The sequence below is a fragment of the Cinclus cinclus genome, chromosome Z, assembly GCF_963662255.1.
Source record: "Cinclus cinclus chromosome Z, bCinCin1.1, whole genome shotgun sequence".
In the NCBI taxonomy this organism is placed as follows: Eukaryota; Metazoa; Chordata; class Aves; order Passeriformes; family Cinclidae; genus Cinclus; species Cinclus cinclus.
In genome coordinates, this window is record NC_085084.1 from 75,487,992 (window position 1) to 75,557,891 (window position 69,900).

The 69,900-nt window shown below is 46.2% G+C and overlaps 3 protein-coding genes across 3 annotated transcripts in view; 2 read left to right on the top strand and 1 right to left on the bottom strand.

Annotated features, from left to right (window-relative positions):
* Positions 1-681: 681 nt before the first annotated feature.
* ARHGEF39 (Rho guanine nucleotide exchange factor 39) lies at positions 682-12,050 on the bottom strand. Its single transcript, XM_062513535.1, has 9 exons — positions 11,904-12,050; positions 10,886-10,980; positions 10,383-10,503; positions 9,260-9,378; positions 7,499-7,569; positions 5,670-5,798; positions 1,842-2,071; positions 890-978; positions 682-722 (listed from the first exon to the last, which is right to left on the bottom strand). The coding sequence occupies exons 1-9, from the start codon at positions 12,048-12,050 to the stop codon at positions 707-709; spliced, it is 1,017 nt and encodes a 338-aa protein (XP_062369519.1). The 3' UTR covers positions 682-706.
* Positions 12,051-14,722: 2,672 nt separating this feature from the next.
* LOC134057006 (myosin-IIIb-like) lies at positions 14,723-38,867 on the top strand. The gene is made up of 28 exons (XM_062513974.1): positions 14,723-14,866; positions 14,937-15,002; positions 15,078-15,208; positions 17,949-18,051; positions 20,829-20,931; positions 21,417-21,573; positions 21,853-21,955; positions 22,222-22,350; positions 23,543-23,651; positions 24,741-24,857; positions 25,280-25,380; positions 25,803-25,889; positions 26,064-26,129; positions 26,433-26,546; positions 27,489-27,600; positions 28,913-28,959; positions 29,256-29,321; positions 29,600-29,719; positions 30,618-30,703; positions 30,942-30,989; positions 32,510-32,557; positions 32,732-32,823; positions 33,968-34,099; positions 34,447-34,562; positions 34,872-35,071; positions 36,980-37,069; positions 37,916-38,081; positions 38,412-38,867. Exons 1-28 carry the CDS (start codon positions 14,723-14,725, stop codon positions 38,865-38,867), a joined length of 3,309 nt encoding a protein of 1,102 aa, XP_062369958.1.
* A 21,912-nt stretch (positions 38,868-60,779) lies between these two features.
* CA9 (carbonic anhydrase 9) overlaps positions 60,780-69,900 on the top strand; it is a 15,294-nt gene continuing 6,173 nt past the window's right edge. Inside the window, exons 1-3 of the mRNA XM_062513835.1 lie at positions 60,780-60,949; positions 67,875-67,898; positions 69,056-69,226. Of these exons, the coding sequence (XP_062369819.1) occupies positions 60,817-60,949; positions 67,875-67,898; positions 69,056-69,226 (328 nt within the window). The 5' untranslated portion in view covers positions 60,780-60,816. The remainder of the gene's footprint in view (positions 60,950-67,874; positions 67,899-69,055; positions 69,227-69,900) is intronic.

Genomic DNA, 69,900 nt, shown 5'->3' on the forward strand with positions numbered 1-69,900 from the left:
CCCAAGTTTCACAAACTTAAGAGATTTAAAGTAGTGGCCCAGTGTAGCAAGTTAATTGTATGGAAAGACAAAGAACCCCCATTATGTATTCTCTTTTTGAGACACTTGTCTCACACAGCATCAGTTCTGTTTTAATAAACACCAATGAGAAATTAAAGATGGGTGGTACTGCTTAAGGAAGAAGAAAAAACAGTCAAACTGCTATGAGGTCAGTGTTCAGACAGACATTATGTTTCTTATACCCTTGAAATTGTTCTCTTTGCAGTTGATCATATTCAAAGAGATTTTCTGAACCAAACTTGGACAACTTCTACATGATTAAAAGTCTATGCTGAGGCTTTAACAAAATACAAAAATACCTTTAAAAACACATTTAATGAAGGAAAACAAGTCACATTCTCATCTGCTTGATCTTAAGTTAATAATGAGTTTACTAAAGTGCAAAAATCTAGAAGTTTCTAAGCCAAATTGGGGAAAATCCTTGATACATGTTGTGGTTTGTTTTTTTTTTTTAATGTACAAATGCTTTTTTTGCAGTATGTATATGAATATTAGGGTGGCTAACAAAGCATTCATCATCTCACAAACACAGTATGTACTCCTTCTCAATTCAGTGCTGCTAATTGCCCGCGAACATTTTATAAGATTATGGAAACTTCTGCTGTGAGGGTGATTGTCCTGCTAGTCTGTCTTGTACTCTGGTGGGTCAGGCTTTCAGCTGCCTGTAGAAGAAGACAAAGGGGAGATTCACATTTAATATGGAAAATATGTCCTTATTTCTTTGTGTCCTGGCTGCTAGCATCAGGCTGCCTCCATCATCCTTATAACCACACACCGGTCCAATGGCCAATTCTGTGTCATCTCCTACCTCTGGAACATGCATACCTACCTGACTGCAGCTTTGAGACTCCGGTACCAGTCATTGATCTCTTGTTGGTTGCTGGACATCAACAGCAGTGTCTTGTGTGGAAAGGAAAGCTGAAAGACAAACACAATCTGTGGCATCCCTTGCCAAGACAGCAACAGCAGTAGAAGGAAAATCATCACCACTAAATTCAGTCCCTGCATGCTGATTTTCATCCTTTTCCTTCCCAGACAGAAAAAATTTAATATTGGGCAAAGCCAGATTGTGTACAGTACAGAACAAGTGCCAGTCTTGTCCATTGTTTCCAGTAGTAGTTGACTGCTCACTTTGACCTGTTTGGAGGCAAGCAATTAAAATTCTTAGCAGCTCATCCTCCAGTTTTCTACCATATTCCAAGCTGTCCCTAGGGGTCCTTCCACTACCATCATCTACAGGTCACAGCTTTCTCGAAGAGTTCTTTGTCATAGCTCACAAGATAAGAGCTAACACAGCCCCAGGTGCAACCTTGGAAGAACAGACCTTGAAACCCCTACAGAAAACACTGGTCTCTGTCAAGGAATATGCAGCCCTCAGGGAGTTAGAAGCACAACATCTGTTGTAATAACATCCATATCTTTTTCACTCTGTTTTTCTACATGTTTTCTGAAGTTAGTAATCCTACATATTCATTGTCACATGGCTGTGGGGCTGCCCCCCCAAACCTGTGGCTCTGATGAGAGTATGCCAAGTTCTAGTGGAGCCTCTTTACCTGAACTAAGTGAAGCAACCAGCAGCCTGTAACCTCAGAGTGTGCAGGAGGCTCTATGCCATGAAAGGAAAAGTACCTGCATCATTCAAGAAGGGAAGGGTTGTCCTAACTAAGGCTTGTTCACTGCATTTTGTCACCACTGTCATCATCTTGGTCCCACTGCTGCTGAGACAGCTTCCAGGTCTGACTCCACTGGCACTTCTGCCTGGCACAGCTGGGAAGACTTACACTGAGGAGACCTCCCTGGCTCCATGTGTGACCAAACACTTTATCCACTGAGCACTGCTGGAGTGGGTAAACAGCCTGGCAGGACAGTTTGTTGGAGTTCAGCAGGTGCAGTGGATGGCAGGGCTTTGCTGCAATGAGGATATCAGAGAACAGGAAGAACATCCTGCGCTTCAGTTCTTCTCCCTTGGAAGGCACCACCAAAAGCCAACCTTCCCGGATATACCAGCGCCCTGGGCATGCCAGAAACAGAGACAGCTGTGAGATATGAGGGAGGGCAGGCAGGAATAAAAAGTAAAGGATGTAATGAGACAAACAGGAATACAGGTTGAGCCACCTTTGTAGGCTGCCCCGCTCTACATCAATTCCAGCCACTAGAAGGCACTTAGGTGTCAGCTGGGTCCAGCCTAACAGCACAGATAACACCCGTGCAGAAGCAGTAACCAGCCCAAAACATTCAATGTGTGAGGAGCAGCTGAAGTTGTTACAGATCTGCTACGTTAATAAAGAGTATATTATCATATGCAAGTCTGTTTAAAGTGAGCAGAACAAAAACACAGTTTGAGAACAGTATGCATGCCTTTAAATTAACATAAGCTTTCAAAAAAACAACATGAATTATCTTAAATAGTGTTGCCCTGTTGTTTGTCATTAGTGGTATAAAGGAAGCTAGCTTCAGCATTGAAATCTTATTATTTTTTACTTGTTTTGTTTGTGTGTGCCCTAATTAAATAAATAAACTCAAAAAAACCTCCCCCCAAACAAACCAAAACCATATTTCACAGGTCTTCTAACTAAATACGGACCTATAGTAGCCAAGAGATTACAGATTGCAGGTTACTGTTCTAAAGAGAAGGAATGAAAGGAAATAGAAAACAAGAAAGGTCTGAATAGGCAACCATATCAACCTCTCTTGCAGAACAGAGTCCAGTGTCATCCACCTGTGAAATTAATTGTGATAAGAGGAAAGGAAAGCAGGAGGAAAATAATCAAAACAATTTGATAAGCCTAGCTATAAGCAACAATTTTAAAAAATTAATAATGAAATAATTAAAGCATGACTTCTTACTAAGATAATTGTGGAAGATAATCATCAACTCATGGGAGTTATGAGGACACCTGCCAGTAAGATTATTTATAAAAATGTGAAGTCATAACAAGGTATTGCCACCTGATCTTGTTTAGAAAACATCTGCTAGGGAATTTCAGCCACTTTTTTCATGCCTTAGCTTCTGCATAAGCTATTAAATACCTTTAAAAAAATAAAAAAAAAAAACAAACAAAAACACAGAGTTGTTTTCTTCATACACTGTGTCTTATTAGAATGCTACAGTCACAAAACAAAGAAGCAAGTAAATTACTGCTTAGCTTATTCCACTGGAACAACTCTTATCTGAATACGAAACTGAGGAAGAGAAGGGTGAGGCACAGAAATCAATCCAGATTTAAAAAAAAAAAAAATACACACAGAAGAAAGGTGTCAGAAGCATGGGGCTGGACTGGGAGCTGTTTTCCTCAGGATTTGCTGTGATCAGACTCACAGGCATACAATCTGATCCGGACTGTACTGGAAGTCTTGGAATATAGATCCATGTCCAGGATTCCCAGGTGTACGAGTTCTAGGAAATTGTTGTGAAAGAAGGGCAAGAAAATACCCCTGGGGAAGCTCTGAATGACAGAACAATGTGCTCATTTAAGGAAGCAGTTCTGGCTGGAACAGTATTTGTCCCAAACAGGGAAGGGAGCAAGAAAAGCAGGGTCTCCTCACTGGGAGCAGGACATCTCAGAGACACTGGCAAATGTGAGATACCCATTCCAACACTCCCCCTTTTTTCTGAATCTGCAGCATTTTATTTTCTCTCCTGTTCCCTCCTGGCAACAGGAGACAATCTTAACGGTCCTGCAAAAGCTATCTTGCTTCTGGAAAGCTGGCCCAAACTAGCAAGCCCCAGCTGCTGCTTACATTTCTGCTTCTCTTATCCAATGATAACTATGTAATTCCAGCCAATGGAAAACATTACTGTAAGAATTCTCTGTCCTAGATAATGGAGATCCCTTTATTCACCCTCAACACTCATCCTACTACATCTCAGAATTTTCAGAGACCAAAATAATCAGTGGACCAAACACTTTCAAACAATGGCCATCTCTGGTCTAGTTATACTGTTTTGGTGTGTTTGTTTGCCTGTTTGTTTTCATGGTGTTATCTTATTAGTTTAACATTAATTCTAACATTGATCAGGATAACTGATTTACCTTTTTAATTACACTCTAGCCCAAGTGTGTCCAGGCACACTACCCCCACACATCCTTCTGCTCAGTATAAGCAGAGCATACCTGTGTTAGCTCCCTTTCACCTGGCAGCACAAAAAGGATTCTAGGAACAGGAAAGAGAATTGTAAATTAATTTGCCCATTGACTGAGCATTTTTGAGAATAACCTCTGATAAGCAACTCTAGTAAGTTTGTTCTTCCTGTGCTGATTTGGCTAGAATAGAGTTAATTCTTCCCATAGACACTGGTATGTGGCTGCTTTGGATTTGCACTGAAAACACCATTGATAACACAGGGATCTTTTATTTATTGCTGTGTAAGCACTGCTCAGTATCATTTTCTGTTCCTCAAGCCGCAGTTGAGGAGGCTGGAAGCACACATGAATGTGGGAAGGGTCACAGCTGGGACAGCTGAAGTCCCCAAAGGGACATTCTATATCATGTTCAGCCTGTTATGCTGGGGAAAGAAGAAGGAAGGGGGGAGTTTTAAAGTGATGGCTCTTGTTTTGCCAGGTAACCACAATGTGTGGTAGACCCCTGGCTAGAGCCCTTTCCTTGGAATACCTGAACACCTCCTTACCTTTGGCAAGTGGTGGATGAATTCCTTGCATAGCTTTACTTGCGTGAACAGCTTTTGCTTTACTGGTTAAACTGTCTTTATCTCAGCCTATGAGCTTTCTCAGTTTTACTCTTCTGAGTCTTTCTTCATCCCAGTGGGAAAATTTTTTCATCCAAAAATCCAGATGTGTTAATTACAACTACATTCACAAGGTACCTGGAGGTTCTTGTCTTAGAGACTCTTCACACACAGTGACTAACACTCCTCTCCAGCCTGTGTCTGGATGACTTCTGCAGCAGCAGAGTTGAGTGATGCTGAAGGTGAAACCCCAAATCACCATTACATAGTTGCCCAGACTGGGCACATTTGTCACAATATTTCTTACGTAGCTCAGAGTGTGGTCTGGGCATGGAGAGCACCCAGTCACATAAGAGATATCCATTTAGATGTTTTTACATACCAGTAATTGTGGATTTATCTATCTCAGCTATCAATAAATACAGTAATTTCTGTCTCAGTTTAACCACACAGATAAAAGAAAAGTCTTCATATGAAGGGTGTGAGCATAACGCCATTACTATTGTAGTCTAGTGTAAACAACAACACAATTCTTGTGCCCTTGACACTCAGGAATCCATGATTCCTGCAATGGAGTACAGATAATTCCACGACTTACATTCTGCCAAAAGAATTTAGTGTCTCTCTTTTATTCCCACCCAGGACTTACACTCCTCATCTTCTTGGGTTCCTAACTTTCTAACCACATACCATCAGCTTCTCCTATCTGAATGTCAGGCAATTAAGCTGTTGATTATCCTCACTCAAAAATTCTTAATATTAAAAAAAAGTCTTGAATTAGTAGTCATATTCCTTTACCACCACTACAATCTAGAAGGAAGGGGAAAACTGGTTAATGTGAGCTGAGTCAGAGATGAAGGAGAACATATGTCCACATATCTCAGCATGGCAGAAGAAAAACAGAGCTGTCAGTAAGACTCACCTGGAGTCAAAACCTGAGTCTTTTGTCCTTTGAGCAATTTCTGAACCCGAAGTAGCTGCAAGGAGTTCTCTCTCTTATCAAAGATGTCTTGGACCCAGTGAGATACCTCACAGACAGATTTCACAGTCTCTGAAATTGTAGCAGCATAGTCTGAAGTTACCACAAATGTATGCACATTTTACCTTATACATCTTGCTAAGAAAAGACAGTATGGCATTAAGAAGAACAGTTTTCAACCAAGTATCAACAACAGCTTTATTCAGAAATTTTTGTGTGAGAATGAACTAGATCACTTACAGAGGCCTCTTTCCAACCAACAATTCTGCAGTTCTAGAAAACATTTGCCAATGAAACATCAGAGAGATTAATAATTTCCTGGATTTGGAAGCAAAAACAAGAAAATGCCATACAAGTGGTGTTAACTGCTTGTAAAATCCACAGAATCATTAGACTGGAAAAGACTACTGAGGTAACTGAGTTCAACCTACTGAACTGAACACCACCTTGTCAAGTAGACCATGGCACTGAGTGTCATTTTTTGAACATTTTTAAAGATGATGAAGTGCCTCCCAATGTCCATCCTGAACTTCCCCTGGCACAGCTTGATCTCATCCTGTTACTTGTTACCTGGGAGAAGAGGCCAATCCCCAGCTGGCCACAACCTCCTTTCAGGTACTTTTAAAGGGTCACCCCTTTTCTCCAGACTAAACACCCCCAGCTCCTTCAGCCACATCTCACAGGACTTGTGCTCCAGACCCTTTCCCAGTTCCACTGCCCTTCTTTGTCTCACTCCAGCACCTCAGGATCTCTCCTGCAGTGAAGGGCTCAAAACTGGACATGGGATTTGAGGTGTGGCCTCTCTAGTGCTGAGCTCAGAGGACTGATCACTGCCCTGGTCCTGCTGGCCATATTATAGCTGATACATTCAGGATGTCCTTGGCCTTCTTGGCCAGCTGGACACTCATACTGGCTCATGTTCAGCTGCTGTTGATCAGCATCTCCAGGGCCTTTTCCTCCCAGCAGCTTTCCAGCCACTCTGTCCCAGCCTCTGGCACTGCCTGGCGTCATTGTAACCCAGGGACAGGACCTGGCACTTGGCCTTGTTTAACCTCACACAATTGACTTCAGCCCCTGGATCCAGTCTGTGCAGATCCCTCTGCAGAGCCTTCCTGTCCTCCAGCAGGTCAGCACTCCCACCCAGCTTGGTGCCATCTGCAAACTGGCTGAGGGTGCTCTTGATTCCCTCATCCAGATCATCAATAAAGATATTAAACAGGACTGACCCTGATACCAAGCCCTGGGAACACCTCAGGATACAGCATGAAGGACACAAATAATCCTAGAAATTTGAGGCATGTGACCAAGAGAGTCAGAGAATGATTTGGGTTGGAAGGGACCTTAAATATTTTCTTGTAACCAGGCTGCCATGCACAGGGACATCTTCAAGTACACCACATTGCTCAGGACCATATCCAAACTGGCCTTGAACTCTTCCAGGAACGGGGCATCAACAAATTCCTTGAACTACCTGTTCCAGTGCCACACAAGCAGCAGAGTTTAAAAAAAAAAAAGAACAGAGCTGCCATTTCTCCAACCTAGCTATTAGGCCATTTTCCCAGGCAGTTACTTTGTATTTCTATTCCTAGCATGTTCTCAGGTACATTTTCAACAAGATGGAGAAGGAAAATAGTAGTCCACTAGATGCCCAGAGAGGGAGAAGAAGAATTTTTTTTCTCCCTCTGGAAGCAGGCAGTAGGTGGGAGTCAAAGTATTCTTAGCAAGAAGCGTATCATTGATCAAAGTGCCAACATTTACAGATGGAATCATACTTGCAAGTTTCTGGTACTCAGCAGTGTCTGGGCTGGTGTTCTCCAGCAGATCTCTGAAGAAATGCTTGTACCTGAGGTAGAGAGGGTAGGTTTAATTCACAACAAGACACCAGGAACAGCAGCAGCACCTCCTACTAGTAACAGCACAGTGAACAACACTCAGCTGGGAGACAAAGTAAGCCTAATGAAGAAGTTTTGGTCACACTTCATTCATATTAATTTTATCAGCAAATGTCTCAATTAAAATAACCCAAGTATTTTGTACATCTGCAAACCTTTGGCTTTTCCTGGGGATCCAATAGAAGCAGACTCACAAATCATTTAAGATCATGAGACTCACTCAGAATTCACATAAGCATGCCATCAATTAGTGCCAAATTTCTCTTTGAACTATCTATTTTTAATAGTATATGAATGGTGGCGTTCATAACATGTTTCCTGCCCACACAAGAAAATAAAGGCATTTCTAGATGAACTAAGACCAGTCTTTCTCTTTTTTCCTTTCCAGTCTGTACTGGAGAGGATAAAATCCCTGAAAATGCTTTCTCCCAGTAAAGTCAAACAGAAGGACTTTAACAGATTCACTGGGAGAACTCATATGACCTAATGAATATGTTACCAGAGTTTTAAAGAAATTTGAATATGAAAGAGCTGATTAATGAAAGAATAGACTTTCTATCAAAAAGCTCACATTTTTCCAAATAGTTGAACAGCAATAAATATACTGCTGTTTTGCAAATTTAAAAGAAGTATCCAAAGAATTACAGTAAAAACCCACCAATCAGCTTAATGTTTACCTCTGCCAAGTTGATTAACACATTACATAAAGTTACATGAAAGACTGTGGTATGATGTCTCCAACTTATTTTCAAAGAAACAAGGTTCTCAATCTCAAATTTGTTTTAGTGTGTAGATAAGATCATGGTTAAGGTCAAGCTACTGGATCTAAAGCAGCCGAATCTGGGTGCCTTTAATACCCACACACCACCCCGAAGAAAGGGCTGCCCATGACTGCATGCAGCACTCTCTTCAGGCAGCTAGTTTGTCTTTTCAAAGGGGACATGTAATAAAATACCCTGAGCTGGAAGGCACCCACAGGGATGGTTAAGTCCAATTTATGCCTCTGCATTTTTAGGACAACCCTAAAAATCACACATGTCCAGTGATGTTGCCTAAATATTTCTCGAAAACTGGAAGGCTTGGTGCCTCAAAGAGGGAGATTCAGCAGTCCTGACTGGATGTGTCTGGGCTCAGACAAGTGTGATAGGCATCAAATCCGAGCAAAACATATGGCCCTGACAACCAGAGAGGAAAGAGGAGTTCTCCTATGTTTATTAATCTCATTTCTTTCCAAAAGCAGCCGTCTACAAGAGTCACAGATTACTCCAGCTCAGCAATCTGCACAAAAATTGAGCAAAACATCGCTGGCAGAGACCACCACTTCTGCAGCATTTCAATCAGCTTGCTTTCATTCAGGGCCAAACTTCAGTAGCTTACTGAGACAGCAGAAAGCCTCCGACTCTGTTCAAGAGCTAGAGGAAGGAGCCAGGGCTAAACACAACTACCTTCCTGCATCATCCCCCATCCATGTACACTGATTCCACTTTACAGGCACATCCTCAGGTCTCTTTCACTGCTGTCTCTATGCTCTGATTTTAAGACACAATAGGCAACTTTCCCTTTCATAACAGCAAAGACAGTGTTATATTCCTTTTTCCCTTCTTATGCTAATCCCTTGAAGACTCACAATTGCTTACTTACTGGTGCAGCCTCTGCAGGGGCAAAGGAAGCAGATCCTCTAGCTTCCTCCCTTGAAACTGAGGTCGAGTCTCCTGGAGTTTCTTAAACCGCCGGAATGACTTACTTTTCCTCACTTGCTCCTGTGGAGCAAAAAAGGGATAGCTTTGAGACTACAGGAAGAACTCTATGTGTCCTAGTCTGTACCAGAGCTTGGAACACCTCACTTTGGAGTTTAGGACTCCAGGCCACACTTCTTTTGTGGCTATGGGCAAGCCATTCCCTTTCTCCTGACCATCCATTCCAGTGGGTAATGGAAGTGGTATCTCCCCTCCATACATGGAATTGACGAAAAAGAGCAGGTTGACCCAGTTAGGAAAACAAGGAGTGTGCTTGTGAATTTTTGCCATGCTTTTCAAGAAAAAGCAATGCAGATCAGCACTCCCATCACCTTAAGACCAGTATCCAAAATGGCTTTTTCTCTTGGAAAATCAAAAGCATGAATATATGCATGCAAAGAAAAGAGGGGGGAAACATCTCAGTACATTCTGCATCTGCGAACAAGCATGAACAAAACTAGGAGTTGAGTGGTTTAAATTCCAGATACAGCTGTCAGGGCTTTAGAATAAATGTATATTCTGCAGAAATTTCTTGAAAACTGGTTGTATTTGAAGACATAGGTGGGAAGGAAAAAATCACTTTCAAGATAGAAAAAAAATTATGAAGGAAAAGGAAATCCCACTGCTAGGATTGATGGTAATGGCAAAGACTGGGAGACCTGACAATTCCTAGAAAGAGATCACTATATCATAGTGAAAGCCTGGAAACTCTCTAGGCTTGCCAGTTAGGAAGGAGTGGGAGTAAATGCACTACTCTGTTTTAGAAATATACAGAAATACAAATACAGAAAGCAGGGCTTACCATATGCACACACATACACAAACACCTGAAAAAAGTATCAGAAATTTGAAGCTCTAAATAAGTAGAGAAGTTGTCACCATTTTATTGTGGAAGAAAGCCTGAATTTTGTCAGCCCAGAAGAAGTAAGGGCACTAACGTCTGCAGAAACAGAAGACAAATGGAAGGATGTGGCAGTTTCACAGAATGGAAAAAGAAAAACCATATGCAGACTAAAGTAGATATTTACCTTCAAGGTTTTATTTGCCTGCTCCAAATTCTCAGCATAGTGGCCATAAAGATCCAGACTCTGACAAAAATTTTCTAGTCCTGGTCCCAAATTCCCTTTCTCCAGGTGAAGTGACAGAACACTGCACAAGGAGCAAAGATAGATTTGTGAGGGATACATTATGGATGGCATTTTCACAGCTCCTTCTGACTCATTCCTTTGCTGACCTGCCTTTACCATTCACCACCTCATATCCACTTTCTATGCCAAATTTGTGCTTGGAGGTCCGAGTAAGCCACAGAACACATGCAGACTTACTGAGCTTAAACCACTGTCCAATAATTGGGTACCCAGGTATGTGATACAGGTCAGGAGTTCCCTGGGGACACCTCCACAAGGCTAGCAGTGCCAGGAGTGAATGCCTGTTTTACAAGGTGTTAGCCTTCTTTCCCCAAATCTTACTTTTTCATCAACATAGAGTCTTCTCAATATAATTACAGGAATTGCATCCTATGTCCACTTACTGGCTAGCTGAATATAAGGACTCCAGGGGTCCAAATATAGTTTCCAACACAGCAGGTTTCAGCGTCTCTTTGGCCTTTAAAATTGTCACAAAGTACTAAGCAGGGAAAAAAAAAGAAGAAAAGGGGGAAAAAGGAAAAGAAAAAAGAGAATAATTTCAAACAGGTAGCACTTACAAATCATCACAGAATCACTGAATGGTTTGGTTTGGAAAGGATCTTAAAGACCACCTAGTTCCAACCTGGTCAGAGACACCTTCCAAGCCCCATCCAATCTGGCTGGTCACTTCCAGGGATGAGGCATCCACAGTTTCTCTAGGCCATCTGTGCCAGTGCCTCACCACCCTCACAGTAAATAGCATCATCCTAATATCTAATCTAAACCTACTATTTCAGTTTAAAACCGTTCTTCCTTGTCCTATCACTATGTGCCTGTGTAAAAAGTCACTCTTCCTCTTTTTAATAAGCCCCCTTAAGTACTGGAAGGCTGCAAAGGTTATTAACTTGTGGCACACAGCAGAAGCCAGAAGTTGCAGCCTGAACACTCTTTGGCTTGAAAAGAGATCAAATATTGTGACTGTCTACCTAAGATATCCAGCATCAGATACACCAGCATGGTGAAGCTTTCACCATAAATGTAAACACATGGAACAGTACTACAGCACTGAAAAAGTCTGTTTCAGTATCCTCTAGTGCATCTGTTTTCCACCACCTTGTCCATATTTTTTTCTTGTTGCCCTAAGTTCATACATCTCAGGCATCTTAGAGCAAGCCCCCTATCCAATCAAAACCTAAAGATTTATGTCTGTCTACAGACCAAGGCAAAAAACCCAAACCCTTGAGCTATTGAATATTACAGAGCAGGCAAAAGAAAAACAACAAAAAACCCTTTCAGCCACAGTAGGTGTCCCAGGTATTAGGGATGTATCAAAGTCTTGCTCTTGACCTTTCCCCATGACAACACAGATAAGTGTGTGCTGTGTGAAGACACCCGCATATTGGAAGGGGCAGAAATACTCACTGTGAGCACCAAATCCAGCTGCTCAAGGTATTTGTGCTCCGTTTCCAGCAGTTCCTTGGCTGTCCTGCTGCGCTTTCTCTCCCATCGAGCCCGCTGGTCTTCCACAGTGTTTGCTCCAACAACAAATGGCAGGGATGAGGCACTCATGGCAGTGTCAGGGTTGATGTACAGAGAAGTAAAGGATCCTGGAGAGCCAAGCAAGATGGACACACAACAAAAGAATAACCTACAGGGTTAGGTCGCAGAGTAGGATTCTGAACTAAAAACTCTACACTTTCCTAGGAAATAAGGGAAGTCAGTTGCCAGCATTTATTACTAACAGTTTCCTTCTGCATTCTGTCCCACAGGCACAGGGGCCCTACATCAAACAGAGGAACGCCATTAGAGAGAGCAGGCTGTGAAAACAAGAACACTACGTGAAAATATGTCAGTAAGTAAATCTCAGCGAACAATCCCACATGGAACTATTGCTTCCTGTGCTTTGCCCTCCCCATTCTTTGTGTGACATTCTTGTTAAACTCAAGCAAGTTTGTGGGTGGAACAGAGAGGTACTGTGGATAGGAGTAGAGAATAACCATAAAATTTGTCTTGCCGGGGGAATGTAGCAGGACTTCCCCCTACCCCAGGGGAAGAGAACGCTCTTGCTTGCTTTCCCACGGAGGTTACTAAGAAGCAAGTGGTTTGCTTTGTCATTTTCTAAACAGTGTTTTTGTGCTCCCGGAGGTGAGAGAGACCGAGCAACCCCAGTGAATCCTAGCACCTTTTGCTCCTGCTATGCTCTTCTGCTACAGTATTGTAATTTTGTTGCACAGAGAAACATTATTTATCACACTCAGAGAAAGAGGCGTGTTTCAGCAGAACACCAGTTAGATATTGTTCTTCTAATGAAAACGCAGTGCAGGCAGTTGCACGCCTCTCCCACCATCAAGTCTGCAGTTTCACTGGAAGCTGAGTTGCCTCTGGAAAGTTCTGTTTCCCGCATGGACAAGATACACTAATACAGAAAGATGTGTCATCATAGAGAAGGAGATTTGTCAAATACCATCTTCCAGAGACATTTCAGATACGTAAATCAATGTCTGAAACAAAAGTTTCACATCAAATGAGTACCAGAACTCATTTAATTAGTTGCCAAAAATCCAGAGAGCTGAGGCACATGCCCAGTGTTATATGGTAGCAGCAGCTTCTCCAGAGGTTTACCCTCATATTCACTCACAGCACAACCACAAGCCCAGCCAAGACTACATCTTGGTCAAACAGGGCAGACCTGACATGGATGGAGAGGCAGCACTGCAGGAAGCACCACCTTAAGCTTAGCATTAGTCGTCCCCCTGAAGGGTTCGAAGCCAGGCTGGATGGATCCCTGAGCAACCGTGTGTGTGGAGGGTGCCCTTGGGCTTTGCAGGGCTGTTGGAAGGAGATGGTTTTAAGCTCCCTTCCAACTCAAACCATTCCATCGTTCTGTTCAAGTGCAGTTGCAAAGTACTCACCAGTAATGGACTAAAATGATGCCATTCGCAGAGCACCTCTAGGCTAGGTCGGCTGCAGTCAAGATTTTCATTTTGCAGACCAATTTCTTTTAACACACAATAATTAAACAAGTTATACCAGGTTTGACCATCTACTGTTCACATAAAGAAGTTCAAACTCATATCATTGCACAATATATTCTGTGTGAGTTCCGCAGCATGAGAGCTGTCTGCAGCCTGTGGGTACACTGGAAAACACTTCACCTACAAGTGACAGAACTGTTCCAGCCTGCTTCTCCCCAGCTCACATTCAGAAACCACTGAACACTCTCTATTACTGTTAACTTCCTTATAATGCACCATAAGCAGAATCCCCTTCACCATTTCAAACTTTTTTGCATGCCCTCCAAAAATCCCCTCTTCTTATTGGAGCACAGCCTCTATTGATGACTCAGGAGTGTAAATACATGGTGGGTCAGCTCCAAGGGCCACATGGCCCCACATCCCACACTGTGGGGTTAGAGAAAGTGGAAGGAGAAAGGAGAAACTCTGGAGCCCACAGCCAGTCCTCAGACACCCTGACAAGTAAAGGAGTAAATATTGCAGAAGTTAATACTGAAACTAAAATATGCACCTAGCCTTCCTTCAGTTTGCTTGTGCTGCAAGGGTATTAAAAATGCATTTTGGATCAGTCAAAACCAAGGGCATTATATTTTTTTCAGTGAAGATAGAGAAAAGATACATTAAAATTCTTGCAGGATTGAACAGAATGTTTTCTTGACCAAAAATGAAGCATTTTACTCATTATCAGGTTCTGGTTTGTTTGCTTGTGTGTTTTTAGTCAAATTAAATATGTTTTAAAGAAATGTTTCAAATAAAAAAAAAAAAGAAGCGAAACAAAACAAAAAAATGAGTCCGTTGAAAAACATTTCTAAACGTTAACCAAATTTTTTTCATTAATTCAGGAAATACTTGGTGGAATCAGGGACTAATTTAGCCAAGGGGATCTTTATGGGTCATGCAGCTGAGCCTTGTGACCGGAGTGGGGCTACCGCCGAAATCAAGCTGAGCTGCTCAGAGGGTTCATCCTGCCTAGGACCTTTCCATGGGGGGAGATCGGGACGCGCCGCAACATGACACCAACACCTGCTGCGGTTCCAGTCGCGGCTCTGGCCCCGGTTCTGATCTGGCCCCGGCCCCACGCCGCCCTCGCCGCCCGTTACCTGCCGGTTCCGCCGCCGCCCCGCGTTCAAACGGGGGCCCCGCCCCGGCGGGCGGTCCCGGGGCGGGGCGGGGCCGGAGCTCGGCGGGGCCGGGCCGGGAAGGGCAGGGCAGGGCAGGGCCGTGGCGATGGTGTCGGTGTCGGTGTCGCTGTCGCTGGGGGAGCGTGGTCCCCCGGCCGGCGTGGCCGGGGATCTGGCGGCGCTGGCCGAGCTGGACGAGGCGGCGCTGCTGGCGGGGCTGCGGGAGCGCTTCCTGCAGCAGCACATCTACGTGAGTGCCGGGGGCCGGGGCGGGGGACGGCGGCGGGAGCTCGGCTGATTCGGCTGTCCCGTCCCCACAGACCGACATCGGGGACATCCTCGTCTCCATGAATCCCTTCCAGCCGCTGCCGCTCTACGGGAGAGAGGTGAGCGCCGTGCCCCCCGCCGCGCCCCGCTTCCCCCCCGGCCGCTCACGCCTCTCCGCCGCTGCTTCCCCGCAGGTCTCCGAGCGGTACCGGCGCCTCCAGACCGACGCGCTACCGCCCCACATCTTCGCCGTGGCCAGTCGCGCCTACCACGCCATGCTGGGCCGCGGGGGCGGCGGACCCCGCAACCAGTGCATCCTCATCAGGTGAGGGGCGGCTGGGGGTCCCGGGGCCGGCGGGGGGCCGGGGGCGGCCCCCGAGCTCTCGCTGGGATCTCCCTGCCCAAGGTTCAGGTGGTGAGTCAAAATACATCTTCTCTGGCAACACATTCTTCATCCTGACTGCTTTTGAGATAAATTAGCGGGCGCATCATGAGAACGTGTGGGCAGACAAAACTGGCTTCTGTGGAGCAGCTCGGCCAGCAATCTTTACAGCAGTAAAGATGCCAAATTCACTTCTGATGGGGAACCGGTCTCTGGAATCCAGCTCTGGAAAAAGCCAGTGGGTGCTCTGCTCTGGCAACACAACTACCATGGTAAAAGCTGTTGTAAAAAGTTGGAAGGATGATAATGGAAAGAACCAAATTTCACAAAGCAGAGCTTCCCAAGTGTAACCAAAGAGCAGAAAGAATTAAAGCATGTTTTTCTGCTCTGAGGTCTTTGGGAATCTGGCTGTGGAGGATCTTAAAGTTGTTGGCAGTTCTGCGTATTAGAAGTCAGGGAAAAGTGGTTCTTTTAACCAAAGAACCTACTAGTATCATGAACATTTCACTCCATCTTGTCTCTCTTGTTCTGCTGGAGCTCTGCACCAGAAAAGGTAGCATCATTTAGCAGACAAAGCTTCAAACAATGTCAACTAGCAGAAAAAGCATTGAACAGGAAGGAGAAAGCCTTGAAACATTAACTGCCTCATCCCGTCCCTAGAACTGAGTATTGTAGAGAACAATTTAAATATTGCCTGAGTTAAAATACTGCTTGCCAGTTATTTGATTTAATGATCCTTCATACTTGCCTTCTGATCATTTTATCAGTACTTTCAGTGTGCATTGTGTGGAAGTCAATTGCTGAATCACTGCTGAGTGTTTTGGTGGGACTATGAGCTGACTTTGAGGGGTACTTGAGTCCAACTCATTTCAGTAGCCTTCAGGCCATTGGTACATGTGCTTTACATGAAGTGCTCTCAGGAGGCAGTGACTGTGGAGTCAGTAGGTGCAAGAGGCACTCCTGGTAGGGCTCTGGGGGATAGAGAACAGTATTTGTATTTGTCTTAGGAGGTGGAAGACGAGAAGGAGTAACCTGTGAGAAAATTTACTAAGTGGTCAGTAGTCTGGTTGTATTCTGCCCGCAGTTCAGAGATGAGTCTGATACACATCTGTGCATCTTGCAACCTTTTACTTAGTCTGTATGTTACTGCCACAGGAAGTTTGTGGTTTTCCTCTCTATGGGTGGTGAAACACTGATTAGCAAGTTTTCCTTCATGAGCACATTTGGGATGAACAGGGAAGATGACGTCACTCCTGTTAGACCACAGTTCACCACAACAGCACAGGGACACATCAGGATCTGCTGGCCCTTGTGGTCTCTATACTGTCTCCAACTGAGTTTGAACAGTAAACTGGATAGCGTTCTTTGGAGATGATGTTGGATGAAGCAGCTGCTGCCAGATCTAAGTGTTCATTGCTGCCAAATTGTCCCCAGCTACAAATTCTACTGGCTCCTCTTGCCTTCCCAGTCCCAAAGGACATTATTCATAGCCTGTATCAGCTGCAGCACAGCACTTGGGTCACCTGAAGATGACTTTGCATTTTATCAGAGCTGCGGGCAGTTACACACCTGCCATGCTTACAGGACCTCGTGAAGGTGTTGTGCTTGTTGGAGGGTCTAAGGTCAAGCTTGAACCATGGAAGTGCTGTTGGATTTATATATTTTGTTTGTTTGTTTGTTTGTTTTTGTGGAGAAGGGAAGACCAGGGGCACTAGATGTCATGTTCTCAACTGGCACAACGGTTTTATTTTGTTTGTATGTATTTGGATGATTGTGGTCAGACCTGTGCTTGAGATCAGGTGCCTGCTGTAGTACCTGAGGTTTTTAGCCACCAGTGACACATACTTTATACCAAGTGTAGAGCCCCTGGGAGCTCCAAAGCAATAAAGCCACGCCACGTGTTCAAAGGTCAGCTCAAAGGAAATGGTGACCTGCCCTCAAGTATACCTCCAGCATTTCCTGCATTTATTTTTTTTCATATGCTTCATGCATATGCTGAAGTTCTCAGCTGGTGTGATGTTGTCAGTTAAGGACATGCTGTCTCACTGATTGTATGTTCCTTCTCCCTGGACAGGGGAAACTGCACTTTCCAAGTGCTGGTTGTTTGACTTGGAGGTGGAGGCACCATGAATGTTTGTCAGCAGAGTGACGTGGATGTGTGACAGCACAGTGACATGCTTTGCTGGCACTGTGGGAATGTGGGCAGCTTTACACCTGCATCCCCACCTGTCCAGCACATGGATGTGTGAAACACCCGAGATCTGAGACTGCCACAGCACCTCGTGATCGGTATCTAGGGGTGGATGTGATGCAGATAGGGTAAATCTTTCTGGAAAAAGAGGAAATTGTTGGCTCCAGCTTATGCAAGGGAGTTGATGCACCAGATAACTTTTGAAGCAGGGTAAATGGCCTGTCTGGTACATCCCATCCAGAGGTGACAACATAGGGTATATTTGTACTCCCTTGGAGAGTTGGGAAAAAATTCCCTGATGAAGGATCAGAACCTCATGGGACACCCTGTGTAAAGCTGTGGTGTGTGAGATTTTACTCACACATGTGATTTTGCTGAAAAAATTGTGAAACTCTTGTAGAGCACTCTCAAGTAATGGAGTACTTGAGCCATAAAGGGGCAGAACAACTATACTTTAAGGTTGATGGAATTTATTTTGCTTTTGCTTGGCAGTGGAGAGAGTGGTGCTGGGAAAACAGAGAGTACGAAGTTGTTGTTGCAGCACATAATGAACCTATGCAAAGGCAACTTACAGCTGGAACAGCAGATACTTCAGGTAGGTCATTGCAGGATGGTGCTTGAAGGTGCAGAAGCAACACTGCTGCAAGACAACTTGTGTTAGGCTTAGGAAGCCTGCTGGTGAATCACCCTTGGAAATCAGGGAGGTACACATAAGACACATAAGAAAATAGAGGATAAGAATTGTGAGATATCTGGCCACAAATTAGAAGGGTTAATAGGTCAGTAATTTTTTTTTCTGGAGATGATTCTTAAATTGGAGAAAACTATTTCAGTCATTTATCATATTCTCTGTTACAAGAGATTGGTGGCATTTTTCCAAATAAGTTCCTGTTTGAGCTAGAACAAGGACTTTAATTAGAAAAATGAGATCTTGCTTTAATGCTAAAGAAGGATGAAGAATTCACACACACTTTAGTAACCTATCCTTGGCTACTTATACTGCCAGGCATATACCTGCTAGCTGGCTAACTGCCATCCTTGCTCTTTTCATATATCTTTGCTAGCTCATTTTAAAATATATTGAACTTTTGGGCCTGAAATATTTCCTCTTGAATTTCTCCCCAGAGAGTTGTGAGGTTTTCTTTCAAACAAATCATACTTTAAACCTTCTGCGTGATAGATTAAGAAGAGTGAGTTCTTGGACTACTTCACATTACTATCTGTCTTCTCACATTTCCTGTAGAAACATAGACGTCTTTCTCTGTGTGGTAGGTTAACATCAATCAGTGCCCACCAAACCGCTCCATCACTCCCCCTCCTTAACCAGGAGGGGTAGAAAAACATAACAAAATCTCATGGGTTGAGATAAGGACTGTGAGGTCACTCAGCAGCAACCATCACATACAAAAGAGGCTCAGGCTAGGGAAATTAAATTAAATTTCTTGCCAGTTAATATCAGAGTAGGATAATGAGAACTGAGAACAAATCTTGAAACACTTTCCCCAACTCCTTCCTTCTCCCTAGGCTCAACTTGACTCCCAGTTTCTCTACCTTCTTCCCTCAGGCAGTGCAGGCAGATAGGGAATGGGTGTTGAGGTCATTCATCACAGATTATCTGTGCTATGTCTTCTTCCTCATGTTCTTCCCCTCCTCCAGCATAGGATCTCTCCCACAGGAAACAGTCCTTCAGGACCAGACTGTTCCAGAGTGGGTGCCTTGATGTGATGCAGTCCTTCAGGGGCAGATTGCTCCAATGTCAGTATTGTCCAATGGGTATTGTACATCTGTACTTTAGGAACAGACTGCTCCAATCTGTGTTCCCTCTACAAGGTACAGTCCTTCAGGAACAGGGTTCTCCAGTGTGAGCCCCCCACAGGGTCACAAGTCCTATCATCAAACCTGCTCCAGCATGGGCTTCTCCACACAGGTCGCAGGTCCTGCCAGGAGGGCTTCCCATGGGGTCACAGCCTCCTTTGGGCACCCAACTGCTGTGGTGTGGGCTCCTCCAGGGGCTGCAGGTGGATCTCTGCTGCCCCCAGTCCCCCAGGGGCTGCAGGTGGATCTCTGCTCCCCCCAGTCCCCCAGGGGCTGTGGGGGCTCAGCTGCCTCACCATGGGCTGCACCAGGGGCTGCAGGGGAATCTCTGCTCTGGCAGCTGGAGCAGCTCCTGCCCCTCCTCCTTCACTGACCCGGTGGCTGCAGAGCTCTTCCTCTCACACAGCCTCACTCCTTTCTCCCTTCTGTGGGTGTGCAGCAGTTTTTATCCCAGAGGCGCTGCCACTGTCTCTGGTGGGCTCAGCCTTGTCCAGTGTCAGGTCTGTATGGGAGCCAGCTGGCATTGGCTCTGTTGGACATGGGGAAAGTGTCTGGCATTTCCTCACAGAAAACAGCTTTAGTTCCTCCTGTGACCAATATAATGACACATAAACCAAATGCCTTGTGCTGTGCCTTGGGCTCTGGAATGGCATATTAATTCAGTGTGGTCTCATCCGTGGTGGATCCAAGGTGAATGCCTGTGCTGGGTTGATATGTTAATACACCTGCTGTCTCTGCTTAGAGCTGGCTTGGGCCACACTTCCAGGCTTCTTCTGACCTGAGCAGGTTCCACAAGCCGGAGAGCTGTGTTTGCTCAGCAGAGAGCCTAGAACCAGCCTGCAGTTCCTTCACTGGAAATAACAGATGAGCTGCCTTTGGAAAGCCTAGAGGTGACAGTGAAGAAATAATGTGCATCTTATTTGGTTCCTATAGATATATCCAAGGACTATGTTAGTCCTTTGGGGAATTACAGTCATACCCTAAAGCTGTGTTCAACAGACTGTCCAGCTTCTATTCTGAGACGTTGTTCTTCCACTTGATAGGCATCCTTTGCTCAAATACAGAAAAATGATCATTTTGCCACCTTTGCATCCACCTTAGCAAGCTGGTCTGATTGTTCCATTAATTTCTTTATAATGTCTATATGTCTACCAGTTTCAGTAGCTAAGCTGTCATACTTACATTAACTGAGTGCCATGATGACTTTGGTTATTGCTGTTGTATAGCACTCAATTTATTTATTGACAACAGATACTGTGTGGAAATAGGTTATACCAACCTTATCTTTTAACAAATGACTCAGTGACCTTACTGAGATCCCATCATTTCAATTGTACTGATGATCGTTATTCTCATGCTGCTTAGTATTTGTGATATTTGCCTCTTTGAATTTCTTTATCCAGGCAGAGATAAAATAGGTGCTCCTCCATATTCATGGAGTGGTTCCTTTTCCAGCTGAACTCTGAATAGCAAATGGTAAAGATAAGGTTTTTCAGGTCAATTAGATTGGACCAATTCGTCTGAAGAATGGTTGTTCTGCTTCTTCACTTGTTTTAGGTGAATCCGTTGCTTGAAGCTTTTGGCAATGCCCAAACAGTGATGAATGACAACAGCAGCCGCTTTGGAAAATACATACAGCTGCGTTTCCAGAAAAATACAGGTAAAGTCAAGGTCTGGGGACTAGTCTGGGGAGTGGTTAGGAACTGCAGGGAGTGGACTGAGTATCCAAAACTTGTGAAGGATAAAATTTTGGTGCATGGTTACTTGTGGGTAGGGTGTGCAATTAAGTAGAATCACACAGCAACCAGAGTTGGATAGGATCTGGATAGAATTAGGCCTGGGTTTGGGCAGTGTGTGAGTATGGGAAGGATATGAGAGTGAGAGTGCAGGGTAAGTGTCAGCAATACTCTGTGATGTAAGAGGCCTTTGTTTCTGCTAAAAGAGGTGAACAGTAATCTCTAAGACCACAGGAGGCATGAAGAAGTCCATTTCCAGTGTGCTGGGCAGCCTAGAGGGTCTTGCACACAGAAAAGTTAATTTAGATGCCTCTGTGATCCTGGCACCACAGAGGAGATATGGGACAGCCCAGGCAGCTTCATGTCCCCCAGAGTGAAGTTCCTCACCCTGTCACCTTTTTGTGTGCAGTGCAAGGTGCAAAGCTGAGTGAGTACCTGTTAGAGAAGTCACGGGTGGTGCAACAAGATACTGGGGAAAGGAATTTCCACATCTTCTACTATATGTTTGCTGGACTATCTTCAGAGCAGAAGGAGATGTATGGGTTATTGGATCCTTCCCTCTACAGGTGCGTCAAAGGCAGACCCTAGTTTAGTCTTGGTGATGGGTGGTGAAGGGGAAAATGGCATAATGGAGTTTTTTCTCTTCCCTGGGGTTGTATCTGTGAGTGAGTGAAAACTGGAGTGGGATCACCCTGGAAGTTGGGAGGTCTGGGGTCTCTGCTGCACTACCTTGGAAAAGTTTATTTCCCCTTCATGTTTCCACTTCTGGTGATCTCCTTGGTTCCCGTGGGGTAAGTTGCAGTGCCAACTGTGTGACAGTTTTTATGGCATATGCACTTTCTCAGGTACATAAGTGGACGATTTGGTACAAAGGAAGTAGCTGAACGCTGGAAACACAAATACCAAGAGGTTTGCAATGCCCTTGACATGGTGGGCTTCCAAGAACAGGTTAGTCCTGGGGCTGTTTCATTTCCATCTATGCTTCCTGCAGGCAGAGGGTTTCTTTCTAGCTGCTCCTTTGAAGCTCAGTCCTAATTATTTCTCTAGATTTTCCATGTCACTTGCAGACCACCTGATACTGCCAGACTTTGTAGAGAGCTTTTTCCCACAGGTCGCCTGTGCCTCTTCTCTTAACCTCTCCAAATTCTGGATCCTCTGTGTTGTACATGCTACATGCTGGTAGGTTTTTCAATCACTTTTCTTTTGTGTTTTAGGAGCAAGTGGACATGCAGGCTATCTTGGCTGGTGTGCTGTCTCTTGGCAATGTGACCTTTGAGCCTGAGGAGAGCAATGGGTCTGTAAAAGTCAGTGAAGCCTCTCAGGGATGGCTGAAGGCTGCAGCGGTGAGTCACAAGAAATGTTGATGGAAACCTTATGGGTATGATGCTCTTCCCCGCTGGCTGAGTGACTGTAGGATCTGTTCCTGCCAGAGGATGTTTCTGCCTCAGAATGGAGAGGTTTCTAAAGAACAAGGTTTGTTTTTTTTGGAAATGTACAGTTTGACCCCATGACAGCATTTGTGTTCACTGATATTGATCCCTAAAGACATATGTCTCAGCTTCTTCTTCTTGTGTGTCTAGAACCAGTGTCTTACAAAGTCAGCATATACTTTGCTGACTTCATAAAACACAAGCTTTTTAAAACTGCTTTATGTTAGTGAGTGTGACAGCACCTTGGAGAAATTCAGGTGTGCAATATCTGCACACTAGTTCTGTGTTTTCACTAGATTTTGTCCAAGAATGCCACTCTAAGTGCTGTCTTTTTTTTTGTTGGTTATCTTGAATTAAGCTTTCTACTACTTTGCATGAAATTATCACAGATAAAGAAGTTGTATTTCCAAGGACCGTTCTTTTTTTGTTGCATGGGATAAAGAAGTTACACTGCTTTGTTAAGAGCACAGGAAAAAAAGTAACATACTTCTCCCCTTCTTTGTTCTTTTCATTTTGACCTATTTGAAATCCCAACACCCTTGCTCTTTAGTTTCATTCCCATCTCTTTGCCTGTTTCCCTCCTACACCATACCTGAAACAACCACCTATGTCTGTTCAGCAGCCAACTTATTTTTATCTTGTTTCTGAAAGCCTGCTCCTCATTTCTTGCCCACAGGAGGGGAATTCCTGTTAAATCACTGAGGGGTTCAGTGTGTCTGAGTTTGCTTTGTTTCCTGCCTCTCTTGTGGGCTCCTGTGACTCTGATGCTTCAGCATCTGCACAGTCACCTCGGTGTGGTGCTGTTCAATAAGTCATTAAACCACTCAGCGGGGACTGGCGCGGCTCCTAAAGAAGGTGAAAGGTGGCAGCACTCGGAGAGCTGAACAAAAAGTGTTTGAGACCGAGTGTGAGAGGTTGGTCACTGCAGGGGAGGAGCAGATCAGAGCCCACATCTGACTCTGGTGCCAGCAGTAGCGCTTGCCTTACAGTGGGACTCAAAGGCCTGAGCCTGAATCATGACCCCATTGCACATAGGCAGACACAATCTCCACGAGCAGAGTAAGAGGTTACAACTGTCTGTCCTTGTCTATTTCCTGTTTCCCAGGGTCAGTTTGGAGTCCAGGAAGATGAGCTGTTAAAATGCCTGATTTGTACAACATCAGTGACCCGAGGGGAACAGATCCAGCGTTTTCACACCCAGCAGCAGGCAGAAGGTAGGAAACACAATGAATTGCAGATGTGCTGGCTAGAAAAACTGTTGATGGAAGGGTATCCCCACACATGTGCAGCTTGTTTGGAACAAAGATGTCCTTCTGCACCCCTTCATTCCTCTCACACAGAGGCAAGTATGTCAGTGTTTATCTATTTAGTCTCTAACTGACATGTAGGGCCATGAATGCTGCTTTTGTTTGGTCTCCAGGAGACTGCAGAGATTAAATGAGAAACCAAGGAATTAGCTTTGCTTTCTGCCTCAGTCCAGCCCAGAATGAAATTCTGGGTATTTGTGCAAAAGAGGAGAAGGCTCCTGTTGCAGAGTGCTGGCACTGTGCAAAGCTCTAGGTAATAGATGGAGAAAGAACCATGAGAACAATAAGATGTCACAGTGTCAGGAATGGAGTGAAAAGAGTGAAATAGCAAATGTGAGGTGTTATTTTCCCTTTCAGTAAAACAAGAAAATAATCTAAAAAAGTTAATTAAAAAGAAAGAATACAGCTTCAAGTATATGAAAGAAGAAAATGAAAGTGAAATGAGATTAGCCAGTTCTGTTTTACAAATCTCTCTAAACAATAAAATATCTTTATTCATACATATATCTTTATTCATACATAATGTTAACTTGGTCTCCTTCTTAGACTGTCATCAAGCTTTCCATCAATTGGGTCCTTTTCTTGCCTTCAGCATTTAAACACTTAGTAACTGTGGTCTAGGAGGAAGAGAACCATCCAGTTTTCCAAGTAAAATTTGGAGCTTCTCCCTTAGTTCAGCAGTGAGGGGAACCATACTTAGTATATCTTCAGAGGGGAAAGCAAGTATCTGGATATTCCAAACAGTGGCATGACTCAAAAATGCCTGGTGTGGCATAACTGATCTTGTAGAAAGATTGTGAAGATTTTGCAATTAAATTGCTGTTTTTACAGCTCCCACTTACAAAGGGTGGGGACAATGCACTGTTTTTCTGATCTTTAGAGCAGCTTTATACAAGCACTGTTGCTAGAGGTGGATGTATTGAGCCAGCGTGTGTGTGCTGTTCCCTGCTCTCCTGTGAAGCCCATCAGTGAGTTGCTGCTGTTTCCTCTGTGCAGATGCTCGGGATTCAATTGCAAAGGTGGCCTATGGCCGAGTGTTTGGCTGGATTGTTTGTAAGATCAATGAGCTGCTGGCTGAAAATGTGGATCCTGAGGTGGAACTGAGTGAGATAGGTGAGTTCTGCCTTCCTTGGTCCTGTTCCATTCTCAAATGTGCACCCCTCAGCCACGATGAAGGACAGGCACAGCATGAGATTTCACAGAGATTGCATGCTGGGGTGCATTATCAGAACTGTGACCCTGCTAGAGATAAGCCTGTAGGGCTTTGTTTGACTCCGAGCAGTCAGTTGATCTGAAGCAACTGTGAGGCTGTAGCTCTGGGGCACTCTGTCTTAGCAGAGAAACCAAGCTGACATCGGTCTTCTCTTAACTAACTCTTCAAACTGTGGAAGAGATGCCACTGGTGTCTCTCTTGGCCACATTTTCTCTGTGCCACAAGAGTTGTGTGATAAGAGATTTAGTTGTGTGTTGGTGTACACAGTAATCTGCAGGGATGGTCTGCAGGTTCCATAATGTGCTCTTCTTCCCTTTTTTAGGCATATTGGATATTTTTGGGTTTGAAAACTTTGCAGTGAATCGTTTTGAACAGCTTTGTATAAACTTGGCCAATGAGCAGCTGCAGCATTTCTTCAACCATGTAAGTCTGCTGAGGGTGACCTCACCTTGTGTGGCAGAGAAAGCAGAACACTGCTCTACCTGGCACATGCAGGAGAGCTTGGGGAAAAACAGATCTATTGCCTAGAAGGACAGAAATAGTAAATAGTGAAGCAGGATAGAGAGCAGGGACAGGAAAGGAAGAGGTAGAAGGATCAAGCAGTAACCAAAGTCGTAATAGCAGGGACACTTACACTCTGACAAGTGTTCCTGCTTTATGCACTAGCACCAGTGAATGCCAGGGTTACAGAGAGCCACGGAGAACAGCAGCTACATCTTGGACCTCTCATGCTGTGGCCAAGAGTGCCACACCTCCATCCTCTTGTTCAGGGAAGAAAGGAAGATGTTCATGGTTTATCTAGCCAAGTCTGATGGGTGCTTCAGCCTCTTTTTTCTTTATTTCAGCACATTTTCCAGCTGGAGCAGGCTGCCTATAAGGAAGAAGGGCTGCCTTGGGAGACCATCACATTCAACAATAATGAACCTATTCTGGTGAGTGAGAGGACTGACAGAATATAATTGCTCTGTCCAGCCAAGAGAAAAATCTTGCTCTTTCTACCATGAGGAAGAGATTCACCTGGGAAGAATCTCTGCAAATTGTGGTGAGGGTGAGAGAGGATGTCCTGCCCTGCTTTACGTATGTGTTATGCATCTTCTTGCCTGCAGAATCTGCTCCTGGCCAAGCCACTTGGGCTCCTGTCTCTTCTGGATGAGCAGAGTGCGTTCCCTCAGGTGTGTATGAAAGAAGAGGCAGAGAAAATATTCTGGGGGCTAATATACCAATGAATACCTGGACTACAAAAAAAAGCTCTTGAGTTGGAGTGCAGGATGAGCAGAGGTGTCCCCATGAGTGACTTATGAGTCAGAACATCCAGATCAGGGGTAGTTTAGTGACACTGACATCCCTGAGAGGAGTCAGAGAGAAGGTACAGCAGAAGACTATTGCACAGCCAAGGATACTTCCAAGGCTTTGTTTTGATTCCATGTATCCTCATCAGGCCTCTGTTGCAGCTTACAAAATGTGTTCTCTTGCAGGCAACTGATAAGACATTTGTGGATAAACTAAACAGCAGCTTTAAAGGGAGTTTACACTTCCAGCCAGCCCGAGGTCGTGTTTTGGGCTTCAGCATCATGCACTATGCTGGGAAAGTACGTATTGTTTGCAGGAAGAATGCTGTTGTAGTGTATGTTGGAGGGGGTGGAAATGTTACCTGATAAATAAGACTTTGATGTTTAGGAACGTGTGATCTGAGGATGACACTAACAGAAGTGATGTGTTCCAACGGATTGCCTCCTAGAATTCCTTGTGATTTGTGCAAAAGGTACAGGAAGATAAGACACCTGGGGAAAGTGTGGCTACCTCTGAGAACTGTAGGACATTAGAAGAAACTGCTATTCTTCTAATCACCATTCTATTAGAACTCTATTGTAAAATAGTCATTTATAAGTAAAAGTACTGTGTCCACTGTGGAGCACCAAAGGACAGGCTAAAGGCTTTTTCTTTACTCATTGGGTTCCAGACCATAGCAGTGACTGTTTTTTCTCAAACAACTGGGAACAGTGTGTAAACAGCAGATAATTTATGTTTTGAAAGTGGAGGCAGTTATTTACACATTCACTGGTATCTAAGCAGCTTGAGATTTAGCACTATTGCATGTAACTTTACTGCCATCAGTATTGAATGCATTGGTCCACATTAAGTTGAATTGATTTAAGATAATTTTTGGAACAGGAGCAAATATGACAATTCAGGTCATTGTAACTTGCATCATAGTAATGTAATCTCAGCATTGTTGCCTAAGTTATTATTTGTGACATTCATTATTACAAAAATTAACATTTAACATGTAAAAGGTGAATGTGTTGGTGTTAGGCTGCACTCTTGTGGTTCTGATGCCTCTGGCATGTGCATGGTTTTGTTCCTCAGGGCTGGCATCTGAATGGGGTGCATGTATGTTTAAAGAATTAATGTGCAAGCCAGAGTATGCTCAGAGTTTAACACATGATCAGCTCCTGGCAGGCTGTGGAAGTGGCTTTTACAGACAGTCTGTGGGCACTGCTCCCCATAATGACCTGCTGGCCTTTCCCCAGGTACAATATGCTGCCAAGGGCTTTCTAGAGAAGAACAGAGACACCTTGCCAGCCAATGTCCGTGGGCTCTTCATCAACAGCATCACCCCTTTGCTCAGTGTGCTGTTCACAGGCAAGTCCTGCACATCCATCATGAGCCAAGGCCCACCTTGGCAGGAGTTAAGTTTGGCCATGAATCTCATGTTTTCCACAGAGTATGTTTCACAGCTGGCAGTGCCAGGGGGACTCTGGGAATGTTGCAGCCTGGAGTGGGGTTCCTGGCATGTACAGAGCTGTCAGAGCTATTTATTCCCTGCTATGGAAAGAAAGGCAGGTTGTATCCCCTTCCAGAGAATTAGCCACCCCTCAGATGCCTTCCCATCTTCTCTAAGGCCAGTGCAAGACTGTCTCCACTGGTCCTTTCTCTACACTCTGTTCTTGTTTAGACATGAAATTGGCCAAGGTCATGGATTCTAAAAACTGAGCTTCACAACTTGTTAAAAAACATTCAGGTCATGCATTATTTTTCTACTACCACTACACTCCCTTTTTCCAGTTATCAAATAGCCTTCAGATTCTCCAAGGCTTCTCATTAAATTAAAAATTTAGAGAAAGGTCAGGTGGATGCTTCTTTGGAAATCAGCTGTCTGAACACAGTAATTCTCATACTGAAATTCTGTAATTTTTTGGTCCCATTCACTCTACTTTCTGGGATTTACAAGAAATAGAGGAATTTCTTTTCTATTGTCCACTGTGTTTTTCTGCTACTGTTCAAGACTATCTTTCTTCATTACCATTTCTGCACTGTTACTGTAGCTACTTAGCCTAGTCCCAACTCTTTGAAAGTTCATAAATATGAGACATAACCTGTACTCAGGTTGGTTGTCCAGCCTGGGCAATGGCTTTAGGTGCTGAACAAAGGGTTTGGTCTAGATGTCCTCCAGAATACACTGCCTACCTCATTCTGTGATTTTATGATTTACATGAAGCCATTGCATCAAGGATTCACAAGACTCTTAGTAGATCCTTTAGTAAATTAAACTTCCCTGATTTTCTCATTCTGTTATTGGATTAGTTAGAATCTATCTGACTTTTAATAACCTCCTGAGTGTAGGTGAGCTCCCCATTTGCTGCCTGTGCCATTCTTCTGCACTATTAGATGCTCATTGATTATAATTCAATTGAAAGTCGTTTAAGTTTATTTAATAGCCTGATTGTCATGTCTTCTCAGTGGCAGAAATTAGTATTGCCTGCCTTGTGTGCTTCATACATTTGCATTTTCTTCTTCATTTTTTTAGCTCTTTCTTTGTAATTCTACATGGTGAAACATAATGACCTGTGATTCAGTATTTGTAAGGTTTGTGTGTGAAGTGAGGTTTGAATGTTTAGCCCTACTGGATTGCAAACGAAGGTACAAAATCAGCTAATTATCTCTGTTCTTCCAGCCACTCTCTCCAGGACAGGGACCCTGATGCCTCATGTGAAAGCCAAGGTATTGCACTTAAGGTCCACATCACAATTGATAAATGTTACCTGATAATTATTATTTGAGAAACTGGCTGAAAAGGGGCAGGCAGAAGTTGGTTTAAAATAAGAACAGTCAGCAATCAGCTTGTAACAGTTTCTCCTTTGTTTTTTACCACGTTTTGTGCTTGCTTCTGCCATTTATATGTTTAGCTTGTCTTCCCTTCTGTTACATCCATTCTCCCTCATTTTTTGCCATCTGCCTTCCAGATGTCAATCAAGCACTTCTTCCCGTGCTGATCCTTTGTTTTGGTCTGGTTACAGGTCATACCAGGAGCAGATGACAAGTTCAACAGCACAAGGAAACAGTCTGCTGGAGCCCAGTTCCGGGTACAGTATCGCTGCCCTGAGATACCCCATGAGATGAAAACTGAAAATTTTGTCCCTCCAAATATCACTGCACTGCTTCCAGAGTGCTAAGCATGGTTAATGCAGACATTATGTAGACAGGGGTTTTCCTGATTGCTGAGCAGGGCTGATCACAGTGGGATGGGCACTGTTGTTGCCAGAAGTTGCTGCAGGGTGAGAAAACATTCCTGCTGCAGGATATTGCAGATCTGGCAGTGCTTTGGCTTAATGGACTGTTGGTCTTCCTCTGCCCTTGCCAGCATTCCCTGATGGCTCTCATGGAGAGGATGTATTCTGCCGACCCACACTTTGTGCGCTGCATAAAGCCCAATAACCAGAAGGAGCCAGGTGTGCTGGACAATCAGGTGGTGCTGCTGCAGGTGAGCAAGAACAGTGTCCTTTACATGGATTTCTGCCGCTTCTGAGTGGGAGGGAAGATTCCACCAAAAGGCTGTGGAAGGTGACTCACTTGTCTCCCCTTGCAAGGGAAAGAGTGGCCACGCTTAATATATGTGTAAAGATTCCAAGTACTTGGTTGTTTTTATGACACAAACTACTCGGTCCAGATTTTGCAGTCTTAGATCGCTCTCATTTCTTTTTCATGAATGCAATGAGATCTGCTTGTCAGGCACTAGGATTCATCTTTGCATCTCCCCCTTGATGGGACTGGTACAGACACTACTCTGGAAAAATTGCTTCCCAGAGGAGACTGTTCTCACCCATCTGCCGGGGCAACTCTGAGTAGAAACCAAGATGGGATTGCGTTAATGGGATCTGAAATGCACTTATATGATTGTATTTGGTTATTCTGTCGGGTCTGAGGTCTAGATGCTTTAAAGAATACTGAAAATGATTGGAAGAGTTCAGAAAGTTCAGCAGCCTCTTTAATGTATATAAGAAAGGATAGGATTAAGAGGAAGTTCATCCATGCCTCAGAGTACTTCTGTGTCTCGATTTGCAAATATGAAGCTATCCTCTAAGGGACAGAGGCAAAGAAGTACCCATGGCTGGAAGGTGAAGTTATTTCAGTCATTGTTTTTTGTGGTTTTCAACTTTTAACTTTTCCAACTTTTAACTCAGAGCAGTTAACCATCAGAGTTCCAGGATGAGGTAAATTCTGTTATTAACCAAGAAAATGTTTTCAGAAAAAAACTTTTTAATTTTGAACTGGAGAAATTTAGGGCTGAATGAAGAAACTTCTGCCTGCAAAGGAGTAAACCAATGCCCTAATGACCTGTTTCTCTTTGTTTTTCTGATCGTCTTTGTGTGCTGCTTCAGCTCCGGTACAATGGACTGCTGGAGACAATCCGTATCCGAAGAGATGGTTTCTCCTGGAGACCCTCCTTTGAGGAATTTGCTGAAAGGTCTTTTAAAACCTCTGAATATTCCTTGTTAGATATTATTTGGGAAGTGACCCTGATAACCAGAGATGGGCTCCTTGCTCCTTGGAAGCATGTGGTCTGAGGTCAGGGGGTTATTTGCTGTGGGAGGCTGAGTAGGAAAGATAGTGATTTGTTGTTGTTTGCTGTCAGGGTGATAAGGATCAGCTCAGCCTATCAAGGATGTGGCTTTTATGTGTTTGTATTGGTTTGTTTTCCACAGATACAGAATTCTTCTAGTTAAACCTGGTGCTCCCCTCACAAAAGAGAGGTAGGAACACTAACTTTGTTGTGTACAGCCTGGTTTGTTCTTCAGGTTTTTACTCTGAGTAGCATGGGAAATCAAGTAAAAGGGACAGACAAAAAGAGGACAGGATTTTGTGGTAATGGGAAACACATTACCTTGCATCCCAGGCAAGGACATTTAATGTTTAAAGAGCATTTGGTACCATGATGAATTAAATCTTTATTGAATTGTTAAGTAGGAATTAAATTCAATTACTGTATATCCTTGTTGTGCTATGAATGAAAACTGACCCATGTATTTAATTTAGGGAGTGACAGTAGCGGTCAAGGGTGTCCCCTGAACTCAGCATGTCAGTCACTGAAGTACTGCTATCAAGGGCTTCTCCAGCCTTTCTCCTGATGGCCACATGGGAGAAGAAGATTAAGACAATGCTGAAAAAGCAGCCAGCACTGAATGTCTCCCAGGCTAGAGAATATGTTTCTAAAGCAAGAATTTTGTCTCTGTACAGTCAAAATATACCATCAGCACTTTTAGAACCCAACTGTTACACACATAAACATCCTTCCAGCTCTGCAGAGGGATAGGGTTTTACCCTGCCATCATTTTCCTCCCTACATCTAAGGCAGCAGCTCCCCACCTCCTCTTCTCCACTTTCCCAGCCTCTCCTTCCTGCCAGTGTCAACTGTGATTGATAGTGGGAATGAATCATGTAAAGAAGCCAGCTGAGAGTTTTTTTTTTTAGTCATTTAAGAAAAGGATTTGAATCATCTCGTAGAACAATTCTCTCCTGGCAGTAGCTCCTCCTGCCTTCACAGTTCTTCCTTGAACTTCCTGATGCTTCTGAACAGTAAGAATTTCAAATCCAACTGAGGTCAAAAGAGAATCTCATAGATGGGGGAGAGATTATTGTAAACAGGCAGTGTGGTGTGTTTGGGGACACAAAAATCATGGGATGCATTTCAGAAAAAAAATCCTGTGGATATGGATTGTGGCACTATGGAATTTGGCTGAGATAAAAGGAAAAAACACTTCTGCTTTCCTGTGTGAGATATTAGTAAAAAGTGCCACTATGATTTCACAGCCTGGATTAGCAGGAGAGAGAAACTGTCTGTGTGTTGCAGCTAGAGCTGCTTTCAGTTCCAAATGTAAGAGAATCTTTCCGTGTGACCCAAATTTTATCACTGGAGTCTGCAAAATGAAACTGGAATTGGAAAACAGAATTTGTCCCAGAAGTCTTGCTGTGCTGACCTTGCAACTTGTATCCTCCAAAGGGCCTGGAAACAAAACCAGGAAAAAGACAATAAAATAGGCTCTACAGAATTGCCTTCCAGAGAGTTGAAGTAAATCTGCCTCTGGGGACCCTTTTTGCTGATGTTCTTCCCAAATGTGATCCTAGCTACACCTCAAGGTGCATTGCAGACTGATATCCAGTTTAGTGACTGTTGGGAATTCCCGAGGCACTTTATGCTCCCTTATGCAACTAAAAAAATTGGTGTTCACATTGGGTGGAAAATGATTTATTTCTCTTTTTTAATCTCTTTCAGCTGCTTGGAGATATTGCAAAGTACAGAGCTGAAAGGCTGGATTTGTGGGTAAGTGTGGATCACTGCTGTTGGGAATGGGAAGCCTAAGATTTTACACATGTAAGCTGTCACCTGGTTCTCTTCAGGGAGAATTCTGTGGTTGTAGGAATAGGCTCTTAAAAGGATAATGGACAAAAGTTTAGATAGTGTTTCTCACTGCATCTTTCTCTTCCAACTTTACAGAAAGTCTCGACTTTTTTTTAAATATTGGCATCAGGAAGAGCTGGCAAAGTATGTGGAGCGACTGGAAAGAGCAGCAGTTATCATACAGAAAGGTGAGCACTGGGACAGGAGCTGATCTTTGACCAGGAGAAGAAAAACCTTTTCTGCAGTCCCTGTTCCACCTTTGCACTTGTGCAGAGGACAGAAGGGCAGGGCAGGAGCCATCTCTGTGTCAGGGCCCTGTGAAGTCAAAGTGCTTATTGCAAATGCCCACATTCCCAGTGCTCATCCTGAATGAGGGAGAGCCCTCACTGTCTGCCTTGGAAAGGGAAAATGTGTGCAGGAGAGCAGGGCTGAGCAGGGAATGCACATGATTAGGCTGTGTCCTGAGGTGTGGCTCACTGTCCTTTGGAGTAAGGATTGTTTGTGGGTTGTGTTGAACTGGGGAGAAGAAAATGAGTGAAGCAGATCTCATTGGTGATTTCTGAGACAGGCAAAAAGGGGTGAAATTTTGGTTTGTTATTTTTTTTCTTTTTCTTTCTACGTGGTACCTAGCAGCCTCTCTGTGAGCACTGTGCAGCCAGGAGGAGGAGGAGTCTGCTGTTCACCCTGCTTATCTCCCCGAGTTGCACTTCTCTTCTGTATGGGTTGCACTGCTGGAGCATCTGAGCAACTTCCAGCTGTGCACCATACATACAGTGTGACAAACATCAGGCAGTCACAAGCTGTGCACTGTTGTTGTCCATGGGGAAGATGTGTGGGTAGTGGGACATGAGAATGTGCAGCTTTCACTTCATGTGTTTTAATAACTCGTAGAGCAGGTGGGATCACACAATGTCTGTAATGCTCCTGGTGAGCCCTGCGATGGCTGCTTATGGGAAAGGTTTTCCTGTGGGCTGGCATCAAGGAAATCCTCTCCTTCATGGTGTCTAGAAGGACAGAGAGATGGATAGTTAACAGGCCATTCTGTGAGGCTTTCATTTTTAGGTATTCAGTGTCCTAGCATTAGAGATGAGAGCTGAGATCTGTAATTTGATTTCTATAAATCTCTGATCTGGCATCTTAGAGAGTAGAAGACAGTTCTCACAGGGTTTGGGCTGCCTGCTCTCAGTAGAATTTTCATTGCTATTTATTGCCATGAATCAGGTGTTGAGGGCTTTACACTGGATGAAGAACTATCTCCCAGTGTTCTTCCCCAAGAGAGTTACGAAAGCACTGACAGCATTTTTTTCCTGACCATGGCTTTTTTCTGAACAGTTTTTAAGGGATTCAGATGCAAGAAGAGTTTCCTAAAACTCTTGGCTGAGCTGAGAGCTCAAGAACAGCGGCTACAGGAGGAGGCAGAGAGAGAAAGACTCCGGCAGCTGGCACTGGCAGCAGAGGCCCAAGGTGAGTTGTTCCCACTCACACTGACCCAGTGCACATCCACTGGTGTGATTGATCACCTTGAAGAGCTGAAAGCTCCAGGTCATGATGGCCTGCCCTCAGATGGGAGCTCCTTCAGTGTGGTGGGCAGGGAGCTGATGATGTTTCTGCTCTTTGGAAGTGTGGCTCCATCTGTGAGGAGCAGAAGCAGCATGGCAAAAGGTCGTTTGCCTGGCTGTGATGGAAGGAGGGCCAGGCTGTGGTTTGACCACATAATCCATGCAGCAGAGCCTATCCCAGTCCTGGGCCTGTGGAGAATGGATCTCATTGATCTTGGATGCTAGATTTCACCTACTTATTTCTTGTTGCAGAAAGAAACTCCTTCCCAGTCCCCATGCCACGAAAGAGGCGCCCTCAGTCTGGTCCTCATCCTTCTGATCAGTCACAACAGCCACCGGTGCCACGGCCACGCAGCAAACTAACAGAGGTAGCAACACTGGGTCTGCTGGGGGCCCCTTAGCCACTTGTGCTGGTTTCCTGCTCCATCCACCTTCTGCGTGCAGCCCCAAGAGAATGTTGTCATTTTTGTTATGAGAAGTGTGAGTCCTGTCCTATTATGTTTAGATAAAAATCTTGGTCAGGACCTTTGAGGAACTGAAAGCAGCTTTTAGTAGTTGGTGGCTGATCTTCCCTTGAGGGACTCAGGAGTGGAGTTACCTGCCGAAGTGACCTCTTCAAATGTCCCCTTCCTTTGACTTTGCTTTCATGCTGACTTTCCCTCTCTCCTTGCTTTCAGTCCACTCCTTTTGATAACTTCTTAAAACCTTCTGTGCCTCGTCCTCTCCTGGGAACTGAGGAACAGACTGGGGAAGAAGCAAAAATGAGGAAACTCAAGAGAGGAGCAACTCTCCGCTGGTTCAAAGAGACACAGGCCCAGAAGGTCATGCAGGATGATGGGGCCTTTCCAAGCTGGCTGCATGGGATGATCAGTCGGAGGTGAGTAGTCTGGACACCGTGACCACAGGTAGAAGCCAATGTGTCCTTAGGACTGCATTAAGTTAGATTGGCCAGGCTTTGCTTAAGGAGTGGGAGTGACCTGCATAACTTGTCCCTTTTAATCTGCAAGCATCAAATTCTTAGGGGAAAGACTGGGAGTCCCTGTCACAGATTGTAAATGCTGAAACTTTATGTAGGTCCATGTAGTGACAATGGAAACTCCTAGTATGTAACTCCACTGTGGGTCCCTAAATACAGATCTGTATAGGGATGGGAGGGTTGCAAAGTAATCAGAGAGGAAATATGTGCATGCACTTTCCCTGTTCTGGACCATCTGCAGAAATATGAAGATGAACTTCTAGGTTGATTCATTATGACTGTTTTTTGTGTTTCAGTATAGGTCAGAAGACCCCAGTTTACAGCAGGAGAATATAGAATTCAGCTTTCTTTTATTTTAAGAAGTATTAAGAGGAACTTTAGTGAGTACTCAATGGCAAACCTCCTCCAAAGTCCCCTGATACAGGAAAAGGAAGGAGTTTTTTTATATTTTTGACTGTCTAAGGAGGGCACAGCATAGGTGGCATTTGCTTCTACTTAGTTTGGAAGAGACATCCACTAAGCCTTTCTTTTTTATGGAGTTGTTTACAAGCCTTTGTTTAAATGCTTGAAGTTTTTTTCTACCAGTGCTTCGCACTTCATTCTCTCGGCTGAGTCAAGCACTGCTTTCTGAGTCAGGAAGTGGCATAATCAGAGAAGTGCTAATTATGCCAGTGATCAGACTGGAGCAGGATGGCAGTGTAGTCTCACATGTGTGCAAATTGATCTGTGGTGCTCTACACTTGTTAACTGCCAATATCCAATATCATGTAATTGGTGGGATTTCTCTGTCAGTGTTGCTGCCATCTGAACGCCCTCATAATTTTACTCCAGTTTCTAACTTTTTTTTTCTATTCAAATGGCCATTTTCCTTCAGTCTTACTAGATCTATATTCTTGGGTTTTTCAGGCTGTCATTGTGAACATTTACTTAGAGACATTACACAGCATATTAGCTTTGTAAAGTTCACTACTGTAGTTCACAGATCCCTGGTAGCTGCATTTCTTTTTAATTTTTTTTAAGATAGTTATTGAGGCCCTAACCTGTAATAATGGTTTTGTTCACAGATGAAAGAATGGAGAGGAATTAGTGTCTGGAAGACAAAGTTGCCTGAATTCAAGTATAGACTAGCCCTGAGCACTGCACAATGAAGGACGTGGTAGATCCTTCCCAAACACACCAGTGTTTAAGCAGAGACTTAAGTTTTCACACAGCAATGTAAGATCAGCTTCATTAAATGGAGCAGCCAGAGCAACCCCAAACTGCACTGGTGATTTGCAGTCACCTTTAGCCTGGAGCAAAGCACATGACAAGCACAAAGCAGAGCTTTGTCTGTTGGGCAGAGAAGGGGAAGACCTCTTTCCAGCGGGAAGTTTAGAAAGCCAGGATAGTGTAATCCAAGTTGGTGCTTTTCCAAGGCGCTGGGCTTACCCAGTACCCCACAACATCCTGACTTCTTCATCCCTGAACCATAGGAAGTGCACACATGCACAGATTCCTCATCTCAATGATGCTTTGTGACATGCTTAGTACTGGAAGACAGCTGTTGCTGTTGCACAATCAGGCTGCTGGAGCAGGTTTGGAGCAGCCCTGCTTGGAGAGGCTTTGGCTGAGAGTATTGTGCTTCTTCAGCCTGTTAGTGCCTCCTGCACCACCAAACCTGAGTCAGGAGACCTGTAGCCAGGGACACGTAGGGCAGATGCTGGGCTCCCTGGGATGCTGCTGGTGTAGCACATGAGGTAGGATGTGAATCCCTACTGTGTGGCAAGGCAACTACTGGCTGTCTGCTGAAAAACTCTTTCCTGATTCTAGGGAAGCTGAAAACTTGCTGATTGACAAGCCTTTGGGTTGCTTTCTTGTTCGGATCAGCCAGAGCCGACCAGGCTACATCTTGACATACCGGTAGGTAATGGACAGAGGAGGCTCAGGAAAAATATTATTGCTCTCTATAACTCCTTGCAGGAGATTGTAGCAAGGTGGGGGTCAGCCTTTTCTTCCAGGGTACTGGCAACAGGACAAGAAGACACAGCCTCAAGCTGTGAAAGGGTAGGATCAGGCTGAACATCAGGAGGAATTTCTTCACAGAAAGGGATGTCAAGCACAGGAACAGGCTGCCCAGGGCACTGGTGGAGTCACCATCCCTGGAGGTATTTAAAAGATGTGTAGATGTGTCACTTGAGGACATGGTTTAATGGTGGATTCAGCAGTGCTGTGTTAAGGGTTGAACTTGAGAGTCTTAAAGGCTTTTTCATCTTAAGTGATTCTATGAAACTGAGCATTGCATTAAATTCTGTGATCCTAGAATTACAGAGTCATAGAATGGTTGAATTCTGTGATTTTATAAAACTGCTTGACAGGAGACTACCTGCTCCACAGAGGAAACCAGTGAGAATCATGTTCAGCCTCTCCTGTAGTGGGTGCCTCAGAGAGGTTGGGGTAGCAGGTGGGATATTGCGGTCTCTTACTGAAAAAATAGACCTGTTTATGGGTGGGGTGCTCTGGCTTCAAGGGTAGAAGTCCTGCTTAGGCTGTTACTCTGTGGCTGAGAAGGCAAACCAGGCTGGAAGGGGATTGTGGCACCTATGAGCACATGTCAGTGCACAGCACACCTCCTGCCTCTGTGGTACTTGTTACTGAGCATCCTGATCACAAGTGGCCTCTGGAGACCACAGGTGCAGGAAGCAGGAACCAGGTTCTGACATGCTGAGGCCCTCTGTCATGACTGTTTCTGCCCATCCCTCTCCCCAGGGGCGAAGGCCGCTGCAGACACTACATGATCCAGATGCAGCCCAATGCACGTTACGTCATCCTGGGGGAGGACCGGGCTCACACCTCACTCACCGAGCTGGTGCAGTATCACCAGACCATGGGCATCCAGCCCTTCATGGAGATACTGACTGTTCCCTGTGGGCAGGTGAATATCATGGGTCGTCAATGGGAAAAGAGAATCAGGCATGGATTTTGCCTTGACTGAGTGGTTAGAGATACTGCAGTACCATCTCCTCTCTCTTCCTGTTGAGGGGTGTCCCATTCTGGCTAAGCAGCTTTGTTATTTCTGCATGCACTGGGAAATGCTGCTAGCTGGGGAGTCCTGGGATGGGGGAGAGGCACTGGTAGGTAGATGACACCCTGCTGCCCCCTGAATGTCAGCAGTGGACACAGATGTGTATTTCTCTTCATTGTGCTGTTTGGTGTGTGTGAAGGGTCTGTGAACCACTGCTGAATCCATTCCTCCTTTCTCCAGAAAAGTAGTGAGAGCTTGTGTTACGAAAATCTGGAGGGTCTCACGCTGAGTTCATCAAAAGACAAGGGGGACACCCCTCCAGAGAAGCAGTCCTGTCCCTCCGTGCCTTCCAGCAGCAAACCTGCTCGGCAGTGGTTCAGGAGGACCAAGAATTTCCAAAACCAGCAGACCTCAGACAAGGGTGGAACCAAGCCCAGCTCTGGAGAGAGCAGCCAACGAGTCTTCCCTCGCCTCCGCTCTTCCATACGCCTGGCCATGCAGGAAATCCAGCAGGTGAGCTGGTTCTTATCCTCTACCAAGCCACAGGGAGTTTTCCTGCCCAGAGACAGGACAGTGAAGGGTTCCACAGCAAGCACTTGGTTTCTTGGCTCCTATGTCATAGGTTTTGTTTGGTGGTCTTGGGATCAAGACTGTATTCCCTGGAATATTCCTTGCCTGCCTGTGCTGCTCCACTAATGCTGTTTCTCTATTTCTCACCACAGTTCACTTCCACTCCCATGAACATGTCTAAACAGAAGAGCTCACTGCACTGAGGATGTGCTGCCTGAGTGACACGGTAAGAGGAGGTGGTGCACAGGAGGGAAAAGAGCAATTGCAATTTCCTGGGAAATGGAGGAGCAAAGGAGCTCTTCCCTTCATGATCCACCTGTAGAATCTCTTGGCCACAAGCTATGTAGAATTACAGCAGAAAAAACAAAGAGCAGCAGCTGGCTTGCATCTCAGGACTACACGGGAAAACCTGGGAAAATCAACCTAAATTTGGGTTCCCAGCAGCTGTGGTGCACAGAGTGCTTGCAGTACAATGGCCAGGCGGCTGGAGGGAGCTCACAGTTTGTTGGAGGCCTGGGGCTGGAAGGATGAGGGCTCTCAGAATGCATACCATAGTAGCCAGCTACAGTGGCTTTGAAGGATGGAGAGGCAGTGGTGTTGGAGAGCCCTGCGGGGTGGCAGAGACAGCGAGAAGGTGAGGCTCAAAACATATGAAAAGGTAGCAGCTTTGTTGCTGTAAAGAGGACTATCAACAAAGTCTAAGCAGTGGAAACACAGCTAGTGGCTGAGATTGTGATACAATGGATGGGTGGCAGAGTCTGAAGTGGGCCAGAAGAGGCCTTTTGACAGACTTTACCTTATCTGAAATATGTGGTGGATGTGCAGCTCCCCTGCCCCACTCAGCTGCTGAAGGCAGGTGGGAGCTGTAGTAGCGCTGTTGTACACCTCTGGAAGAATCTTGGTATGTGTCAGCTGAATGTGGAGAGGGATCAGAAGATCATGCTTTTGGGTGCTGAAGCACTGCAGGGCTTCCAGTCATATACCAGGATTGCCAAGTTTCCTGTGTGGTTCTGGTCCCATGTGGGAATTCATGCGGGAGCAAAGCTTTTTAGCTGGGGCCTGTCTTGTCTTTCTCTTCATAACTGAGAAATACAAGATCACTTCACTAGCTGAAAGAATCCTCTCCCTGAAGTGTTTGGCTTAATTGCTTCATTCCTCTATATCCCGTTGATGTACCATGGGGATGCTCCCCATGTCGGAGATTAGGCAGAAGAAAGATCTGCATGGATGATAGCTGCAAGCATGGTGTACTGGGAGCTCTTTTGCATCCTCTAGTGAGTTGTGTTTCTTGACTCTCTTGCAGGTCCAAGTGGATCAGACCTGTTCTCTTCCAGTGCTGTTGGGCCTTGCCCAACAGTGAACACATCCAGCCTTCTTTTTTTTTTTTTTTTTTGATTGCTGCACCCAGCTGGCCCTGTTCTTCTAGACAAGGCTGATGCAGAAGTTCACTTTCCACTGAGCCATAATGTGTCTGTAGTATCTGGGCCAGTCTGATCCTGGCAGAGGGGAGAGGATCAGAACAGTCATACTCTGCACAGACCCGCAATGTGTGTGTCAGTACTTCAGTGCTCCTGGAGATTCCTCACCTAGCACTGTGAATAGTCATAAACTGGGTATCTCCCAACAACCTGTTCTGTCAAATATCTGATTACCTACCTCTTTCTCTATAAATATTCTCTGTTTTGGTCCTGTGTACCTGCTGCTCTGGGAGCCATGGGAAGTTGGGCTTGGGCAGTAAAAAGTAAAACCAAGAAAAGGTCAAAATGATCTTTCTTGTAGAGGGGATTCACTGCCCTTGCATCAGTGTGCTGGCACACTGCTCCACAGTCCTTAACCAGAGCTAAAGTCAGGGAATCATTGGTGAAATGTTCTCACTCATCCCGGCTGAAATCTCTACAAGTCCAGGCTGGACAACATGCTGCTTTACACTGAGGGTGGGTAGAGGGCTTGAAACTAAAGGACTATACTACTTGTACTGTTTTTCCTACCTTTCAAAATAAATCTTTTTTTGCCTGTAAGGGGAACTTCACTGTTTTTCTTGTTGCTGTTACCTGCCGTCAGTTTAGCCACAAATGGTGAATGAAAGAGAGCAGCTAACACCTCTGAGGGTAGACATGGGATCATGTGAAGTGTCTCAGTGGAGAAGCTGAAGGCATGTGGGCCACTAGCCCTGGCATACAACTGCTACCTGTAACAGCCACTCCTGCTGTACTTACTTACACCTGAAGTACTTGTGGAGTGCTCCTTACTCCACCTGTAACATCTCTCCTCCCAGCCAGCCTCATTTCCCTGTGGATCTGCTTCACTGGCTCTGCTCTGAAGGACAGCCAAGCTGCCTATCCCACCTGCCCCCTCCCTGGGAGGCCACCAGCATGGCTGTGTTCAGGCAGGTGCAGTTATCAATGTGATAAAGTATGTGAGTTGCAGTGTCTCAGCACTGCCTTTAGTCATGGGGCTATTTCTCCTCCCTCCTGCTCTGGTGCTGACCTGTGCTGGATCACAAGGCAGCGCTCTGCTGGCTGCAAGACAGGGAAGCAGTGGCTGTTCCTGGCTCTCCCCAACACTGCCTTGCAGCATTAACACACCATTTCTCTTCCTCATGTTGGGTTTTGGCAAATACTTTGAAGTTGTTCAGGAGAGAACCAGTTGAGGCAGTCAAAGGCTGCTGTTGGCAGATTCTACCTGGCTGAGCCTGGGGGCATTGTGCTGAGCAACCTTGGCCTCTTTTCTAGTGTTCTCCCTAGTTGCCTCCATCACTGTGGTGCTGGGAAGCCTGCCTTCTGGGCAGCACATAGAACTATTTGTGGTCAAAACTTTTCTAGGAACTCGTGCACAGAGCTGAGACATGTATGAGAAATGCATGTCAGTAATGAAGTCCCTCAGTAATTCTTTCCTAGTTCCTGTGCCAAGAACATGGTGCAACCCCATGGCTAATCTCCAGCTGCAGACCAGCTCCTGTTGCTTGGCAGGGATCATGCTGAACCAAGGAGGGTGGTGAAGAGCTCTTCTCCAGCAATGCCTTCAGTACTTCCAGGGCGCTGCTGCAGGCACAGCTCTCAAGTGACAGTGAGAGGAATGACATGAGGGGTGGGTCAGCACAGGTCCCTGGTAGGTCTGCATGGCACATCTGGTGAGCTTCCCCAGGCTAGGGCAGATCAATCACAGATTTCTGTTGCCTCTGTTGCAATGGGTGCAAGTTGAATCACAGTGTGTGCAGCCAGGAGGCTGGCAGAGACCCAGGCAGCACACCTGTGTTGGCAGGTCAAGTTTCTCTCACATCTGTTACTTCTGCTTCTCCTGTGACAAGGCAGGAAAGAACCAAGGGAAGAGGGAGTGAGAAGCTGCTAGTCAGAGGAGGTTATGCAACACAGGAGATATTGTCATGGTTTCTGCAAGGCTCTGGTTTGCAGAGTCATTAGCAAACAGTCAGTGCCCTGCCTACACACAACATCTAGCCAAGCTTCTCAAGAGCAGTGTATCTGGAGTTAGGCTGTCATGGGCACAGATGTGTTCTAGCAGTTGGGAAAGACTGAAGGAAGAGCTGGGAATACAATAGACTACTGAAGAATAAAATGCAGATTTGATATCTCTAGTGTTGTATTTGTGTGCCTCCAGCTCATGGCCGAAGCCAGCACTGTGTGAAAGCTAAGAATTTATTTCATCTTCTCAGTGAAGATGATCTACCCTGTGAAAACAAGGTGTGAAAGTCATGATTGTTCAGCCTGGAAAAGAGGAGGATCTGGAGAGACCTTACAGCATCTTCCAATACCTAAAGGGGCTACAAGAGAACTGGAGAAAGACATTTTATAAGAGGCTGTAGTGATAGGACAGGGAGCAATGTCTTCAAACTGACAGAGGATGGGTTTAGATCAGATATCAGGAAGAAATTGTTTGCCATGAGGGTGGTTGAGACACTGAAACAGGTTTCCCAGAGAGGCTGTAGATGCCCTATCTCTGAAAGTGTTCAAGGCCAGGCTAGATGGGCAACCTGGTCTAGTGGAATGTGTCCCAATCTATGGCAGGGAGTTGGAACAAATGGTCTTTAAGGTCCCTTCTAACCCAAGCTTTTCTATGAATCTGATTATCCATTAAAGGGGAGCAGGTACATGAGCAGCCCTACCTCATTTCCTACAGTAGCATCTTACGTTATGACACTTGGAAAGTTACGTCTCAGAAAAAAGGAAAGAATAAATCATGTAAGCCAGGGTGGGAAGACCTTTCATGATATATTGCGCTATAGTTCAGTTGGTGTATAATGAAATGTACAGGATTTATACATTTTCTCTCTCACAGAGAAAGAAATTACCAGCCTTTAATGAGTGAGCAGGGGCAGCACCCAGAAGAGGACCAGGCAGCTTGTGAATCCCCTGAGTACTGCAATTCATGCCCCATGGGACTTAAGCTGAGCTCTGAGAGGAAAGATAGGAGTAGAAACACAGGCGTGGGGATCTGGGCAGAGCCAGCACGCAGGAAGGTGGGAAGAGCAGCAAGAGGGATTTGCAATCCACAGGAGTGAGAATTGGAAGTGCTCCTCTGGGCCTGAAAACTTGGAAGGAATTTTATTTTGTAACCTGAGCCTTAATAGTCATCCTCCTACACTCCATCTCTTCAGCTGGTGCTTCATACCATCCTTTAGAGAGCTTCTCTAACCTGCTTCCTTTTTTTTGCAGAAGGGTTTTTTGCCTCTTTGTTACCTCCCTCTATCCTTTGTATTTGAATTATCTTAGCTCTGGGCATTTTAGCCAATCGCCTCTGGACTAAGATCTACTCCAGGTCAGCCTTGTCCAGTCTAAACTAAAACTCTGTCTTGTCTTCAGCACTTGATGTATCTGGCCAGCAACTCCCCATCAAGCTGTCTGAAAAAGAAATGTTCACTCTCCTTCTATTCTCAAACTTTGCTGTTCTCCTTTTTCACAGTTCTGTATTTCTCCTCCTCTCCTCAGTCTGGTCATCATTTCTGATGTGTGTTTGAGTTTTAGGAATGCAAACCTGTAACCCAAGCACTGGTATGGCATTCACACTCTTTTCACAAAACTGGCTGCTTTCAGGTTGTTTTCTTTCTTCCTGGGCAACTTTATAGAGTATGTTGACATGTTTCCTTCCCCAAATGTGTCTTAAAGATTGATTTGGCCCTCAGTCCAGACAAGGGCTACTCCACATTATCCTTAGCCTCACTCAGCCTAAGTCAGGCGACCATGGAGTGTTGTGCCAGCATCTCTGAGATACAGTCTTTCCTATCTTCTAGGTAACTCTTTTTATCCATACAGAGTTCTCTCATGGTGTGATTTTGCTGTGCAACATTTAGGACTGGCTACTTGACAAGGGCTTTGCTTGTCAGCTTGCTCCTCCCCGTACATCACAAGAGAAAGCACTGTGAGATTTAGGGGAAAAATCAGTGCCAGATTCTGGCTGTGAAGGTGGCCAGTGGGGTGTGGCTGGAGCAGATGGAGGAGCAGTGTAGGTATAAAACCATACTTTCTCTGCCACATGTTTTCAGCAATGCTCTGCTTAATCTTATTCTGAGCAGAGCATCATTTTGTCTGGTGGTCCTTGCTGGGTTGTTATTCTGTAGGAGAACCTGATGGCTTTTGATCCATTCTGCGTTGTTCTGCAGCCTAGAAATCCTAGTTAATTAATTCCTCAGACTTAACAGGGTCACAAAACAGGTAAGATTGGAAAGGCTCACATTTGGTCCAGCCTCCCTGTTCAAGCAGTGTCATCCTAGAGCACTTTGTAGAGGATTGAGTCCAGATTGTTCTTGAGTATCTCCAGTAAGGGAGACTCCTCAGTGCACAGTGAAAGAGTACTTAAATTTGCTTTAATATGCTATGTCATTGATTAATTAATATGCTTTTGTTCCTATACTGCAAAATGAAAAAAGTGATCATTTCCAAATTACCTCAGTCACTACAAATGGTTTTTTTGACACATCTGTTTGTCTCCTTTGGCTGTCTTCTTTGTCCTATGGATTTGATTTTCCCTTTCACCTTTTCTGCTTTTTCTTAATTCCACTATACCTTCTCTGAGAAGAAAAGGAGAAAACCTTCCCTAACTGATCTCCAGGACACTTTCCCAGTTGGGGTTAACTGGTCTGAACTCCTTTGTGCAGATAGACCTCTCCTTGTAAATTATACCTATCCATACTTTAATTTGCCATTTCATCCCCCAGCCTTAATTCTGAGGTCTTGTTCAATTTCACTATGCTGTGTTATTCAGCCTCACCATCAAATTTTCCCCCTCACTGCTCACACACAGACCATTTATGAATACATCAAAAATCACAAGCCCTAGCATAGATTCTGGTGGGACACACTGGTGTGTTCTGTTTTAAACACTGACTATTTTCCATTCATAATCTTCTGCCTTGCTGTTAACCATGGGAATAAGCATGTTGTGGAGGAGAGCAATTAAGGACATTTGGTGAGGGATATTTCTGAAAATGTTTTGGGCATCCAGTAACATCCATCTGTACAGCCATGTTAATTAAACTGGATACCTCACTCCTTTAAAGAGTGAGACATTACATTCTTCTGCTAGAGTGGGATCCTTTCTTCCCCTTTAATCCCATTTCTCTATGTCCCCATGGATGCTATTCCATGGTACTCTGTTGCAATTCCTCCAGAGCTCTTGGATAAATGCCATTTGTATAATTTACTGTTTGTGTTATCAATTTGCTTTTAAACATAATCTGCTAACTGCTTTCACTTGAATCATCTGTCCCTCCAAAAGGAGACTGTAGGATGGGGATTTCCTTTCATTTATTGTTGGTGTGGATTACTCATTTTGCTTTTCTGCTGGGCCTCTGCCTTCTCTGAATGGTCTTTCACACCTCTGTTATACTATTAATGGCAAACTTCCAGGGTGAAAATGGTTTTGGGTCTTTTTGTTTGGTTTGGTTTGGGTTCGGTTTTTTTGTTTGGTTGGGTTTTTGGGGTTTTTTATTATTATTTGGAATTATTTGGTAGTTTGGGGTTTTGGGTTTGTTTTTTTAGTTTTTCAGCTTAACACTCTAACAGACTGTTACAATTTTCAATTTCATCTGTTGTGGTTACTCTTCTTCAGAGAATTGCTGAAGGTGTTGAAATATCCTCAAAAGGATTAGTTTTGTCTCTTCCTATATGTCTCATTTTTCCTTTTGCACACTAATTTAATTTTTCAGAATTTGGAGTTTCCTGGAAACCCATTAGAAAATCCTATCAGCCACACTTTGCCTCTTGCAGCTAACTTTAAACACCTCTTCAGATTTCAGTAGCTTCATCCTGAACTCTTTTAGAGCCACTTTGGGTGAGGCTGGAACACGGAAGACTTTTCACATGTAGTGATAGGACTAAGGGAAATAGCCTTTAGAGGAAAGAGCATACATTTAGATTGAGTATTAATATGAAATCTTTTACTGTGAGGGTGGTGAGGCACTGGCCCAAGTGGTCCAGAGGAGGTGTGGATGCTCCATGTTCAGCAGTGTTGAAGGCCAGGCTGGATGGGGCTCTGAGCAACCTGAGATAATGGAAGTTGTCCCTGCCCATGGCACGGGGGTGGAAACAAATGATCTTAGGGCCCCTTACAACCCAAACCATTCTGTGATTTTACTAAGCATGCAGAGAAGGTGCAGAATTAATGCCTCATGCAGCACCATGGACCTGAGTCCAGCAGCAAAGTTATGGTAAGTTTTTAGCCCCTCCTGTGATACATGTGCATGAGGGTTTGGGCATTTGTTGCTCTCATCACTTATTTGTAATGCTGTATGTTTCCAGCAGAATCTCTGGAGGAGGCACAGTCATCTGAGGCTCACGGCTGCTCTGGACATGGTAGGGCAGGCTGAAAGATTTTCAGCTTGTGTTTTGGTCTGTGCATCGAGTTTGCTTACTCTGTCTGGCATCAGCTCTTTGTATCACAGATCCTGGCAGCAGACAGCCAGGGGAACCCCCTGTGTACCACAGATTTTGTTCCCAAAGCTGTGCTTGGCTTCTAGTCAAGCAAAAACATTTGGCAAATTAGGATGTCAAAAGATTAATAAGAAACACCACACTGTCAGGAGACCTGCAAGAGAGTTTCAAAGTGTTTCTCCTGCTGCTTTTGTGCTTTGGAGGTGTCTGCCAGCAATTGAGCCCTGCTGTGGCTGGTCTGGCAGGTATCAGCTCAGTTGCGCAGTCCCTGCCAAAGGCATTGTCTCACCAAATATTGGCTAGAATGACAGCAACAGAACAGCTGAGGGCCTGCTGAGCTGAGAGTGCCCCAGCCTCACCACACTGCATGTATGGGAGGAGAGCAGGGGGACAGTGGCAGGTACTCCAGGAGCTGTGCACAGCCCAGGAACAATGAGGTGGCTTCCCTGGAGGAACTGAGGCCATGAGATCAGGCAGATCCCAGCTAGAAATAGGGAGTTATCACCCCATCTTAAGGTTTTATGAGATAGCTTGTGTCTTTGTATGCCTACAGGTTTGCTGTTATCCTGGATGGGGACTGAGGGGGAATGGACTCCAATCCTGATGAGTTAGGTAATGGAAAATATTTGCCAGTGCAAGACCCAGAAATGCTTCTGTAGAAACCATCCTGGATTCCACTGCAGATCCACAGGTCAGTATTCCTAACATAAACTATTTCCTCAGAGATGGTTTAAGGTGCTCACTGTGCTCTCTAATGTCAAAGATGGGGTGGGGAATTATTATGGGTGCTGCTCCAGCTCCAAGCCAGCTCTGCACCGTACTGCTCACATCAGCCAGGAGCTACCTTTGTGTCTTCACATCCACAGCAAGGTTAATTTACAAACTGTCCTCAAACAAGGGAGAGTTGGAGTTTTGGAGGGGACTTTGTATTTGAGATAGACCTGAAAAAACATAACCCTGTAGTGTAGCAAACAACATTCAGCAACATTTGCCTTTAGCTTTCACCTGCAATTCTCTTCTGATTTCATTCAAATTTAGGTGCAATTGTTCTAGTTCTCAGTATCTAAATACAAGACCTGTATCCCTAGTTCCACTTCTCCTTAACTAAATTTTTCATTCTTCTCTAATCTCTTAGAGAAAGAAGAGAGGGAGCTTCTCTGGAATCATCTGATTTCTTTGAGGAAGCATCACAGGACTTGGGGAGAGGCATGTTCATGCTGAGGCCCCAAGAAGAAGTACCATTTTTCTTTAAGATCAGTGTAATCAGCCTGTCTGGTGCATGCATGCTCTAACTCTGTGGAGCTCCTGTGTTCTGCTGCAAGCACAGGCCATTTCTCTGGTTCTGGGGTGAAGGAAACCTGGCTGCTTTTCAGCCAGATGGTTAATGACTGGGGCAGGGGACAGCACTGCTAACACTGCATCAAAGGCTTAATGAATTCCAAAATCATGTGCTCCACGTGACAGCACTAATGCTTTCCTTCAGCAGCTCATTTGGGATTTGGTTAAAAACACATTTGCCTGACGAGTTCCCAGAGCTCGTTACTGCTCTTTTGATCCTGTTATCCCCTCGTGGTCCTGCTGCAGCAGAGTGAGAGGCAGGAGCTGGGTCTCTGCAGGGCTGGGCATTCCATGGGCCCCATGGCTGTCCCTGTGCATTAGCCTTGCCATGGGCACCAGAGCAAGGAGAGCTACACAATGAATCACAGGGACCATGGGACTGAAGGCTCTGTCATGGGAGTTCCTTGCTTTTTTCACTGGGGCTCACCATGTCTGGTTTTTCTCTGACTGATTTTTGTCATCTCTAGAAGATACAGTTTGAGAAAAAGACTGCTTTGCATTTTAATAATAAATGGCCCAGCTTTCCCTGCAGCTGTGCAGATGACTTTGCAGTTGTTCAGGTTTTGTAATAAACACCCGGTGTTTTCTGGCCAAACTCACTGTGATGTGAAGCTTTTCTAATTCCTCTTCTCACATACGTATTAAATATGTGTATATATTTTAAATAATCACACAATTCTCTCTTCTTTCAACAGTTTTGGTGATTAAGGTCTCTGTTCAATGTTACTTTCCATTGGTTCACTTCACACTGGCTTGGTATACCCTGTGCATGGTCAGTTTGTACTTGAATTTGTATTCTTGGCCCAAAACTGCCCAGTTGCTCTTCTTTTGCCTCCTTTATGTAAACTCTATCCCTTCCTTCAGGGGCTGCTGCCAAAGGAGATGACTGATCTAGCTGGACTTGTGTAGGAGAGGAGAATCTACATTTTGCAGAGTTTCTTTCACTGGGGCCTGTCTTTTGTCTTTAATTTGTAGCATGAATTTTGACTTGACAGAGTCCTGTCTGTGTCAACCTCATAGGAAGTGAAACATGGAGCTTTTGGATGAAAGAATGTCAGCCCAGATCAAATGCTAAGAATTCTCATTGCTCTTGAATCCTAATAATGTCCATCAGCAACAGTAGTGGGTATAGCACTGAGAAGTGCTTCTGCAGGAAGAGATAGATTAATTAGGGCAGTAAGTCTCAGCCTTGTGATTGCCTGACTTAATGACACTTAATTTGTTATTGCTAAGTGTTTTGCTGAGTGTTTTTCCTTCTCTTAGAAAATGGGATCTTATGTGGCAGACAAATATTATGCTGCAAGACTGTGGGTTGAGGAAATTGTCTGCATCTGATGGAATTAAAACTGTACTTTCTGCATTCCTGTTGTAATTATACCTGTTAGAGAAGAGTCTCTGTGTAACATGAAGGTCTAATTAAACTGCAGCCAGGAAAGAACTTGTCAGTTCATAGTTCACAAGAGACCACAGAACCACCTGGCCAGAAGTCTGTGGTGCCCAGGGGAAGTCTTTCATGTAGTCCTTACATCATGCAAGGCCTCCAGCCAGGCGGACTCTGAGGGTGTGTTGGCTTTGCTGCTAACACTTGGCTCATCCCACCTCATTTTCTGTCTTCTCAGACTGTCCGCTCGAGACTTTGGTGGTGCATCAGCCACTGCAAAGCTCCTGGGCTGCCTCCCCACCCAGGACCATCCTCCTTTCCTGGTGGGTCTGATCTGCTGTCCTTGAGCATCACTTGAGCAGCAGTGGGAATTGGTTCCTCTTTCCTGTGCTGTTCAGAACAGCTGCCTTCCTTCTGCTCCCTGGGCAACTAGGAGAAGCTACCTGCTGGTACTGCTCTCTCCTGGGAGCACACTGCACAAACTTGTGGTCTGGGTGGTTTGGGCTTTTCCACTTTCCTGGCAGGTCAGGGCAGATGGACACTGGTGTCATGCAGAGCCAGAGGTTTTCTTATGCTGCCCCTGAGGTCTTGCACTCCTGCCTGAGGCAGCAGCAGTGGTTACGTTACATGCTCTGGATTAGTACGTACCTAGTACACTACATATTATGTTGCAGCATGCTCTGAGCACAACCCACAGCACGGCATCCACAGTAGCTCATAGAATCACATGACAGACTAAATTAAAATGACATAATCAAGGTCATCTCTGCCATGGTCAGGGATGCCTTCTACTAGAACAAGTTTCCCAAAGCCCCAACCAGCCTGGCCTTAAGCAATGCCAGGGTTGGGGCAACCACAGCTTCTCTGGGTGACCTGTGCCAGGCCCTCACCACCCTCATTATTACAAACTTATTCCACACATCTAATCTAAATTGACCTTTTTTCAATTATACAAATTGCCCCCTGTCCTATCCCAACAGGCCCTGCTAAAAGGTTTAGCCCCATCAGATCCAGCAGTGTCTCTGGCAGTGACAAATAATCCCAGGAGAACCTGGTGCCTTCTGTTAGCTTCTGAACTGAGGGTTGCCTGGTCTGTAGCACGTCAGCAGCAAAACTGATGCTAAAAAAAGCCATGAGAGGTTATGAAGAGTTTCAGGCAAAAAAGTACTGGGGAGAATGTTGTGCAGAAAGCTGCATGGGGTCAGGTCCCCAGCTGCTAGGTGAATATCTTAGGAACAGTCCTGCTGCATTTTGCTGCCTGCAACAGCTTCCTCAGGCATCACATGTGTCAGGAGCAAATGTGACTGAAGAGGAGATTCAGGAACAACTGGGTCAGAGACCTGCAAAGGCCAGCTTACTTGGTAGCACTGGTTTGGTGAGCTGTTGAGGCTGTAGAAAGATTTGTTAGGGAACACTCTATTTCTGCAGGAGTCAAAAATTATAGCTGGTTTGTAGCACCTCAGTGGGCTTTATGTAGATGTCCCCAAATTGAGCTGCTCAGCCCTGAGACACCCCAAAACCCTCATGGTCTAGGAGTGTTTCCTGCAGTTCATGGGCAAGCTGCTGAATAACACCCCTTTGCCTTGTGCTGTTACCAGCCAAAAGGCACAGATGTGGGTAGTGAAGGGACCTGGGGCACGTGGTACCAAGGTCCTGCCAAGAAACCCAAGAAACAAAATTATTTTGCCAGTGCACCTTCTTCAGGCAATGCTCTCCTCATGCGCCAGAGCTAAATGCAGAGCTTAAGCCCAGGAAAACCAGGAGAGGAGCACATAGGGAGAGGCAGAACTAACTTGGGAAAAACAGCAGTTAACTAAGAGATGCTGTGGTGAATTGAGGCATCCTTGCCTCCCTTTCACAGTGTCGTCCCAGGAGTCATCAGCACCATCCTCCTTCCACAGCCGTGAGTAGCAATGACACAAGGATCACTCATATCCCTGCTGCCCTGAACCCGTGTCCTGCTCCAGCTGTTATCCAAATTCTGGGGTGTCCCTCTGCCTTCTTTGAGGAAGGAGGTCTTCAGCAGTTGTGCAAGGGCCTCCCCAGCACCTGGCAGCAGCACGTTTCTATAGTCTTTCCCCACACTCCTTGCCATCTCAGCTCAGACTGTGCTGCCGATCACGTCCACCCCAACACCCTGCTGGCAGAGATATCTGTGGGCTTTATCGCCCAACAATGTGTGCAATGTTATTGTGCTAAAAAGAAAACAAAGTCTAATCCACTTTAAATTAAAACAGTGCCCCAGTGTCACGCATCTGATGCAGACTTGGTCTGGCAGTGCAGGCTTGCTGGCTCCCCAAAGACTTCATCTGAGAGGTGCTGGGCTGCTCACTCCATTCCCAGCAGACATCAGTCACAGCCTTCAAGCTGGAGGGGCTGGTTTTCCCAGGCCCCTCTGGTTTAAAGCCCCTGGCCTGGCCTGTCTCCTAAAACACTGTGTCACTTGGAGGTGGAGCACAGCCATGTGCCAGAAGTTAGCAGCAGACAGAAACCAGGGGAGACAGAACTGTGATCTTCCTATGGAAAGGTTGATAGGACAAGAGGAAATGGCTTCCAGTTGCACCAGGGAAGGTTTAAATTGGATATTGAGAAAAATTTCATAATTGAAAGGATGGTCAAGCATTAGATCAGACTGCCCAGGTTAGTGGTAGAATTGCTGTCCCCAGAAGAGCAAAAACCATGTAGATGTTGGCACCTGGGGACATGGTTTAATGGTGGATCTGTCAGTGTTGGGTTAATGTCTGGACTCAATAGTCTTAGAGGTCTTCTCCAGCCTAAATTATTTTATTATTCTGTTGTGGCATAAGGCTACAATAGAGGCTTTGCCAAGTCTGGTTTAGGGTTTATGAAGTCTCAGATGGACTCAAGAGGGGATGAGCATGGGTATGGTGTTCACAAAGCAGGGCACTGGTCCTTTCAGCCCAAAAGACCATTTTTTTGGCTGTACTGCTTCTGTTCTAAGAAGTTAATTTCTGTGATGGTGCCTCATATCTGTATTTGCCTTACATCACACAGCAACATTAGAGTCTGCTCAGGAGGCAAGGCTGTCCCTGGGGGTGCTGCCCAGCCAGGACTCTTTCCCAGCCCTTCTCTGTGGTGATTTTGTTTCCAGCTGATGTGTGCATGGACACTGGCCACAGATGTGCACAGCAGACCTTTGGTGCCCAGACTGGGTTGAATTGTAGAAAACAAAGCTTTGTGGCTGTGGTAAGCAGGCTCACCTCCACCTTTTCTTCATCCCCAGGTCTGGCAGGATGCATAAAGCTTCATCCTATTGTGACGAAGGACGTGCTGTGCCCTGTTGTGCAGAGCTGTTTGGCTTGTTTGATATATAGGTCTTTTATGTTTGCACTATTGTGCAGCAGTCACGGGTGTGAGCTTTGCTCTGTAGCCATCACGTGGCAGAGAGCCCTGCCAGTGGGAGTTCTGGCAGCACGTTCCTTCTGAGATCCCTGCCTGTCTCCCTGTCTCTCCTTTGCTGTTTGTCACTGCCTGCCTGGTCCTGGTCCCCATATGCAGCTGTGGAAGAAAAGGACTTAGGACACTTAAGACCTGTTAGATTTTTGTAAGCCAAGTGGCCATGAGTAAAACCCCTTTTGTTTGTGTAGTGGTTTTGTTTTGTTTTGTTTTGTTTTGTTTTTTTTGTTGCTGTTGTTTTTATTTTTTTCTCTGCATCTGACCAGTGCCCTTCTCTGAAAGATGCAACACATGCCCCATGGCTATGTGTGTGCAGCAGGCACTGAGGCATAGAGAGGTGCTGGCAGGCTGCAGCATCCCTGGAGGATGAGCTGTGTGTACTGGGTTGTACTCCCTTGGGGGAGTCTCTTTGGCATATGCTAGAACCTCATGATTTCCATGTGTATTTATGAGTCTCCTCTCCTCTGTCACAACCCTGCAAGTGTCATTTGTGAATCTGACTTCTTTTTTCCCTATTTTGCCAGCTCATCTGAGACAAGGATGATTCTTAAGAACAGAGGTGAAAGAGTGCATTGATGTGCCTTGACCCTAGGGTATCCTGCCATGGTTAAAGAGACCTCCAATTTTCTGTCTGTGGGCTTCCACACAAGCAGTGCCAGAGATGCTGAGGACATGTGAACTCCACAGCTCATCTTCTGAGGATATTTGACAGAAGAACAGTCCTCTCCTGCTGCCAAATAACATGTGGGGATGACTGTCAAGGAGTTCTACTGAAACTGGCTCTATGTGGGGTCAATCTCTAGTCTGGAGGTTAATATCAAGACCCTCTGGCAAAATCCCAGCTGTGCTCAGGATGAAGATTTACTGTAAAGCCTGAGTGACATGGGTCTCTTCAAAATCACGGCACATGAAAGCCAAGCATGAAAGCTGGGAGCACGGCAGGCCTAGGAAACACAGGGTTTTTCCTTGGAAATTCAGATGTTAGAAAATAGTATTGAGTATGAAGCAGAATGGCATGAATTCCTGGCAGGATAATGTGCCAGAAGGAGCTAATGTTTTTCTAGACAAGGATGGATTAAAATGAATCACAAAATAGTTTCAATTGGAAGGGACCTCAAAGATCATATTGTTCCAATCTTCCTGCCCTGGGCAAGGACACCTTCCAATCTGCATCTTGGATTAGTATGTGGGAAAGGGAAGGGACTCTTCTTCCATGAGCAGTTTTGGTGAGGTCGTGGTTCATGTAAAGTATCCCCTTGTGGTGTCCACATCTTTGAAATAACTTTGATGGAAAATTAGAGAACTTACAGGAAAAAAAAAATATGGATTCTCAGGCTGGAAAAGGATCCTCCACAGACTAATTAAAAGACCTTTGTTTTATTAATTTATCAAGGTGGCTATTGAGGGGTACTTACAATGATATATGGGAAAATACACATGGACAGTTCAGAATCCTGGACTAGCCACACGGCAGAATGAGGAGCAGCAGCATGGTGTTAGACTAATGAAAAACAAATACAATTACAGCTGTGTAATTTCAACATCCATTGGAGGAGAGTTCTAAGAAAAATCCTAAGTCCCCTGAAGGTTTATGAGCTCCAGCTATGTGTTTCCCAGAAGTGAACACTGGATCATGTGCAATCTGCCAGGCTGGGTGCCAGGGTGACTGGGTAAGGTGATGCCTGGCAGAATGGTCTGGTGACTCCTGTTGCATCTCTGAGTCTCTAAAACTTCCACTGGGATCTTCCATCCCAGGTACCTTTTGTTTCATTTCAACTGCTTTAGGTCAGTAAGACACTGAAACAGCAGTGTGGTTATTTTTAAACTGCTTTTCCATGAGTTCCCCTTTCTTTGTGTATTTGTCTTGCAGTCTTATGGCCCCAGCAGAGGCTTTACTACTCTAGTCCCCTTTTTGAAAAAGCTCTCAAGGAAGAAAAAGTCATCATGCAGGACACCACACAGTCATCCACAATGCCAGTGATCTGTCTGATTGTTCTAACCAGCATCAAGTATCTCCTAAGCAGCAAAAACATGTTTGGTTTCTATGGTATAGAGTTTGCTGTGCTGGGAAAATTTCACCAGAAAGCATGTCACAATTTTCTGTAAATTACAGGCAAGATCCTCAACTCCACTAATTTCTTATTCATTGAGACACTGTTTCTCTTTCGCTAATGCCACTTCTCAACGGGGGAGTAGCTTCCTGTGTCTATAGCACAGCTCAGAGTTTTCTCTGAAGTCACTTGCACCCCTCAGGGCTTGCTCAATTTAAGCATCCAGGGAACTAGCCTGAGCTGGTGGCCATTAACATTGTTTCTTAAGTGTGTGGAAATTACTGTAGACCGGCTGGTTACAGAAAATAACCTTATATCCCCTGATAAAAGTTTCATTACACCAAGTGAAAGGTTACAAATGTTTACAATCATGATACTTAATTTCAAGGACAGAAGTTGGAGCAATAAATCGCAGGAACTGGTTAATGAAGTCACCTGGACTGAGAAACACGAGGACTTGGCATGGAGCAAGGAATGGCATGGAAATTTTTAGTTCTCTTGGCACAAAAAAACATTTGAAACTTGTGTCCTGAATAATGTCTAAGCATTTTAAGAGGTGACCCCAGCCCTATGTGGTTGTGTATCTATGGTGAATGATATTGAGGATGAACAAAATCTGAACAGTAATAAAAGAGGTCAATTAACAAAAAAATGCGGTGACTCTAGTGCATGGAAAACCTGAGAATTGTTCCCAGCTAATAATCTGCAGAGGAAACTCCAAAGCTCCATGAAACGGTCTTTAGGTCTTTGATGGAGAGCAGCAGAGAGGAGGGGAACCTGCGTGAAGATTAAAAATCCTGTGTTAGGTGTGTCTCCTCAACTGGACAAACACCTTCCTCCTTGTTGTGAAACAGGGGATCAGAAAAAGAGGACAAAATAAGCAGGTGTCAGGACAGGCCATCCCATCCGGAATAAAATCTAGAGATTAAAGTGTTCAGAGGGCTTGAAAATTGCACCCTGAGACCTGAAAGAAGCAATAGTTGGCCTAGAGGTCTGGTGTCCAGCCAGAGGAGGTGTCACAGCAAAGACTACAAAAGCTACCTCACTTTCAGTGGAGAAAAGGGATCTGGATGTCTTTGGAAGAAGAAAAGTTATGGAATAAGCAGGAAGAAAGATGGGGGGGGAAAGGAATGCAAATTTGCTAGAATGACTTTTTATCTTACTAATCTATATTTTCTCTGGACACAGGAAATGTTCTGGTTCCTTTACCAGGATTTCAACACATTTTAAAAGTAATTTCAAATATGAGTAATAACTAGAGTCAAGATGACAAGGAATGCAAAGATACAATTTTAAAGGGAAAAAATAATGGGTCTCCAAAAAAAAAAAAAAAAAAAAAAAAAAAAAAAAGGCCCTGCACAGTAAAGAGGTTGTTACTGAAATGCACTGAAGTGGATTTTGGGACCCACACTCATAAATACTGTCATTATGGACACCTTGAAGGAAAGACTGTTCACAAGGAAGGAGAATGTGCCAATGCAATAAACTGGGAAACACTGCTGCTCATCTGAAAATCAAGTGGTTGCAGGAAAACAAAAAAAAAAAAAGAGCATGGGAATCACCTAATTGTGTGCTTACTGTGAGTGGTTTCACATGTGGCAGGACTAGGGTTTTCTATGCTGGTTAAATGCATTATTTAGCATATATACATTCAGAAAAGATTACTTAAACCTTGAGGAGATGCAGAGGGTTAACGAGATCCTGAGTAGAAGGGGCATTTAGTCTCAGACAAGCTAAACTCCTTCAGACTTCGTTCTAAACTTTCAAAACACAGTTTGAGAAGGGATAGAGTTGCTACCTATAAATATATCAGGAATAAATGCTGCCAAAAGGGCAGTCTTCATATATGAGCAAATAAATTCACTTTAAAGGAAAATTCAAAGAAGATTCATAAACTCTGAGATTTTATAGTAAGACCAAGAAAACACAGGGCAGGATGATGACCACTGCTTTCCACGTGTGGCTTCATCAGGTTGTAATGGAGGCCACAAAGCTGCTTTTTAAACAGGGGCATCAAACTCAATGCCCAGGCAAGGACTGTCAGCCCTAATTTGGACACAGCTAAAGGTAAACTCTTGTTCTGCTTGTTACACTTGAAAAGGTTGATATATTCACTGCTGAAGGGAGATTGTGGCACACCTCAGTGTTCTTGGAAGTGCTTGTCAGTTTCAAATCTCCACATTTTTGTCCTGCTGGAGCAACACTATAGCTGGTGCTTGCCAGCACCTGCTGGCAAAATTACTTTCCTACCTGGAACATACTGACATAAGGATCCTGAAGCTCCTATGTAGATTTTGCCTGAAGTCAGATTTTTTTCAGTTTAAAGAGGTTTTGATATTTTGAGACTTTGACCTGGAAGCAAGCTTCTTAAAATAAAATTCTGCTTCCCACTATTTGTTTTTAGCCAATAGGCAACAATGAGCATGTAAATATTATACATTGTAATTGTGTACAGAGACACTAAAATGTGTTTTCTATACCCACCCCCACTACAGCTGCTAAAATTCATAGCTTTAAAGCAGCTCACATACCTCAGGCTGGCATAAGTCCAGGAGCTCCCAGGCCAGTTTGTTCCCCTGGCTACCTGTTTCCTGCAGTTCAGCCACAGAGAAGAGCAGACCAGGATCTAGACTGGGTCTAGAACCCCACAGCACAGGTGCTGGGGTTACTCTGAAACTAGGGACTATTACCCTGGAAATCCAATGGAAAGCAACTAGCTTATTAACGCTCTTGCCTCAAAATTTCCCTTGTCATCCTACCCTCAGGCACTGGAAGTTGCTTATTTGCTGGAGACAAGTACTGTGTTGGTGTAGGGCTTGGGCAGCTGATGGCACCAGGGCAACGAATGTACAGATGTGGGGATGAAAGTAAAAATACCTGTGGGGAGACACTTCCTGCAGCTTTTGCAATTGCAAAGCAGACTGATATCACCTCAAAGGAAAGACTGCTGTTTAGGCAATCCTGCCCAAATCTCAGTAATAAAATACAAACTGCAGGTGCTGGTACCTGGGATTCACTTCAGCGAGTGACATAGATCAAGCTGGTTTTGTTTGGAAATCATCCAGGGAACTTAACTCTAAATTGTGAATAGGCACAACAGCGGCACTGATAAAACACCATCTGCTGTTTTCTACATTAAAAGTAACAGACAAAAAGCCCTCAATAAGCTCAGGAATTCACTAGTATATTCCGTGGGAAAGGATCACTGGTACAATTTTGAATCAGGCCCAGAGTGCCAAAATTCTTCTAGACATCCAAGCTTTTCCTTAACATGAGTTAATTTTCCTGGGAATGACATCCTTTTCCTGAGAATAAACCCTTTTACAAGCATTTAGAGGTCATCCCTCCCTACAGCACTGGAGCAAAAACAAGACCAGCCAGTGTTTCCAGAAGTACACCCACTCTATCTCAGCCTGGTGCATCTTGTGCTGCATAGGATTGGAGAAGCTCTCTGGTATACCAGGGCTTTGTGGCTCAGGCTAGATCCATGCTGAGGTGAGCAAAAATTTGGTACTGCATATTTCCAGATAGCTCACAGCAAAGGGGGGCATAGTGCTGGGCTGTTTGGGGGGGGGGGGGGGCTGAATCCCTCTGATCAGATCTCCCCTGACATAGTTCTGGCAGGGAATCCCAGGGAACAGCTTTTGGTGAGGATATAGCACTGGTGTGAACCTTATACAGGACAACAAGCCCCTTGTGCTCTTCTTTGTGTGCCCTGCAAAGCTCATGGAATGTGGCTGTGATCTTCAAACTCCAGCATTCCCAGGAGGTACCATCCAGACCAAGTGCCCTGATGATGGAGTCACCTTTCATTCTAAGTGTCCACAGCTGCCAAGTGTCATCTCTTCAAAAGAGTTGGCAAAGTGTAAGAGATCATAGGTGAAAGAAGACACGTGCAGTTACAGCAGCCATGACTTGATATGTTCATCCTCAAAGAGCATTAGAGAGCGAGAACAACGAAACTTAAGAAAGTCAGGGCAGTAGAGAAAAAGCAAGGTAACCTACCTGGAGAAACAAGCAGAGTTAATAGACTCAGGTGTGAGGTGGGAAACTTCATGGGGCTTGTCCTGAAAAAGGGTAGACTGAGTCTGTCATTCCTCTGCTGTATAAATCTGCCTTCTTGCTCTTCCTTCAGGATAAAGACCATTTAGATAAACCACAGGATCATGAGCAGGAGAGAGCATTGGAATGATGGCTTATGGCTTGTTTTCCCCTCACAGCCCTGTTTTCTTGAGCCTTGACAAATTAATGTCTTCTTATCCGATGGTTCAGTTTATCTGGTGTTGGAAGGAAGAAGGTGGATCAGGATAATTGCATTGATCCTACCTGCAGGTCACCCCTAGAGGCACAGTTCTCTGTCAAGGCCTAAAGAGAGGTACCATCACTGACACAGTCCATGGCAGAAGCCCATGATGCCAGGTAGCCAATGCCCAGCAGCTTGTGTCCCTAGCTGCCGACTTTTTGGCACAGGTTCCTTCTGCTCAGCACAAAATCCAGCCCCAGCCAGATCTTCTGTACCACTTGATGGATCTTGAGCCTTCTTGTAGCAATGGCAAACCTGTGGATATGGATATATTCACACGGCTATGCTGAGCACATTCATAAAGGAAGACATTGGGTTGACCAGTGATTTGGGCTGGGAAAGAGCTGAGCAAACTGTTTTAGCAGAGGTGTGGAGCCTATGGGGCATGGCACAGAGCTTGGACTCTGGCAGTGCTGCAGAGAAAGGCGCAATATCCCACTAACTTGTCCAGTATCTTTTTGTTTGTTCACAGATTATATGTTGAGGGAAAGGATTTTCCCATTCTCTTTTGCACCATATGAAAAAAAATAATTTGCTGGTTGGACTCAAACTCCCTGCTGGATGATTTTCGTTGACTGTGCTGCAACTCCACTATCCTGAGAGAGTATATGCAGATTCCCTGCTCTCTAGTGTGATACAAGCCAGTACCCTATGGACACAGTGTTCACTCCACTAGGTTGGGCAGCCATGCCTGCTTTGCTCCTTCTTTATACAAAAGTCAATCTTGCCCCCAAACAGCCCTGGGGCCCCATGCATGTTGTTTCTGTTCCTGACTCTTTTGTGATGGGAGAAACAAAAGCAAAGGGAAAAAAATAGAGGAGGTTTCACCTACAAATTATTCAACAGCAGAATGGGTTGGATTTTTTTGTTTTGGTTTGGATTTTGTTTTTTTCTGGATAATCCCTGATGCTTACTTTTTTCTCGGCAAGTAGGTGAGCTGACATCACCATGATTCTCTGGTCTCTTGTAATGTGTTATATTAATGAGGAGAGGGGACAGCCACTATTGAAGGGTTCTTCACCCAACTCTGAGGAGAGAGGACATCAATGATGGGGGCGTCCTTGACCAACCACTGAGGAGAGGAGACAGTCAGGCCAAGGGTCCCTGGGTTGGTCCCTGACCAACCTCATTGCTGAGGAGAGCAGATATCCAATGCTGAGGAGAGTGGAGACCCATGACTGACTGATCCCAAACTCATCACTGAGGAGAGGGGAGGGGATACCCACTTCTGAGTGATCCCAACTGCAATATTGAGGAGAGGGGACACTGACTACTGAGAGTTCCTTCACTCATCACTGAGGAGAAGGGACACCCACTGGTTGAGGTGTCTTTCACACACTGCTGGGGAAGAAGGACCCGTACCCTTCAGGGGTCCTTGAACCATCACTGTGGAGAGGGGACATCCACAGCTGAAGGGACCGAGGAGCCGACTGAGCTCCCCCGCCCCCGGCTCCACCGTGTGTCCCGGCGGGGGACTGGGGTGGGATAGGGGCACCCCCGGGGGGAGTCCGGCTTCGAGTCCCCCTTGGGGCGGCTCACCTACCCGGACCGTGCGGCGGCAGACTTTGGCTCCAGACCCTATAAAAGGTAACGGAGGCGTGAGTCAGAGCCGGCGCCTCCTCCCCGCCCGCTCTCACTTACGTGCGGCCGGGCGGGCGAGCAGGCACGGAGCCGCCGTCCCGCACCCGCGCACTTGCCGGAGATGAACCGCGCCGCGCTGCGGGTCTCGCTTCTACTCCCGCTCCTGCTTCTGCCCGCCCTGGGCCGTGCCGGCTCCGACAGCGAGAGCGACCAGGAACACGGCGGCGAGGAGCCCCCGCATTCCCAAGGGAAAGGTGAGAGGGGGTCCCTCGGTGCGCGGGGCCCCACGAGGCGTGGGGCACCCCGCCGCTGCCTTTGGGGTCCTCGTGCTTGAGGCGTCTAGGAGCTTAGTTTGGGGTCGCCAGTGCCTGAGCACCCTGATGTGTGCAGCACCCCAGTACTGAGTCTGGGGTCTCTGACATATGGGGTACCCTAATGTGTGGGGTTACCTCCCTTGCTGGGTTGGGGGTCCTTGATGAATGGAGCGACCCAGTGCAAGGGGTGCTGGATTTGGGATTTCTGATGCTTTGTGGAGTGGTGTCCCCAGTGCCAGGGAGTTCTCCCCTTGCTTGGTTTAGGGGTGGGGGGGGGCTGTTGTACTTCCTGCTGCACCCGTGTTAGGGCTCCAGGTGTGCCCCGGAATGAGGCGCTCCCGTGGAGATGTGTCCCCCCAGCATCGCCCAGCTGCAGGCGCTGCACCCCCCAGCACGTCCCTGCCTTTGTCCCTGCTCCCGCCAACTCCCGTGCGTCTTGACTGGCCCGACCCCTGCCCAGGGGCTCGGCCCTCGCTTTGTCCGCAGCCTTTTTCGCCAAGTCCCTCTTGCATCCTACTGAAGGGCTCAGAGATTCCTGAGATGGGGGTGCAACGGCTGTGCACAAAGCAGTGCATCAAGCAGTCCCTGCTTACTCCCGGGGACCGCCCGGAGATTCCAACCCTGCACCCCGGCATGGTGGACGGTGGCCCATCCCCTTTATCCTGTAGAATGTCGACTAGGCTGCCCTGCATCCACGTAGTCCCCCCGCGGCCCACCAAGAACGGGGTCTGGCCCTGCTGCAGAGTTGGAGGGGGGCTGCCTCACGGCTGATGATGGGGGACAGGGGACGTGACAGAACGCAGGGCTGCAAAGTTGTGTGCCCCTCCTCCTCCCCATGAGATGCCTTGCTGGTGATGTGGGGGCTTTCAGAGTTACAGGTTCAGGGGAGAAGTCCTGGGTTTTTGGTCTTGGTGCTTTTCTGATTGGAGCCTACACCACTGCCAGCGTCCTACAGGGATTTTGGGGGAGTGCTGTGGGTTTGTTCCTCTGGGGCTGAGTGTTGCACTGGGATATTGTTCTCCCTGGTCATGCTCCTTGTCCCCACTTTGCCTGCAGGTTTGTTTCCCGGGTTCAGCCTCATAACATGTCCTTGATTTTGCCTCTGGTAAGGAGTTGTCCTGACCTGTGCCAGGACAGCTGCCCTGTGGTAAGGGCCGGGAATTGTTTTGTGCCAGGAGCTGCTTTTTTATTGCAATGAATCACTTTTCTTACCAGAGCTGCTCTTGCTGGGCCAAGCACTGGACAGGGATGGGGATGCAGATGGTTCTTGCCACAGAGATTAAGTAACCCAGTCCACAGGGTGGAAGGGTGTTGAGCATTCAGCATACCAGTGTGCTGTGCTGGCCAAGAGGCTGGACACCACGGGAGGTTTGGGGTGGGTGAGTGGGTGGGAGGACTGGGATGGAGAAGGGGAAAGGAGGTGGCCAAGAGGTCAATAGGGAACAGGCAAGTTAGCCCATTCTATACCAGTGGTAGAGGCTGAAGGCCTGGATGGAATCCCGTGAGAAGCAGGTCATGGCTGGAACCCTGCAAGGCTCCTGCCAGATGCCAGGAGTTGCGTGTCTCAGCACCTCTGCTGGGTGGTGAGCTGGTTCCCTCTTCCTCGAGGCTTGTGCATGAGGTAGGGCTGGTGACTCCCCAGCCCACGACACTCAGCACATGCTTGGGGATTTGCCATGGGGTTGCTCCCTGAGAAAACTCTGGCTTGCTCAGAGACCCGAGTCCCACGCTAAGTGTGTCTTTGGGAAGCAGTGTCTCCCTTTCCCTCTTTCCTCTCCCTCCTATTCAGATGTGTCTTGCTCTCAGTGTACTCTTCTTGCTCATTCCCCAGCGTCCTTTGCCCCCAAGGGACTCTATTTTCCTTGCTTAATACTCCTTATTCATCTCTCTCCGCAGCTCCAAGCACTGATCTGTCCTCTGGGATTTCCCCATTTTTATCCCTTTTGTTGGGATGGCCCTTTCTCTGCAGCATTCTGATTGTTTCCTGTTTTCCCTAGCACTTGCTGGGGCAGTCGGCTTCAGAAGGAACAGGAACATGCCCTGGAGTAAAGCCTGCCCTATGCCTTCCTCCACCCAAACCCTTGCCCCGCTCGGGGGGAGCTGGCACAGTCTTGGGCTCCATAGCCCAAGCAGTCCTCCCCCAGGAGAACAAAGAACAATCCCTGCAGGGACCTGTGCTACCAATGGCAGATTAAAGGCTGATCCCAAAGGGTTGTAGTGGGTCAGAGTTTATAAACACAAAGGGGCTTTAATGCAGCCAGGCTTGGGAGGGACCAATGCCCCCGTGGGCAGCACATGGGGTGGTGTCCTGGGCTGAAAGTGCTGCTGCATGGGGGTGTGTCTGGATGGAGAAACCAGGGAGGAGGTAGGGCTGGGATGGCACAGCCCTCCCATAGAGACATTTCCTGTGGAGCTTGGCAGAAAGAGGCTCAGGTTATGGATCCTCCCCTGCCCAGACCCTGTGCCTGTGCCATGTTTGCCACAGACTGGAGAGCTCACTTTGGGCAGTGTGAGCATAGTGGCACAGTCCAGGTACCACAATCAGGTTACTGCTTTCAAGAGGCACTGTGGTTTGATGTGTTTTGTGGGCTGGGACCTGACTGCTATGACTGGTCCTTACTTTGGGACCTGCACTCTGTGCATCTCTGCATGTTCTGGTACCTCCTGGCCTACTGACCAGGAGAAATAACACCCCACTTACCCTCTCCTCTGGGCCATGAGCTCCATTGATTCCATCATAGACTGGGATATATCCACAGACAGGGCACAGCAATGTGGTCCTGCTCTGGCATCTGTGACTTGAACTCATCCCACGGGGCTTTGAGCCAGGTGTGGCTCAGAATTGTATCCCAGTGAGAAAAGGAGGCTCTGTCAGGATGCCAACACTCCCTGTGGCTGAGCACAGGCCACCATGTGCCACGCTGATAAGAGAGCAGGATGGAAGAACTAGAAGTGAGCCTGGTGTCCTGCCTGCCACACACAAGCCATCAAACTTCTAGAGTTCAAGGCAAGCAGATAGCACAAGTGACTGTTCTGCTGTCAGGCAGCATCCACACAGTGAACAGTACATGGATTTTAGTGTTGTCAGCTGCCATGTAGCAGCTTCAGACTGCATAGACCCTAAAATATGAAAAAGTCAGGATGGGAGTTTTAGATCCATAGGGCAAAGCGCCTGGTCTCCTTCCTTATTGTTTGGCTCTGCTGAAGGTTGCCCCTTGGTCTGTGTAAATGATCCTGAGTCCTTTGGGTGCATAGTCCATCCTTGTGTGCCTTTGGTGAGGTCGCCAGAACACAGCTTGCAGCATCAGTGCCTTTCCTATGTGGGATTCACAGCAGCCAGTGGTTGAGCTGGCTCCTCACGCTGCCAAAAGTTGCTCCTACCCTTCCTCCCGGACTGCAGGACATGCGGAGCAGCACGCTGGTAATGGCAGCGTCTGCCTGAACTCGGCAGGAAAGTGTTGTTGCATGGTGTTAGATGTCAAGGAGGGAAGGGAGCTGGCACTTGCAGCAAAGCCTGTATCCCAGAATGGGAGGGCTGAGTGGGAGCGAGGAACAGCAGGAAAAAGCACAAAGGGAGGGTGTGAAGGGGAGAAACTCGTGGGAAACTTGGCAGGATCGCGGGCTGCTGGGGAAAGGCGGGTGGCAGGCAGTACTCAGGTGAGCCGGGGGGCTCTGCGCCGCTGAGAACGGAGGCGTTTTTGCCTGCAAGGGCAGGCAGCTCCTGCCAGCACCCTACTGTGTTCTCCTGTTGGAACCCCTGCAGGGAACCCTCTTTGCACATGATGTTGCACATTATCTCTCGGTGTGCGCATCGCATCACTAGGGCTGCTCCCCTCCACGTTTCTGGGAGCGGTTTGCAGTCCCTTCCGGGACAGTGGGTGCTCAGAGGAAAGGCAGGGCATGCAAAGAGCTGCAGCACCCGCTGCCGTGGTGCAGCCACGTATTTTGTGGTGAGCGGCAGCAGTTCAGCAGAAAGGAGACCTGGCATCACAAAGCTTTTTCGAAGGAGAAGACGTGCTCAAGTGTGGGAGGCAGACTGAATTATGCAAATCGACACTTGGGCAGGGCAGTGGGTTAATGTTCACGGTGAAGGGATGAGAGATTGCAAATGCCCCCAGGTGGAAGGGATCCGAGTAGTTACTGCAGGGCTCCTCCGAGCCCTGCCGAAGCAGGGGCTGATGCTGAGAGCCTGACCCAGCGTCCCAGCTGGGCGCTCTCCTGCAGCGCTCGGTGCATGTGCCAAGGGTGCCCCCGATCTTGCATGGCTGCTCTTGAGAGATGCCTGCCCGAGGGGGTGACCTGGCTGTGCCATCACTGCACCCAGATCCACGGGATGGGAAAACACACTCAAGGAGGCTTCAGTGTGTGGATAAGAGCTCGTGGATCCCTTCAGTTTTGGTGTCAAGACATCCCTGAGGAAGTCTGTTGTGTTGGGGTGGATTGATCTGGCTCCTGGGTGCAGCTACAGCCTTTGGGGTGTCCAAAGCTGCCTCGCTGAGCTGGCAGGAAGCTGTGAAGATGTTCCAGAGCCCCCTCGGCTCTGGGAATAGGCGTGTGCTGGGAGAGGTAGGAACCTGAGGTAATTGGCACAGTGCTGACACAGCAGGGCAGGTGTCAGCATGGGGTTATTGCTCAATCTGTGATACAATGTTTGGGCTGCTTTCTGTCCAGGCAGAGTACCTGGAGGTGAGCAAAAAGTGGGGTGTCGGGGCAGGCTGTGCCAGCTGAGGCATGTCCATTAAACCAAGGCAGCATGTGCCAAACCTGGGGTGCTGTCCCTTATCTGTGCCAGGACTACCCCAGTGTGAGTTTTTCTTTATGCAGATAATGCCAGGAAGGGTAGGAGAGTGGGAGCAGTGTGGGAGAAGATACACAGTGTTTCCAGATGAGGGTCCATGTTCTCTGGATTTTGTGCTAAGTCAGTGTCTGGGTAGCAGGTATCCAGGTGAGCAGGATAAATGAATCTCGGCTTGCTGCAGCACAGCTGGGTGCATCCCTGGGCAGAGCCACACAAGCAGACATGGAGAGGGCACTGCAGTCTGTCCTGTGGTTCACGTCCTGGTGTGTGCAATTGAAGTTTGCCAAGTCCTCTGCTTGCTACTCCTTCTTCCTATGCCTCTGGGAATACCCAAGAGATTCCTGAGCATCAGAAATGCGACAGAGGCGAGCCACCAGTCACGGAGGAGGAAGCCTTGAGATCTGTTCCCATCTTTGCAGCACATAGTGCCCCTAATCACCCTCCAGCCCTTCCCAGCCCAGTTTGGCTGTGGTCATTCACTCTGCTGAGCAGCAGATGCACCAAGACCTCCAGCAGTGCCCACGCCTGGATCCTGCTGGGCTTAGAGACTTGCATGGGACATCTGGGCCTGGGAAAGTTTGCCTCTTCCTTTCTCACCCATGAGCTGGAATCCACTCCTATTAATAGCAAGTGCGTGTCAATAGCTCTTGTCAGTGGCAGGGATGGAGGCCAGAGCAGCTCCTGTTAAGACCCTCCTGCATCCTGGCAAGGCTGGCAGACCCCACCATGGGAGAGAGATTATATTGGAGCTCAACTGTATTTCTTAAATGTTCCTCCATGTCACTGCTGCTGTGTGAATGCCCCCATTCGCCTCAACCCTGTCCCATCCTGGCACTCTCTGCTCCTGCACTCACAGGCTGGGAAGTGCCAACAGCTTGTTTGCAGTGACAAGCTTGCTGGTAAGGACAAATCAGAGGAGGAGCCCATGAATTACCTGTTGTGCCAGTCAGAGCAGGCACATAATCCTTTTGGGCCATGTTTCTGTGCTTGGGGCAAATTTGAGCTCCACATCCCTTTGCCTGGAGATGGTTGTTTAGAAGGGCTGCATTAAAGGGCTGTTAGAGGACTGTATTAAAGGGGTTGTTTAGAAGGGCTGCTGGTGATAGCCAAGGTGTTTGGTCAGAGGTATCTGAGAAGAGGTTCTGATGTGCTTCTAAGGCCACCTCTAGTGATGTGCCAGGAATCCAGGTATTGCTGCCAACTCTGGAGAGTGACAGTGCGAGGGCCAGACTTTTGAGTACTGTGTACTCTCAGGACCTTCCCAGGAGGGCTTTATCCCCTGTAGATCTGCACAGTGGGCACATCACTGGCTGTGGAAAGCTCAGGTCACATCTTGCCCTGCTGTGGTCACAGCGGGACCCATGGGTGACATAAGAAATGGAGGGGTCCTAGCATGGAATCCCCCATCCTCCCTCCTGTTTTTCCTAAGGAAAGGGTTTTGCATGCTAGGACCTTATAAAGCTCTCTGTGAGCATTTGGGTGGTCATATGAATTAGAACTGGTAACGGGACCTGAGCATTTGGCCTGGCATATTTTCCTGTGAAAGTCCATCTCCACTGCAGGGGTGTTGGTGGACATAAAGAGAAGGTGCTCATTTTCTTCCTCTGCTGGAAGTCCCAAGGCAGCTTTCCTAGGTGGGAGAGGGTGGCTGCATGGTGCAGTGCATCTTGCTGCCCAGAGTCCTCATGGAGTGTGAGAGCTGCACTTGTGAAGTGCCTTGTCTTGCAGCAGTGGGAGGTTTTGGCTGCCCTAGAACAGCTGCTGGTACAGCTGCTCAGTAATGGAAGAAAGTATCTCTGATTTTTCCTTTTTAAGGATGATGACAAGATGTTAGCCCTGGAGTTTTCCCTCTGACTGACAACTGCAGGAGACCTGGCCATGATCTGAGGAGGCAGTACACACTGGGAACATGCCCTTTGCTGGGACAGAGAGAGAAGTGGGAAAACAAAAGCAGGGAGGGGGATGGAAGGCAGTGGGAGCCCAGAGACTTGCTGCCTTGCAGAGGTATGTTTGCTGACAACCTTTCCCTTCCATTCATGTGGTTCTTTCTTTTCTTTTTTTTTCAAGGCCACAGCCACTGGAGCTATGAAGGTAAATACCCTGCAGTTACTTCTGCTTTTTTTCCTACTACCCAGCAGATCCTGGAACTGAGCCAGATGTGGTTAATTATTACAGGTCTTCTGTGCACACTCCAAGACTCACCCATGTCTCCTGCCTGACCCTGACACAGTGCTAGTACTCGGGCATGGATGGGCTGAAGAGCCAGGGGTTGCCCTGATTTCCCCAGGAAGCAGCTTCTCCAATGAGGGTTTTCCCAGCCCCTTGGGTGTGGGGGGATGCCCCTCAGGGAAGGGTTCCTCCCTGAATGAGAGCTTCCCTGACCCTGTGCCAAGTGGGGAAAAAGACTGCTCTCCCCAGGCTGGACTTGCAGTCCATGCTGGGACTTTGACCAGACCAGGGATTAGCTTGTACTCACCTCTGCCCTCTGTCACCTTCCCTCCCCACTCTGCCTGGCCCTGCCCTCCCATCAAGGCCTGGGGGGCTTCTCCACAGCACCCATGATGGGCATCACCACAGCGCTGTGACAGATACACCCCTGACTACTTACTGCACCATCACTCTGGGGTTTGGCTCAGCTGCTGATGCCCATCTCCATATTTACAGGGGTCCTATGATGGGCTGGCCTGTGGACAAGCCTAGATTTGCACTGGCCCATTACATGGTAGAAGCAGTCCTCTGCAGTGCAAAGGGAGGTTTCTGAGGCAAAAGCTGTGCTTATATCAGCTGTAGTACTAGGGAGAGGAGGCCATTTCAGCAGCCATCCCAGCCATGTCAGCTGGCCCTTTGCCACAGAGCCCAGGAGCTCTGTGGTACCTTGCTCAAGCAGCACTGGGGTGATACCTGCCAGAGGCCAGGCTGTACAAGGCAGCAAGTGTGTGATGAGTTGCAGGGCAGCAGCTCCTCGACTTGCCAAGTCCACTCGTAAATGATCTTCTTGCACTCTTCCTAAACACCCCAAAAATAGATTTTCCTGGCAGCTCACCATGCTCTGAGACCTTTCCTGATACAGCTGCATTCAGTCACATGTTAGCTGCTCCCAAGCTAACTTCATGGAAGCTAAACTTATGTGCATGGCTACTTCCTTGGCCAGTGCCAGTCCCCTTCCCCAATACCCCCAAACCTTCTTTCTGGAGGTCACCTCACCCTGGAGATCTCACTGACAGTTCCTCCCTTCCTTCTTGCACCAGATCTGAAGCACTGGAATAAGGACTACTTGGACTGCGGGGGCACCAAGCAGTCACCCATAAATGTTGACACAACTCAGGCCATCTTCAGCCCTGACCTGCGGCCAATCCAGCTCTCTGGCTACAGCTTGCCCGCCAACATGCAGCTCAAGCTGAAAAACAATGGACACACAGGTGGGGGCACACTGCAGGGACTGTAGCACAAGGAGAGGATGCTCAGACTCTCCCAGCAAGACTGGGCTTCTCTCATGCCCTTCCCCCTGGCTCTTGGAAGGAGATTGTAATTCAGGCTGCAGTCCTGTTACTTTCTAGGCCATAAGGGAAGCAACAGATTGTAGAAATTTACAGGTCCATTTGCTTTCCTGCATGAAGTGAGAAGCCCCAAGGTGTCCAGAGCCTTTGTGAGTTGGCGCCAGAAATTTGTAAACTCTGCTTTTTTTATTTTTAATATTTCTGACTCAGGTTTTCAGCCACTGGTTCCTTCCCTACATTTCACTTCAAAGAGCTCATCAGTCTCTGGATGTGATTTAGACTTTAAACTACCTACACCTGTCTTTTAGGGCTCAACATCAACAACCTTATTTTGTCTGTATTTAAGGATTCTATTTCAAGATCCTAAACAATTTTTATAGGTGGGGTTTTTTTTCCCCTTCTCCAATACTAGAATGATTTTTGCAAAGTTCTGGACACAACTTATTCACGTTATTTTAGTATTAGCCTCAGTATTCCAGATATGGAGGAAAACCACATCTTTCCACATCTGAGGATGGTTGGACCTGTTTGCTACCAGCTTTTTCTTGGAGGAGGCAGAATGTTTTGTACACACTGGTGTCTGCCAGTCCCCAAGC

Bases quoted from the DNA above. Each gene is read 5' to 3' on its own strand.
- ARHGEF39 (XM_062513535.1), bottom strand. From the start codon at position 12,050: ATGAGTGCCTCATCCCTGCCATTTGTTGTTGGAGCAAACACTGTGGAA. The intron at 5,799-7,498 runs GTATGATTCCAT...CTACAATTTCAG, and splicing joins TGAGTACCAGAAACTTGCAA to AGACTGTGAAATCTGTCTGT. The intron at 979-1,841 runs GTAAGTCTTCCC...TTTGTCTTTCAG, and splicing joins GCCAGGGAGGTCTCCTCAGT to CTTTCCTTTCCACACAAGAC.
- LOC134057006 (XM_062513974.1), top strand. From the start codon at position 14,723: ATGGTGTCGGTGTCGGTGTCGCTGTCGCTGGGGGAGCGTGGTCCCCCG. The intron at 22,351-23,542 runs GTGAGTCACAAG...CCTGTTTCCCAG, and splicing joins GATGGCTGAAGGCTGCAGCG to GGTCAGTTTGGAGTCCAGGA. The intron at 29,322-29,599 runs GTACAGTATCGC...TGCCCTTGCCAG, and splicing joins CTGCTGGAGCCCAGTTCCGG to CATTCCCTGATGGCTCTCAT.